The sequence below is a fragment of the Crocuta crocuta genome, unplaced genomic scaffold (genome assembly GCF_008692635.1).
Source record: "Crocuta crocuta isolate KB4526 unplaced genomic scaffold, BGI_CrCroc_1.0 scaffold179, whole genome shotgun sequence".
NCBI classification, from domain to species: domain Eukaryota; kingdom Metazoa; phylum Chordata; class Mammalia; order Carnivora; family Hyaenidae; genus Crocuta; species Crocuta crocuta.
In genome coordinates, this window is record NW_027551568.1 from 11,877,627 (window position 1) to 11,949,715 (window position 72,089).

The 72,089-nt window shown below is 42.8% G+C and overlaps 1 protein-coding gene across 2 annotated transcripts; it reads right to left on the reverse strand.

Annotated features, from left to right (window-relative positions):
• Positions 1–7,817: 7,817 nt before the first annotated feature.
• On the reverse strand, positions 7,818–56,777 carry TAPT1 (transmembrane anterior posterior transformation 1). Of its 2 annotated transcripts, XM_077750400.1 has the most exons (13): positions 56,651–56,773; positions 41,518–41,636; positions 30,141–30,303; positions 27,586–27,721; positions 26,200–26,297; positions 25,952–26,021; positions 24,633–24,713; positions 21,750–21,859; positions 20,301–20,360; positions 19,863–19,931; positions 16,870–16,946; positions 13,175–13,335; positions 7,818–9,946 (listed from the first exon to the last, which is right to left on the reverse strand). In XM_077750400.1, exons 1-13 carry the CDS (start codon positions 56,675–56,677, stop codon positions 9,729–9,731), a joined length of 1,389 nt encoding a protein of 462 aa, XP_077606526.1. In that variant the 5' UTR covers positions 56,678–56,773; the 3' UTR covers positions 7,818–9,728. The 2 variants fall into 2 exon arrangements, with proteins under 2 accessions (XP_077606526.1, XP_077606527.1); XM_077750401.1 differs by lacking the exon at positions 41,518–41,636 and having other exon boundaries at positions 56,651–56,777.
• Positions 56,778–72,089: the final 15,312 nt, after the last annotated feature.

The window sequence follows — 72,089 nt, forward strand, 5'->3', positions numbered from 1 at the left end:
GGGTATAATTCGGTCTGATGCTGAGACCGGAGGACTGAGGGGGTTGCTGGTTTTAAGTCCCTGAGGCTGAGGGCCCAAAAGAGCGAGGAGCTGCAGGCTCTGAGGGTGAGAGAAAATGGACATTGAAGCTCAAGGGCAGAGAATTCACCTTTCCCTCACTTTTTTGTTCCGTTTGGGTTCTGTGTGGATTAGGTGACGCCCGTCCACGTCTGCCCTCAGCCCGCTGAATCAAACACTAATGTCTTCCAGAAACGCTCTCACAGGGCTCTCCCAGTCTTCACCTGCCTTCACCCGACCCACCCTTTAAGGTCTGAGGATGACTGTTACATGTCTGCCTGATGTCTACCTCCCTCTTATCCTTTGCTAATAAAACCCTGACTTTGTTCTGGGCCAATATGTTCAGGCAGCTGATGCTGTTGGGTCTAAGCCAATGTTTTTCAAACTATGGGACACAATCCATGACAAGATTACGGAATCAATTCAGTATGTAATGACTAGTGTTTAAAAAATATAAATAGAACTACCCTACAACCCAGCAATTGCACTACTAGGTATTTATCCACAGGATACAAAAATGCTGATTCAAAGGGGTACATGCGTCTCAATGTTTATAGCGCACTGTCAGCAATAGCCAAAGTATAGAAAGAGCCCTAATGCCCACCAGCTAATGAATGGATAAAGAAAATGTGATATATATACACACACACACACATAGAGTGGAATAGTACTCGGGGATTAAAAAGAATGAAATCTTGCCCTTCGTAGCAATGTGGATGGAACTAGAGTGTATTATGCTAAGTGAAATAAGTCATTCAGAAAAAGACAGATATCATATGATTTCACTCATATGTGGAATTTAAGAAACACAACAAATGAACGTAGGGGAAGGAAAGGAAAAATAAGATAAGAACAGAGAGGGAGGTAAACCATAAGTTTGCAAATCATAAGAGGCAAAGTCTTAAATAGAGAGAACAAACTGAGGTTTGCTAGAAGGGAGGTGGGGGGGATGGGCTAAGTGGGGGATGGGCATTAAGGAGGGCACTTGTTAGGATGAGCACTGGGTGTTACACAGAAGTGATGAATCAGTGGGTTCTACTCCTGAAACCAATACTACATTGTATATTAGCTAATCTGATTTAAATAAATTAAAAATATATATACATATACATACGTGTGTGTGTGTATATATATATATATATAGAGAGAGAGAGAGAGAGAGAGAGGGAGGGGGTATTTGAAAAACTCAGAGTAAAGGTAGGCATTGTTTGGTAAAAGTTTACTTTTCAGATATATGTGTGTGTGACCACTGGGTTTTGATATAAAGTATATTATGGGTCTCCTTCCTATTATGGATCTCTATCCAAAATGTTGGAAAACACCAGTCTAGGGCAATCAATAGGTTCTCGGGTCCCCATTTCTTTGCTCTATTTCCAGCTACCACTGAAAAGAAATATTAAAGATATGGATATGCGTGTCACTAAAATGAAAAATATCTCATAAATATATTAAAGATATTTAATGATACTCATAGAATTAGGTCCCTTTTTTAAACCACTTGTCAAATTGGCCAGGGTTAGGACAGTCACCCGGCCCGGGGCTGGTGAGAGCATTCATAGGCTACGTGCCTCTGGAAGGTGATTTTGTAGCAACACATCAAAAGTGGTTTGGAGCCTTTGGCCAAGTAATTCCAGCTCTAGGAATTTATCCCAAAGAAAGAACCAAATAAATGTACAACAAAAAGGAATTGATTAAATAAATTATCATATGGCCATATATGGAATTCAATGCATGCATTGAAACTATTTTAAACTGTTGACATGGAAAAACTCCCACCACATGTAAAGGAAGCAAAGCATGCCAAAAATCAGCATGTAGAATGTCATTCAAACATATTTACGTGTGCAAACCCATACCTGTGTGTATATTTAGAAAAACCATTGGAAAAAATATGCACCAAATCAAATAGCAAAATTCCTCCTTTCACCTCCACCTTTTTCTTAATGGCTTCCTGATTTCCCAGTAATGAACATATATTACTCAAAGATCAAAACTAATAAAAGCTTCTAAAATGGGTGGCATTTGACACTGTCCCAGCCAGGAAGGAGGTACCCTTCCCATGCTCCCTCCTTAGCCTGGGGCCTGCAGGGCTGGGCGTTTTATGACCATGTGTTGAGTGACCTTGTGACTTGCGTGGTGTGGGGAGTTCTCCTGTCGGGACCAGGCACTGCATCCAAGCACCTGGAAAATCAGGGCACATGGACATCTCGATCCCTCTTGTACCCACCCTGCAGGGGTGAATGAGAAGCCAAAGAGAGGCTATTTGAAAAGTGCCAGGCGTCACATAAAAATCCACATTGTTATGCTTTGTCATGATTCAGTAGGTGGAAAAAGGTGCTAAACAGAATAAACAACAAACAGAACCAGAACAATCCATTCATAATCCAAATCCTAAAAATAGCACTCAGCAATGCCGATCTACGGAGAATTAGAATCATATGGGAGTCTGGAAAATGTGAACCAAAGGAGGTCAGAAGGGATGGAAAGTTTGTTAACTACGCATGCTTTTGTTAGAAAACTCCTTGATGTAAGAAAAAAAGATTGTGTGTGTGTTGAGAAGAGCTCGTGTGTGGGGTGGCCCTGAGGTCTGAGCTCCGTGCATTGGTGACAGGCTGACATTTTACTGTCGCAGGGGCTGGGCTGTAAACCTCCCTCCTGTTCCTCTCCAGCTGGGTGACTTGAGAAAAGAGCCTTCAGGCCTCAGTTTCCACATCTATAGAATAGGGGACTTTGTGGGGATATTGTGCAGGTTACGGGAGGTATGAATTGAAAGGGCCTTGTATGATGGCTTGTAGCAGATGTTTAATAAGTACTGCTTTTAAAACTACTACTACTACTACTACTACTACTACTACCACCACCACCACCGCCACCACCACCATAGGTATTTCCCGTCCCAGCCAGATGGCCACCTATCAGGGGTGCAGGAGAAAAACAGCTTGCCCCTGGGGGAGAGGTTGGCTGTGTTGTTACACCCCTTCAGGGTGAAAACACCATGAGTCTAGGATCTGAGCCATCTTTAAACATGCTACCTTTGAGGGAGAAAGGAACTGGGCACTGCTATCCGTTGTATTCACAAGGGAAAGTCACGTTCTTTCCTGCTGTGTTTTGCAATTAAAGACAGACAGAATCTGAAACCGCATGGCTTTATTCCACTTGCCAACAGCTTCTTCCCTTCCTGGGTCCAAGGCGGGAGGGCCTGAGCCCATTTCCCTGCTACTCAGCATGGGCTCTTCCACTTCTCCTTCAGGAAACGTGGTTTCTGTCGCGGGCCAGGGAGCAGCCCAGCCAGCCTCGGGGAATTATTTCTACCGAGCAGCACGTCCGAAGGCTGCTCATCACCAGGCCCATCCAATGAGAAGCAGAGTCAGACAAAAGTGAATTTTGTGCCAGCGTGGAAGAGACGAGGGGATCAAGTCTAGGTTGAGTCCTCTGTTCTGTGACTGCTTTGCCAGTGGGGGCTTAGGGGTTCCTGCGGAGGTGGCAAGGTGCAGACAGGGTCAGGTCAGCCTGGGGGCTCCCGGCACGGCCCTGCTGTGACTCCAGGCCGGCCTGAGCCCAGTGAATTCCCTTCCAAACAGTCCCCTCACTGGTCTCCCTGATTCTGCACTAGCTGCTCTGTAACCCATTCTCCACAAGGTCAGAAAAAATGCAGCATCCTGTCTTCTTCCTGGGTCCTTGGACCAGCAGTACCCTAACTCGTGTCCCTGGGCTTGGACGGCCTGGACCCCACACCAATGGCCTCTGACTCTGCTGAACTTCCTTTTACTGGTAGAATATACACTGCTTGCTCTCATGCCGGCAGCTTTGAACTTGCGGCTCTCTGCATCTATGAGGTTCCTTCTAGCCCAGGCTGCAGCTGACACAGAGGCCTTCCTGGACTGTCCAATTTCGAGAAAGCAAATCTGCTCCCTTCTTTTTATTTAAAAAATTTTCTTTAATGTTTACTTATTTTTGAGCGAGAAAGACAGAGTGTGAGTGGGGGAGGGGCAGAGAGAGAGAGGCAGACACAGAATCCGAAGCAGGCTCCAGGCTCTGAGCTGACAGCACGGAACCTGACACCAGGCTCGAACCCATGAACGGTGAGACCATGACCTGAACGGAAGTCAGATGCTTGGCCGACTGAGTCATCCAGGTGTCCCAAGAATCTGCATTTCTAACATGTCCCAGGTGACGGATGCTGCAGGTCGGGGACCACACTTTGACGGCCAGTAATCTAGGCTATGAGGCCTGGGCGATGAGGGTCAACAGCTTCGATTTGCACAGTCCTGCATCGTTTACAAATGGGTGTCAGATGCTCTTAATCCTCCCAATGACCTTGAGAAGTGGATATTATCAAGCCCGATCTACAGATAAGCAGGTTTGTAGTGTCTCCAAATAAGCCTCTGACTCCACCCCCACATCATAGACACTCAACATTCGAAAGGTCACCGCATCTGACATCCCATAGGTCCTGTTCCTCTGGCAGGAATGACCGCGGTGGCTTTAAGGGTCTCATGGTCTCTGCTTCTCTTCCCTCCCACAAGCAGCAGAGAACCCAGAGGTAGAGGCACAGGCTTCTCAGGGAAGGGCTTTCTGCTCTGATATGTGCTACCCATGTGACCTTGAACAAGTTACCTAACACTTTATGGCTACAAGTAGCTTTTTGTTGCCCATTTATCGTCTCATTTGAGAATTCCAATGATCCAGTGTAAGATCCCAAGTTCCTCCCATTGCCTACAGGAGCAAGTCCAAGACTCTTGGTAAGGGATTCAAAGCTCTCCAGATCTTGCCCTTGCCTCCTTCTCCAACTGCCCCCTGGAATGAAGCTGTTTCTTCTCATATTCTGAGCATGACGGTTGGCATTGGATGACTGGCACTCAGACATGCATCCAGTGAGTGGACGTACCTTGTGCAGTCGAGCCATGCTTTACTCCTTCGTCCGTGCCTGGCTGGCTCTTCCTTTCCTTTCTTATCCATCTAATTCCTACTCTCTTTTTAAGGTAGTTGAGTGCAGGTTCTCCGCGATCACTCCCATGTTTATTCATCCAATAAATATTTTTTGGCCACCCACACATGCCAGGAACCATACAAGGTAGGTGCTAGGTTCCCAGCAGTGAACATAGCGGGACCCCATCTGAATGAGGTTCTCTGCTGCAGCCAGTACCCATGTTTATGGTAGCACTTGGCTCATGGGACTGTAATTGCCAAATCCGTTCAACCATCTGCCCACTAGACCTTCAAAAAGCTCTGTGATCAGAGCGTATTCACTTCTGTGCTTTCTATAGTGACTGTGCAATGAATATTCGTTAAATCAAGCCCTACAAGATATTTATGCATTTTTCTTGTATTTCACTGCATCTGGTTTAATAACCTTGACATTATAGCAAATTTCTAGTGTTTACATTCTTATGTAGACATATGTAAGATGAAATAAAAATATGCTTATTAAAAATGGCAGTTTCAACAATAATGGCAGGCAAGTCACCCTTTGAGAGCTTAGACATTCTGTAATCCCTGATCCAATCTTTTTTAAGAGGTGCCTCATGTACTCCAGGACGCCCTCCCCCACTACCCTTACCCTCCCACCTGCTAAAAAGAAAAGTTGCAAGCTGACAGCAAACTATGTTGTGCGGATGCCTACCCTTCTTTTTCATTAAATATCAAACGATTTCAAATACAACTTTACTACGTGATGTCAAAACATGAGTTTTACCGACTTGCCCATACGTATTGATTTTCTTTTCTTACTGAAATTTAGAACAGCAAAGCCCGCTGCCGAACATTAGGTGTTCTCTACAAGCAGGCTTTTCAGATCACTAAAACTTCCTTAGAATGCCAATTGCTTTAACACCTTCCCCCCTCAACTGTAGACATTTCTATCTAATCGGATTAAACACAAGCGAAACCATCCCAGATGTCTTGGGCACGCATGAACGCCACGTATCATGCTGAACCAGAGCACACGGATATTTTGAAGAATCACTTGCACGGAACCATTTGCCTCAAACTGGCCCCTGACGACCATATTTTTGCCGCTCTCCTATTAACTCGTTTACCTCCACTCCTCTGGGCTGTTAGACGATACTCAACATCTCTTCCTGCACACCGTTTCCTGAGAGATAAGGGACGATGCATGTCTGTTCAGTACAGTATGTGAACAAACAGGCCTTTGCCGTTGAAGAGCAAATTTGAAGTTCAGTTCAAGATGGCCACGGTGGTGGGAGTGACCTTTGAACGAGGGGGACCCAGTCATCTTTATCTTTTCCCTACAAACAACAGACTACATATGGGAATCCAGAGTGTTCTCAGAAGTACGCGTCTTTGAGGTCTTATACCTCATTCCACTTGTGTAAAGATCTCTAAATAGACGCTTCCAGATTTCTTAGTGTGTTAATTTGGGCTGGGACACTGACCTTCTGGATTCAGTGGCTTAGAAACAAAGGCATTTATTTCTCTCTCAGGTATAGTCTCAGCTGAGTGTGCCTAATGGACAGGTGGCTCTCTCCACAGAGGCAGCCAGGGGCCCGGTTCCATCCCTCCTGCGGTTCTGTGGCCTGTGGGCACTGTGTTTACCTGCATGGTTGGGGCAAAGTCACAGCTTCTCTGGGTTCCAGTGGGGGGAGCGGGGAGGGAAGAGAAGGTGGAGGGGAGTCCGTAATGGCATGTATCCCTTGACTTACATCCCTTGGTGTCACTAGGCCACAAGTAACAGCAAGGAGGACTTGGGAACGTGGTCCCCAAAGGCCGACAGCTACGTGCCCAGGGGCAGCTCTGTGCTTATGGAGCAGAACAGATTCTGATGGACAACTGGCAGTCTTCAGTATTAAAAAAACAAAAAACAAAAAACAAAAAAGTATTTTCTTATTTGTTTTATAAAAGTACTAGGAAACTGCTGCATAATTCTCTTACTTTACACGAATAAAATAGGAAAACCAATCAGACTTCTATGAAGCGTTAAAAGACTTATATTTATTTTAGACCTGGGATAAACCCGAAAGATGCTCTGGCCACTATGCAGTGTGTCACTAGAGGATGTCATCCCGCTGATGCGTTTACTATCGCTCTTCCCCAGAAGAGCAGCTTTGGTCGTGGCTGATCCCAGCATCTCAGACAGTCCCTGACACAAAGAAGGTATTAATAAATGTCTGTTGAAACAACACATAAATGTATAAACTGAAATGTATCAAAATGTGATTTTAAATTGTTTTGTGAATTTATCTCCTCCTCTGCTAAGTTACCAGGGGTGGCAGAAACATTTTTGAGGGTCTAATGAGAACACGTTTCTTCCATGTACATGGATAATGGGTATAAAGTCTAACTGCTAGCCAAAGTACAGAGGTGCAAAGCACAAGGAAAATTGGGACAAGTTCCTCAATGACCCTGGTGGTTACACTTCTGTTCCAAAGGAAAAGCTCATTAGAGTCTGACCTCTGTTGTACCTTAGTTTAAAAACAAAACAAAACAAAACAACAACATACCAAAGTACTGTCTTGCACTTGACTCCCAGATGTGAAAAACACATCATGTGACATTCAAAACACCTTCAAAATGCAAATACCTCCATCAGCTGAGAGATATTAAACGATCTATGATCAAGTACTAGCCCTTTTTTTCCCCCCAGGACAAAAATCAAACATTTTGCCACCATTAAGACCAAAAGAAGAATTCAAATTAGACAGTCCTGTCACTTGTCAATTAGAAGTAAGTCCTCATTACAGAGTGGGAAATTTACACCAGCAAATAGAGCAGTAAACCTTATTAAAATAAATTCAGTGACCTTTTTAAAAAAGATTACAAAATTGAATTTATTGAGTTTCACACAAGATGCACTTATAAAATTAGTACTGAATGCCATTTTAGCAGAAGAAATGAACTTCATTCCCAACTCCCAATATATCCTGCAAAGGAAATGAAATCTTCCGAAAATGACAGCACAATAATAACAGGCTAATTCAAGCTGAATGGAAAGATACACCCAAATCATATTCTTGCACTGATCAGGGCTACATTTGGCAAAGTTTCCCCCAAACTATTCCATTCATGTGGACACTGTTCCTTTTGGTGGTGATGAGGAGACGGAACAAAGTAGAATTCTAAAATGGGCTTCATTGAAACATACACAAAAGTCTTTTCATTTTTAACTTGCAATACTTCCGGTTTCACAAAAGCATTTCAACAGGACTTCATTTTTTACCCTATGTGAACATCCACCTTTAGATTTCCTTAGCTGATGCAAAACATTAAAATCCACTTCCATATTTCTCATGAAGAAGCCAAACATTAAAGCTTGCTTTATATTTCACCCAGGAAATAGAGAAAGCCCCTAAAATTTACTTTCTGCATGTTACATGCCTGAAATATCAGCACGAGAGCTGGGCTTCAAAATGAAAACATCAAAGGAAATGACAGTGAACAGTAACATCTGGACGTTTTGAAATGAGACGCTGTAAAATTTTTATAAAAATGCAGAAAGGTCTCTCAAGATAAAACTGGTGGGAAAAAACTTGTCCTAGGACGCAGGCCACAAAGTAGTAATTGAGCAGAAATGGAATCTTGATCTCGAACAAAACCAAAAAGCACCTTTGGCTGCTGTTCCCAGCATCCAGACACAACGGTCTCCCCACACCCAGACGGCGGCCCACAGGCCCTGAGCCCACGGGTGCCCCAGCTCGGGCATACCCACGGAGCCTCCGGTCAGAAAGACTGACGCATTTTTTAAGCCCAAGCAAGACACTGCCCAAACCACTTAGAATATTTACTTTAAACCTGTCACTTTGAAAAACTCAGTTAAAGTCGACACCTTTGGGTTTTGTACAATGACAATTCTTCAGCCCATTCGATAACAGATCCTTTTAACTGTAACAATTCATGAAGCAATTAGTTTTAAAGCGAAACCAGTTAACTGTACAAGAAAGTTAACACTGCTCTGCTTTTTGAGTATAAAAAGTGCCTTTTGATAAGGGTATTTCTATTCTCCCCATTGCAATTGAAACAACACACACCTCACATTTTGCTTTAAAGAGTAAACTGAAAAATTATGAAACGTTTTCTCTGAGATGCATAACCTTCATTAATGAATATTTTTTAAATAAACAAACCGGCTTAGGGTTTCTTCCTATAAAATGCTACTATTCTTCATGAATTATTTTAGGTAGCCTTTTATTCTGATTAATTCAGATACATCTTCAGGGATTATTTTGGTGGTAAGAACATTTATCTTGACTTAAGTTTTAATCTTTTTCTTTTTTTAATGCTTTGGCAAGTGAAGTCAAGTCTGAAACCTGTTTGTGAAAACAGTATGAGCTGGAAAGGTAATGTCATGGTAAAAGCTTCACAGTTTTCCAGGTATATCCTTGTATGGAAGAGGCCTCGAGGGAGAATTCGAGGTTCTGGAAGCGCAGACGGATACGGCAAAGTGATTGTGAGGCGGCCCCCACGAGGCCCGGAAGTGACTGCTGTCTGCCAAGCCGGGGGGCTTCTCCTCACCCGTCCGGTTTCCAGGGTCCAGGCTGGAGGTCACTGCTGTTCTGTGACCTGACCTTCAGCCAGACCACATTACTGGAAGAAAGATATTAAGATTCGCTTTCCATTAATAATTTAAGTTTTTAAATAAATATTTAAGTGCCATTTTTCGCATCTGTCCGTCCCGGGAGCAGAGTGTCTCCCGCCCCAGGACTCGGCCCCAGAGCTCAGTCGATTCGGTTTCCACAGATTGTGAACCTGTCTACCTCTAGCAAATCTTTCTTTGAGGATCTGTGCTTTAATTCAGAGCTTTCCTGCGTTATGTCCTTCTCATCGCCATCTGGAGTCGTCAGAAACTGATCAGAACTGCTTGTGACCAGTAAGGGTATGACGTTTTCCTTTGGATGAACAGGCTGGCTGGTGGCCGAAGCTGACAGGGTTTCTTCTGTGGAAAAACAGATCCCGTTGGTTAGAAAAGGATTTCCCCCCAACTTCTAATAAATACAAGTTTACCAACAGAGTGGTAATGAAAAAACGTGTCCGCCATCCATCTTCTCAGTAGAGCAAGTGATAACCAAATAGCATGTGACACGTCAGCGGCCATGGTTTATTGTGAAACTCAGTGGCTGCGCCATTTCTGTTTGCTCAATAAAATCCTACAGAAGGGCTATTATGTGAATAGTCTCACACAAATACCGCCACTACCCAACTTTGGAAAGATCAGAACTCCTCTCTAACAAACCCCCTCCGGCGTAACCCAGTCCTGACATGACTGCTGCCTCAACAGTTAACATTGGCTCCAGTGGCCAGGACGTCAGGGAGCGGCGGGCTCAGAAACATCCTACCTCCTCCGGGTACCAGCACCGGCCTATTTCTTTTCTTTCTTCCAGGACAAAAATCAAACATTTTGCCACCACTAAGGCCAGAAGAATTCAAATTAGACAGTCTGGTCAATTAGAAGTAAATTCTTACTACAGAGAGGGAAATTTCTGAAATGTGAGGCTATAAAATTTAGCTCAACTTAGCAGTTCACCTGCGGGGAGTCCCAAACAGAGGGTGAAGCAGACCGATCGACAAGACCCAAATGTCACTCTGGGTCCCAGGAGTCCTGGAACGCGGCCTGCAGGACGGCTGTGCCAAGGCCCCCGGCTGCCAATCTGTGAATCCACATTCCGTCCTTACGTACGGGAGCGGCCTCATCAAGGTAAACATGACAGCACGTGCACTGAACATCTCTAAAACGAATAATCTGATGGGTGCGGACACACTATACATCTGCAGCAGCCACCGCCATGACGGGCCACGAACATGGAGGCTATTTTCTTGCCCCCCCGGCTGCCCCCACCCCCACCATTGTCCCTGGTTTCTGAAAGAACGTGATGAACACGACGCTGTTTTGAGAGCTGGCCCCTCTTTTCATCCTTGAATGGAGCCTGAGCCACCTGACTTACACCTTCCTCAACAGTGTGTGGCCTGTGGTCTCCCGACCTCCCACCCTACGCGGACACTCAGATTCTCGTCCCAAATGCACTTCTTAGTATGTGGCTCTGGAGCCGATGGCTGGAACTGAGGTGTGCACTTAAAAGTGTTACCTCCCTCATCCCCCATCAGACTGGACCCCCGATGGCATGACTGACGCTCATCTGTCAACGTGCTGAAGGTGCCCAGCATAAGACTGCGTGTGGGCCACTACGACTGACCCGGTCGACACAGACGCAATCCCGTGTTACTAAGAGTATTTATGTGCTTTCTGCTATGACAAACGTTGTTTTCAAGTTGTTGTACAAGATTTCACTTTCCTCTTGGCTCCCTGGGAAGCACACCTGAGCACGACCCTGCCTTCAGCCTGGACGTGGCCCCTTCCCACAGCACACGCCACGCCTGGAACCCTGGGCTGCTGTTTCCCTGGCTGCCTTTCAGGCCTCCAGACTCGGCTCAGGCCTGTGGGTTTCAGAAGTGCCCCCTCCACCCATCTTCACCTGGACCCACTTCTCATCCTTCGAGATTTAGCACAGGCTTCACCACCTCCAGGAAGGGAGCCTGCCCTGTCCGCTCCAGGCCTGTCCACAACCCGCTCACCTGTCTGGATTATCCACTTTTACCCACTCCTCTGTCTGCAAGGCCCTGCAGCACAATTTATTTATCTGTGTATCTCCAGCATCCCATATATCACCCGGCACACAGTAGCCGGGTGATATATTTATATTTAAAAATAAGCCATTTAGATGCAAAGCCATATGAACAAATACCATGAGAACAGGGAGCTGCCATCTAATGACAAACATTACGTCAGTGTTCTGCTTCTTCCTCCAAACATTCCAGGCCAGCAGCCCCGGAATCCTCCTTCACTTCTGTCTTACAATGTAAAACTCATCAGCAAATTCCGTGCTCTTCCAGATCTTTCCAGAATGCTCACAACACTAACCCCAGCTCTGAGCCAGGCGGTCTCCCCTCTGGGCCCCAGGCTGACCTCTATCTCTGGGCTCACTCTTCCTGAGTCTACTTTCCGCAAAGCTTGAGAAGGATCCTTTTAAAATGTCAGCTGTATCACGTCACTCCTCTGCTCCAAACCCTGGAGCGGCCCCTTCCCACACAGTAAGAATCGTGGTCCTCACAACAGGCGGCAGGTGGCCTCTCCGATGCCTTCTCCAGTCCCTCTTCCATGGGAGGGTCCACTCCAGCCACCTGGCCTTTGCTGGTCTCCACACGCCCAGCAGCTTCCTGCCCCAGGCCCTCGCATGCACGTGCTGCTGGCGCTCCGCCGGGAGGGCTGTCTCCTTGGCTGGGGGAGCTCCTGACTCCAGGCCACACTCCCCTTTCTGGACCCGCTGGAGTTTTCTCCGTAGCACTACTGCCCCCTGGCTTTCTCTCTGTCTCCTGCAGTCAGAACCAGCTCTGCGTGTTTTCCCCACCAATGTATGAGGTGCTCAAAAATCATCTACTGAACAATGAATACACAGAAAAACTCAGAGCATTGCATGGGGTGTATCTGCGATGAGATCTAAAATAGAAACATTAGGGGCGCCTGGGTGGCTCAGTCAGTTGAGCGTCCGACTTCAGCTCAGGTCATGATCTCACGGTTCGTGGGTTCGAGCCCTGCGTCGGGCTCTGTGCTGACTGCCAGCTCAGAGCCTGGAGCCTGTTTCAGAGTCTGTCACTCCCTCTCTCTGACCCTCCCCTGCTCATGCTCTCTCTCTCTCTCTCAGAAATAAATAAAACATAAAAAAAATTTTTTAAATAAAAAATAAAATAGAAACATTAGAGACAACTCAGCCAAAAAATAAAAAAAATTAAAAAAAAAAATAAAGAAGGGGCGCCTGGGTGGCTTAGTCGGTTAAGCGTCCGACTTTTGCTTAGGTCATGATCTCACGGTTCGTGGGTTCGAGCCCTGCGTCGGGCTCTGTGCTGACTGCCAGCTCAGAGCCTGGAGCCTGTTTCAGAGTCTGTCACTCCCTCTCTCTGACCCTCCCCTGCTCATGCTGTCTCTCTCTCTCCTAGAAATAAATAAAACAGTTAAAAAAAAAAAATAAAGACAACTCAGCAAAGTGAAATCAAATCTTGAAAGCAATGCCAAACATCAACCCAATAGTGATGTTTTCACCAGGGAGAAAGAATTCAGACCATTAACTCTGTAGAAAATGACGCACACAGTGATGAAGGGAACGGAACGTACCTTGAGAGGATTTACATTTGTTCTGTGATTTATGGGGTGGTTTGCCTGGTGTGCTGGCTGGAGGAGGACTGAACAACTTTTCTTCCATTTTGGCCTCCTTCACATACTGACATGACTTCCCCAACAGCACAATGCTATTAAGGACTTTCAGGGAGATCAATCTAGAAGCAGAAAGAAGGAAACGACCATGGCTGGAATTCATTTCAATGACCACGAACACCATCTCCCACCACGGCTCCAGAGGAGGCAAGGAGCCTGGGTAGGAGCCTGGCCTGGGGGTCGGAGGCCCACATCTGAGGTAGACGAGGTTCCTATGAAAGCCTGACTTCCCGAGGCTTCCTCCCCACAAGGGAAAATGCTTGATAAATTCCTTAGTTCTCGGTACAAGAAGAAATTGTATCAATTACAAGTTTTACCTAGTCCCAAATTATTTAGCATTTATTCTCTAACTAGCAAAAGGAGTACATGTAGTAAATCTAGATGAGCTAAAAAGAACTTAGAATCCCATACCCTAGAGCTACTAACTGGGACATTTGGTAGATTATATTCTGGTAGTGTTTGCTGTGAGTTTGTACTAATGTGTACCTTCCTACTGTTGAGAAATGGGGGCTATTTTACAAAGCCGAAGAGGCTGGAGTTCAGAGACACAGCTGATTCTGGGCGCCAAGCGGCCGAGTTCAAGTGCTGATGTGCTGCTTAGAACCTGTGTGGACCTGAGTGAGTTTCTTACCCAGTAATAAGGGATGATTCCAGTAAATGCTCAGAACAGTAACTGACACACAGAAATGTTAACCAGTTTTGTTTTATTAAATGCTGTTGTTGTTTTACATAACAATATATGGTTATGAATATCTTCCCTACCAGTTAATTTTCTCAGTGACATTGTTTTAATGGCCTTAAATATCACTTTTGGGTTATTGTATAACAAAGGCCCCAAAAGCCCTTAATTTCTGGATATTTGGGTTATTTCCAACATTTTGTTTCTATTTAGAAATTTCTAATTAGGAAAACTTAGGTGAAATCTGTATTTCCCCAAGAGAAATTCCTAAATAGCTATAATTATTGAAGTAGAATTTCTGGGCCAAAAATGTATATAGCATTTTAATGTATTTGATACAAATCTGACCAAAAAATAAAAATCTGAAAAATTACTCTTCACAATGATACCCTCTCACATGCAGGGACTTCAAATGACCAAGAAGCACGGACATTGCTGCCAGTTCTATAGCGAGTGAAGAGGCAGCTGCTGTCTCTTACGGCTGAGGGGAGATGGTGGCAATGAGAGGAAATGGCACGTCAGTGGGAGTGACCCCAAGAAGGGGCCAGGCAGGAGGTCAAAGCGAGGAGCAAACAGGCTTCCTTCACTGTCCCCCCCTCCCCAGCCCAGGCACCAAGAATGCCATGACCGAGGGAGGGCCTCACATAGACCCCTGGCCCCGAGGACTTGGGTGTGCAGAATACTCCCCCGTTCACCTCCAGACCCAACTCTGCTGGCAACTCCTTACTCCTACCTTCCACTGCTTCCCTCTCACTACCTTGGGGATGTCTAACAGGATTCTAAATTTACTACATCCAAGCCAGAATTCTTGGTTCCAATCCAACCCTCCAAAGAACAAAAGAAAACAAAACGAAATCACACCCCCACACATCTCTTACAGGCTTCCCGTCACAGTAATTCTATCGCCCTAACTGCTGGGCCTCAAACGCTGGAATTACACTGGATTCCTTTTATCCCCTATACCTCACGTCCAGTCAGTCCTCAGCAAGTCCTGACTGGCTCCGCTGTCAAAACACACACCAGCGGACAAATCACTACCAATCGGCCGCGACCACCTCAGGGGCAGAGCAGCCACAGCCACCTTGCCACACATGCTCCAGCCCATTCCCCGCGTGGTGGCCAGAGTGGCCCTGGCCAAAATCCAGCAGATCTAGCACCTTCTTCTGCGTGGTAGCCTCCAGGGGCCCCTCCTTCCCTCAGCGGGAACCCCAGTGGGGCTGCCGGGTCCCCTCCCGAGTGCCCCGTCTGGACCACCGTGCTCCCCACTGCTGCTCCTGAAGGCCTGTTCTGTGTCCCCTCTGCGAGCCTGTCACCCTCCCAGGCATCTGCATGGCTCCCTCCTTCACTCCATCTGGCCTCTACTGAACCACCAGCTCCCCAGGGGGGGCCCCTGCATGGTCACAGGCGGCCGCGGCTGCCATCCCCCATCTCCTCACACTACCCCGCAGCACTTCCTGATGCTGACCACCGACCGTCATCTTACAGCGATTTGCTTTGCTGGTTCTGGTCTGTTTTTCCACTAGTATTTCAGAGCCACGAAGGCAGGACACCGGTCCTGCCCCGGGACCAGAACCTGGCGGGCACTCACTGAGGCGTGCTGCCCAGATGAGGAGGGCAGAGGCTGCGAGCCTCCCTTCTGCGCTTGGTCATGGCGAGCCTGGAGGGTAAGAGGCTGAAACCAGGGGTGGGGGCGGCGCAGTACTGTGTGGCAGGAGGGCCAACTGAATTCTGACTTGTCTGCACTCAAGGGAGAGTCCTGGGCCTGGTGGACTTAAGGAATAAAGAAGGCTTCATGGACAACATGGTTTGGGAAAGATTTTGGAGGGGAGGGTAATCCAGGCACTGCCCTGATCCAGGGCTCAGGACACATCAGTCGAGGGGAAAGGTCAGTGAGCAGGTGTGTCTGTCTGGACTGCTGGGCGAGGGGGGGAGGGACAGTGACAAGATGAGGGGGAAACACAGGGCAAGGTTGTGAATTTTCTGTCATTCGGATTAAAGCACGTTGACTTTGGTGAATTACGCACACACAACTGTAAGTAAACACAGGTTTTTAGATGTGGCGTACACATGCTTCCCTTCCTGTTTTATGTCACAAGAAAAATACAAGAATGTTTTGTTAGGCAAACTGGGAGCAATTAAAGCAACACCACTCGACGAACGAGGCACAGTGCCAAGAAGCCTGGAGGGGAGGGCTGCGTGAGCATCTGGGCCAGAGGAGGAGCAGCGCAGGGTTTTAATGTCAAACAACTGAGAGAGGTGTGTGGTCCTCTGAGCTTCAGGCTCTGGGGGTCAGTCCATGGAGTATGAAGAAGGGGCAGGACCTGGGGGTAAAATCAAGGCCCCGGGGGGAAATCAAGGCCCCGGACCCCTTGCCTCAACAGTTTCCTATGTGCCTCAACAAAGTGTCAGAGCAAAGCCATGAATCAAGGTGATGATGACATGGCTTGGGACGATGCAGGGACAGATGCCCGACAACTATGCAGAGACGTCCTCACTCCTAGAACCTGAGCAAAACCACGGCGTGGGGAGCCCCATGGATCAATGGAGTTGAAGATGTTTTTAAACACAGGAGAATGTCTGACTGTAATGGCAGATTTTATCATGAAAGGAAATATGGGTACAAGTAAAATCCTAAGCAGAAAGAGCTTAAAGCTGAAAACGGACTGATTTCACTAAAGATTAAAATAAAATCTAAAGTGCTATTAATACTAGTACCAAATAGCAGCATATTTAATTGAATCTCAGCAAGTCACAGACACACCTGGAGGCAGGTGCTGTCAAGGGGACCCCGGGACTAGAAGAATGGCTGTAGTGTGAGGTGACTGATGGCAACAGCCATTACATCTTGTGTAAATACTGTACATACTGTATACTGTACTGTATAACCAAAAACGTGTTCCAGAGCAGTTAATCTTACCCAAAATAGAAGAGTATGACGCAGGCATAAGACAGGATTCCTTGCACTTTAACTGAACTTGTGACGACTCTGATGAGCTAAGCCAGAAACAAACCAAAACAACACACACACAAAACACATAATCACAGAGTTATTAGTTAATATTTAAATAAAGACCTATCCATGCTGATTTCAACACTCTGGGTGCACCCCTGTGGCCCCTGTCTGAACCCAAGTACGTCGTTCTCGACTTGACAATTCCTACACAATCTGGCTGCCTGTGACAACTCCCGTGGTAGATTTGGGTCTGTGCAGGCAAATCTAGGATGCCATGTTCAACTGCTGGTGACTGTGAAGTCAGGCTTGTGAGTGACACATTTAGTTGTATCTCACAGAGATGCAAATCAGCTGATCTTTAAAATGAAAAGCCACTCTGGAAAATACAAATGAGTTCATCTTGCTGCTTGTATCCCCACTGGAGCTAGAACCATTTGGTGGACATTTCCTTTGTTCTTGCTTTTTTTGTCTTTCGTTGATTCTTTTTAGGAACCCACAGGAACTTATAGGGAGGAGAGAGAAAAGGGAGCCTTAGGAGTTTTGTACTGTTAAAAAAAACTGAATAGTATTACAAAGTTAATCATTTAAGGAATGGACATTTTCTGTCTCTTTTGGATAGTTATGGTTAAACACGTTTTCTTCCTTATCTCACAGAAATATCGGCCGAACAGCACTGCCCTTGGAAGTGTGTTCAATAAATCTGGGGGATCTGTCACTGAAAAATATTTACACATTACAGGTTCAGCTTAATAATGTGCCCACATATCAGGGTCTAGGGGCACTGCTGGGTGGAAATGGAAAAGTCGGGGAAAATAACTGATATCCAGCAATATGATGTTATCATCGAATGGAAGTCTTCCAGAGGGTCTTAAACAAGTATCATAAGATACATTTTAAGGAGTATTTTACAAATGCTTTCAGTAAAAGAACGGCTGGGTGGAGACAGAAGGAACTGACTGCTGTAGTATGTCCAATGACTGCCCATTAAGAGAAAATGGATATGGAAGTCTCCTCTCTGTCACAGGCTGTCCCGGGCAGAGGACCTGCTGGACACACACTTGTGACGGAAGGTAAGATGGCTCTAGGATTTACTCATGAATATGGAAGGCAAGCCATCTGCCCCAATCAAGGCTTAAATAATTTCATTTTTATCGAATGTATTCTTAGCTAATTTTAAGATACATATGTCCAAAGCTTAATTTCTGGAAGACCTTAATACCTAGTTTCTTTTACGTCTCCTGGATACAAATGCATTTTAGAACATAAAGGTAACATTTAGAGAGAAATACTGTCACTCGTGGGCCTCAGGTAAAGAATGTGCGGGATTGCTGAGGCGCCGGATTATTCCTCTAGGCTCCTAGCTATCTGCCAAAGCTACCGGCTGGCTCTGGACCTCTGCGAGGAAAGCGCCAGAGAAGAAAACCCACTGGACCCCTGCGTAACTGCATAAGCCCCTCTGAAAGACAGGGGTTCTGTAGAAGCATTTCGTTGATCAATTATTAAACATAAATCTTTTGGTATAACAACCATAAAAACTCATTTAAGGAATAAAACAAAGGCTGGAGAAAATGTTAAAAATACTAAATTAAAGAATCTATACTAATGATGAATAGAGTTTTCTGGCAAATAAGTTACTAGGCAGTCAATTATTATTCGGCAAAGAAGGGCCACATTTAAATCCAATCACTTAACCAATCCTTAAAAGAAAAAAAGTCAGTCAGGCAACCTAGGTGTATCTTCATGCTACATGTATCATGATTCCAGTTGTAGGAAACAAATGTAGAAAAATTTGATATTTTATCAATTTCTTAAACCCTCAACAATTTTACTCTTTAAAATATCGTTTTTCCAAAATTCTAGGAGTTCCTTTTCCCAAACAAAAGAAAGCCATACTATTATATAATAAACAAGTTACTAACAGAATTGAAAACATTTAGGATGTGGTTGTTTGGAGAATTATGACGAAATATACATTAACATTAAATCTATTAATCTCCCATCCTCTAAAAAGGGTCAGGCAAACTGGTCTAAAATACAGTTGGTATCACTTACAATTTCTTTATACATCTCTTAGTTGACTTCCATGACACTTTGCATCTACAGGAGAATTCTAGATGTCCTTTGGCAAAAAGATGGTTGCATTTGTTTTGATGTGAGACTAGGTAGCCAACAAGGAATATAATCAAATACAGGTGCAGCCAGCAAATCTTCTTAATAATATTATTACAGCCCGATGTGGCTAGTAACTTTCTGCAAGGCTGTTCCGAGCAATTCATTAAATTATTCAAGGTCGGCGACAATATCTTGGATTGGTCTAATATATTACAGTGCTATTGCTTTAAAAAAAATGATGTTTTCTGAGAATAACAGTAAAAATTTTGGAAAAATTGTAAAAAGTAATGACTATAATGGATAAAGACTACTTCTTCATTTGAACATACCATAATTTATTTAACCTACTTCATTTCTTTCCAAATTTTTACTACTAAAAATGCCACTGCAATGCATAATCTTGCCTAGAAACCATCATGTGCCTTTTATAACTACTTTTTACGATAAAGTCCTAGAACTGGAATTACTGCATCAAAGCATTATACTGTTAAACTGCCTTTTAGAAATGTTGGAGTGACTTCTTATACTTCTGCTAATACATGCTATGGTGGCCATGCCAATGCCTACCACTGGCATTTCCATTCAAAAAGAAAAATCTTTGCCAAATGTGTAAGCAAAAATGAGTATTCTCATTGCTAGGAAAGCCATTACATAACATAGTTTGTTAAAATTACTTATCTATTGGACAGCTCAAAACCCAAGAAGATAATGCCACAACTTAAAATTTCCTTCCTAGTCATTTTGTATCAAGTCCTTCTGAAATAAACTTATCGATAATCCATTAATTAGTATTCTATAATGACAGCTATCTCATCATAAAAAAAGGAAAAAAAGTATGAACTTACTAAAACAGCTAGTGGGAGAGGAATGAACCCCATCCTCCGTGCCACAGAATCACTGTAGTCAGTATACGCCTGGACAGAGAAAGGAGAGAAGGATTACGGGATTTAAAGAGCTCACTTCCACTTATGAACAGCAAATGTTCTCAACAGGTGAGACTATGCACAAAAACAGAAGCCGCCACCTATTATATAATTGAGTAAAATACTGTGAACATTATCTAAATGTTCATAAGAAGTTTTAAATCCAAAGTTGTATAACTATTACAATGCTAGAGAAATCATATCCTGCTTAATGTTAAGGGCTACCATTAGTTTACTAAATCGTAAACACAGAGATTAAGTAGGAAGTTGAAATTTATGGAACTTTCCCTTAACCAATATTCCATGCTAAATTAAACCACTGTTCAGTTAATCAGACTATGTCTCTGTTATAATGCTCACATTTTTCTGTCGGCTGCTAACAAGGTCAAAAGCAAGACTGGCTCTATATTCACTGTAGACCTAAAGACAAATAAAAGTGAAATATTAAGTAATATAGTGCAAATATACATTGTACACAGATTTAGACTTTGTAGATGAAAATGATTAATAATTAACCAGGAAAAAGGTGCTGATCACCAACCAGACATCTGGGTAGTGTTTCTCTATTTTCCTAGAGTGAGGGTAAAATTGCCCTAACTCCCCCATCTGGTATGTTTACGAGCCTTTCAAAGATTTCCCTTCAAAGAGCGATAAACAAAACAAAACAAATCCCAAAAAACAAAGAGGGATAAACAGTCAATGATTATGACCCTGAGAGTTTAGAATTTGGGGAAGAATGGCTATTTTAAATACTATAATATATATAAAATAATTTGACATTTTAAATGAACAGTTTAAAAAATTTGTCTATATAACGATAATGATGCCTTCTTCAAAAATGGATGCTACACAACATATAAAACTGAGTTAGAGAACACAGAAGTTACGAAGGGACTCTAAACTGGCATTTCACTAAAAACTGCACTGAATCAAGTTTATGAATTTCGACTTCAGATGCTGAGAAGAAGATTCCATTCCGTACTGAGGAAGACAAGAGAGTAAACAGTGAAATTACTTGGTCACTGCTTTACAAAAGAATAAAGAATCTTATTTATATTAAAGCATTCAGAGGTTCTTAAATCATCATATAGTAGCAGTTGCAACCACATTAGATTTCAAATCTATGCCTTTTGAAATAGTGCCATAATAAGACAAAGTATAAACCAAATAAAATGTAGGAAACTGCTGAATTAATGTTTATTTGGGGCTGAGGCAGGAATGGGGGGGCACTAGGAACTCACTCTCATGGCTCTGTGCCATGAGCCTACAGCACATGCCTGCTCTGGGAACTCCAGAGAACAGCTGGCTGAGACACAAACTTCTTGACTGCTTTCACAAAAAAAAAGTATAAGACTCTTGTTTTCTAGAACTTTTCAGAAGTCTATAATCAGAAAAAAAAAAACCCATTTTTAAATGTAAAATACTTAAAAAAAAACTACCAGAGGGAACAGTTTTGACAGTCTAATGCTTAAGTAAAAACAATGGAATTCTTAAAAGTTTAAGTAAACAAATTATGACTGTATTAACAGTTTATAATGATTCTGAGTCAGGGACACTCTAATCTGACCTCAACTATTGGCCGATCTATACTTTCACCCAAAAGTATGGAATACGACTGTTCAACATTGAAATAATATACTTTCTGTACTATAATAATTTTTAGAAATCGAAAATTATAATTCTAACTTTAAAGTATTAGTACTCCTATCTTTATAAATGCCGTAAACCTGGATTCATTATTTTACAACTTCATAATATTAAGCAGTAGTAGTCAACATTAAAGATTGAATTGCTTATTAAAATACATACATCTGCAGTGATGTCATTGAACTTGGTGATAAAGGCATGTTTTACAATATCCACAGCAGTTTCTGATGCAATCACCATACAGACATCTGGAAACAACACCCAGAGGTGATCTAGAAAAGTGTAGGGAAAGGGAGACAGTTAAATCTCTTCATAGGAACAGAGTACTATGTACCATAATAGTATTAAACAGGCAGCCACAGAAATCTGAAATCTCAGCAGGGCTCAATTATAATGCTGCTAATAAATGATAACAGAGGCAAAACTAGCATTCAATTAATTACCAAAAGAAGTCTATTTTATCAAGTTAAAGGAAAATTCATTCAATAGATACTTATTGTGTATTGTCTCTACGTCAAGTCACAGAGGTGAGTGGAGCCCCTGACTTCCTTCACACAGCCAACACACTGGTAGGAAGACTAATTAGGCAGGCTTCTTGTAAAATCCTTCAATTTAGCTGCCTAGTGTGCCAGTAAATAGCTAGTCGGGACATGTGCCCAAGTTAATAGAACGATCTTCCTCTCTTTGATCACTATGATTTAAAGATACTGACCATTTATTTCAGTGTCCCACAGATGCCATCTGTCAAGTTTGCTCACCTTTTATCATATTTATTAAGATGTCAATTTAGTACCGAGTACCTGATAAAAAATGCAAACAAATAACTCCTAACACCCTGAAGAATGATGTGAGAGTGTGACAGAGCAAGAAAAAGGTTAGAAATGTCAACAAGGATGCAGGCAGTTTGGGATCTGGGCACTGGAGGGCAGGGTGGGGAGAATACAGCTCAGGCCATCCGTGTTGACAGTTTTAGTGGGTCTGACATTGTGCTGAGGTTTTGGGAATCAGGAAACTTCTTTCCAGGTCAAACTCTGCAACTAACTAGCTACATGACTTCTGGCAAGTTTCTTAATGACCTAAGTCCCAGTTTCCTCATCTACAAAATAAAAAGGATCCATATTTTATGACTATGAGAATGAAGACAGGCAGTGCAATGTGCCTGGCACACAAAATAGCAAGAATTACTCTTATGTTATTCACGATCTTGCAAGCTTACAGGAAGCTTTCATAAATGGGATTTTTTTAATGTTTATTTTAGAGACACAGAGAGAGACAGTGTGAGTGGGGGAGGGGCAGAGAGACAGAATCTGAAGGAGGCTACAGGCTCCAACTTATCACACAGAGCCCAATGCGGGGCTCAGATTCATGAGCCATGAGATCACAACCTGAGCCGAACCAATTGAACCACCCAGGCGCCACAATGGGATTTTTTTAAAAAAAGAAATTAAAAAAAGATACTAAAGAAAGAGTGAAAGAATGATGAATTCACCCACATTAAGTGCTCCTTTTATCATACTGCCATAGCAGTAATAAAGAAGGCCCAAGGCAATCCGCTGCAAGTCCCAGTACAAATGAGAAGATGACTTCAAACATCCAGCCATCAGCAGGCTTAGGACTACTGTCCTTTGGCACAACAGTTCCGCTTCAAGACTGCTGATCCCATGCGGGCTCTGCTGGGACCAGCCTCACATGCCCACTACCCAGCCTCATTCAGACACCATGTTAGCTGACATAGCTGTAAACCAAGAATGCAGGTGCACAGAGAAAATCCCAGTGTGGGGAGGAGGGCTTTGCTGCCGTAGCTCAGGTAGACTTTGGATCTATTCAGGTAAAAACTCAAGCCACCGTGAGATGTATTTCATCTTATGCTTTCCACAAGAAAATTACTTTCGGAAATGTATTTCCAAGATCGTATATATCATTTAACAACTGTTTCTGGTTTTTCACAGGTACCTGAACACTAGCAATGAATCAAAATAAATTAACAAGAAGTTATTAAGAACCTGGAATGTGCATGGCATTGAGGATAATAAATAAAATACAAAAAAAAATCTCGTTTCTTAAGAACAGGGTTGTATCAAAATGTCAGACATAAAAAAACTCTCAATTACTTGAGACACTTGAGCACATGATCGTTTCCCACCAAGCTCGCTTCAGCATTTCCAGACTGTGTTTAACTACCTGTCTGTTTTCACTATTAACCTGGGAGTCCTACACATATCTTAGTACTGTCTATGTGGGCCACAGTGCCCAGCCGTTTGTAAATGTCTGCTAAGTGAATGGGTGATGAAAATCCATAGAATCCTTTTAAAAAAAAATTATTTTAGAGAGTGAGAGGGTACGAGTTAGCAGGGGGACAGGAGTAGAGGGAGAGAGAGGGGAAAAGGAGAGAGAGAGAGAGGAAGAATCTTAAGCAGGCTCCACGGCCAGCACAGAGCCCGACGCAGGCTCCATTCCACAACCCTGGGATCAAGAGTTGGACACTCAACCGACTGAGCCACCTAGATGCCCCAAAAATTCATAGAATTTTCACAACTTCCTATTAACCCTGACTTAAAGGTGTATAAGTAACCAAATTTACTGCTTGACATCATATTTCTTCAATTTATCCTTGTTCAAAATGCTGATTAAAAGGCAGTAAACGAGTAAGAGACAAATGTTAAGAAAGAAGTTTCTCCGGTGAATCCTGTAAGTGGAAAAGAGCTGACTGTGTTTAGAGAACCCCAGCTTGCTCCAGTTAAACAAATAAACAAAGAGGCTGCAGGGCCCAGCAGGCTCCGCTCACCCACCCAGTCCACCGCTTGGAGGCGCTGCGGGGTTTACGGGGAGTGCCGGCCGAAGACGGCCTCCCACGCCGCGGCATCCCGGCCACCTCAGAGAACACACTCACTCCCCCCTACCAAAGCAGGTCTTTTCAACACCCAAGGAGTGGAATGGCTGACGTTTTTGAAGTTGTCTGCAATATTCATCTAACTCCATGTAAAAGAATGCTTTACGGTGCAAGAGTAAAATTCAAAGGCACCATATTTGTTAAGCGTTACAAACCTGGATTCCAAGAAAACTGCTCCATGTTTCTTAGACACACGATTAGCAAAAGCACGTAATTCGTGAATCGTTCCTTAATATCTGAAAAAAAATTTTTAACATATAAATACTGTACTGCATATACGTAATAGTAATACAGTACATGTATAATTTTTAGTCAGAACACAAAGTATGATTATGTAGAAATGTCTGAAAAATAAATACACTACTTCATGTATAGGACGGTGTTACATTGGTAAAGCATTTACATCTTTCACTGACCTAGTTCTAGAATGGAAATTCCCATTTTGTATATGGTTGAATAGAGATCCATGTTTTTTTCTTTTTTAGTACTGAGGAAGGTTCCGGCTCAACTACCATTTGTTTATCTGTTTTCTTGCTGATGGACCTTTGGGTTGTTTCCAGTGTCTAGCTGCTATGAATAAAGCTGCCAAATTTCTGGTAGAAGTCTTTTGTGAAAATGTGCTCTAACTGCTGAGTTACAAGACAAACACTTAAATGTATAAGAAACTGCCAGAAGGCTTTCCAGAGCAATTTTCCAAGCATGAGAATGTCCGTCACTCTGTACCCCTGCTAGCATTTGGCACTGTCACACCAGAGGAGCAGACACTCTGGGGCGTGCGCAATGATAGTTCATTAGGGCTTTTTCAACCCCATTTTTCACCGCAGTGAAAATGCCAGTGTGGCAAGAGATAAAGCATGTGTTCATATTTTCATGAAACAGTCTTGACTTTGTGAACTCTCTTCCAGGGTCTCAGGGACACCCCTCCAGGGTTCTCTGGGCTATACTTTGAGAACTACGCCACTATGCTCCTTTGATTTTCATAACTATGAAAGAAAATGTTTCCAGGGATAGATGCTGAGCCTTCATGCTTCTCAAGGTAGTAAGAAGGCACTATGGCATAACTGAAAAAGCTGAAGAACAGAGAGACAATCTGAGGGTTATGTCATAATTCTGCTCTTAGCATCTGTGTGTGTGACCTTGGGGAAGTCAAATTACTTTCTGTGTTAGTTTCCACATCTATAAAATGGAACATCATCTGCTACAAAGAAATTTCTGGATTAAGCAGCAGCTCTGAAAATATGGTAAGGTGCTATACAAATGTTTCTCATTATTTATTATCTTAAATATCTTGAGATTACAATATCCTGGAGAATAAGAAAACTTAGATAAAGATGTTGAGGGAGTAAGAGAATGTAAGAGTGAGAGAACTTAAGTCAAAGAAACAGTAACCCGGAGGAAATGTGACATCCCAGTTTCAAAATGAACTGTAAAATAATACTGCATAAGGCTGCCTGTAGAGGCCAAGTGTACATACCACTATTTGACATTTGGAAAAGATTGTTCTTTTCAAACTTCTTGAAAACGCTTCCTTTAATTTCAACAAACTGCAATAGTAAACAAAAACACGACTTTTATCATTATAACAGTTTAAAACACGGACATGCTACATATAAAACTTCCTGGAGAGTAAATAATATGAAAAAATAATTTTGTCCCATCCAGAATATTACCACTAAAGTGTCCACAGAACCTCAAACATGTAAAATAAAACCTCATACTTACATTATTAGACATCATGATGGTGAGCAGAGACTTGTTGTGTGAGTTAAAAGCCACGTTGAGAGTTGTTGCTTGAACCATGATGAGAATTGCATGCAAAACTAGCAGTGAGTGACATCAAGGAAAAAGCCCATTTTCAGGTCATATCAGTGGATACAACTACACAGTTTTGAAAGTGAACAAAGTGGAGAGGGGGGTCTGGTTATGCTTTCTAAATCCAGTCTTGCGTTCATGCGTTGTTATCTCATTAGCTACCGGGGATACAAAGTTCATAGGTAAGACTTACGGGACCCACGTGAAACAAAAGCACCAATGAGTCTCAGTGCATCTGTTCACTCGGACCACGAGTCCTGGAAGACGGCTGTCTGGTTCTTTCTGGATTTCTGACATTTGGCACAAGGCCTGGGAAATAAGTCTTCAAAAAAGTTTGTTAAATCTATGGAATAAATTAGGATAAATACTGAGAAAAGTGACTTAGCTAGTTTGCATTCTAAAATAGAAAAGCACACAAATAAAAGTCTGGAAGCAACTGGCATCTGTAGTTCTACAGGGAATGGGGATGTGAGATAATAAGAAATGTCTAATAATGAAGATTCTTTACATGTCATTTTTGAAAACATCCACAAATTGCAGGCATTATGTTCGTATTACACGTGGACTAGTTTATTTAAATGAGAAGAGTAGCTGTTTTACTCCATATATTTGGAACTTTCATGCTTACAGAAACCTTCCCACTTAGCCCCTTCATTTTCCAAGTGTTAATCCAATCCTTTCAAGTCACATTTTTTCAGGAGTCCTGACCCCATGTGGAACTGAAGTGCAGCTACTCATGCGTGTGTACAAAGGTATATATGGGCACACGCGCATGCACACATGCACACACACGCACTCACAAAGTTTATAGTAAAACCTTTGATCCTCAAAAGAAAAGCTTTAAGATGGTGCGGGGGAATAGTGGACATAAAACCTCCAAAATTCCTCTCAACCAATTTCAAATTCTACCTCTAGATGAGCTGTATACATTTTAAGCCCTAGGATTTAACAAAGAATTCACAGGCTTAAAGATAACTTCCAAACAATTCCAGTGGGTATGAAAGTTATACAGATGTACATAAAGTATGTGTAAACACGGACGCTTCATTCTCAAGTCCTTCCATATAATCAGTTACGCTGGGACAGAGCTGTTTTCTCCCAGTTAAAGGAGCAAGCACACATAGGTCTCTTTAATTTATAATCACTACTATAGGCAATTTATCAAAAGAAAGCAGACATTTCACATTAATCTTCAGCACACACACACCCCACCCTTTAAATCTGGGAAACACCTAACTGAATAAAATGGTGTAAGACATGCACTAAGTTGAAATTCCCAGTAACTCTAAAGGATACAAACATAGAGGACGGCCATGAAAAAGTGAGGAATCACCCCGATATGGGCTCTTTTTCTTTCTTTAGGCTCTGTTGCCGTCCAGTAGAGAGCATCTAATATATCTTGTCCAAATGATGAAAACAGACGATCTGCTACCTAAGGAGAAAAATTATTGGAAAGGTGTTTGCTTTTTTGTTCTCTTCCCTGAAACGTGTTTCTCAATATTCCACCAAAACATGTTACTACAATTCAGATGCAACTTAAATACTGAAGCTCTTTTTAAATCCCCCTGGAAGGCAAGCTACAACAAAAGAAGAGAGATCTTTGTTTACTTATGCAGGGGTATTTCTTTATTCTCTGACATATAGTGAGTGTTTAAATTCTTGTATACTCTGTCTCAGTATCTACATTCATAACAAGGAGTGTCTTCCGTGGTCGCAAAAATAAAAGGGAGAGGCACATCAAAATCATAGGTCCCCCGGTTTTCGTTCTTCGAATTCAGATTCAGGATCTGGACTTAAATCCTTTAGGACAAATATACAATTTGACCCACTGTATTTCTACCTAATATTTTGAAATAATGGTAGCTGTAATCTATCTTGGGTTAATTATATAGTATATAATATGCAGATTTACTTCCTAAAAATATTTTCAGGTACGAATCTCCATGAATATAGTAGGATATATAACTAGAAGCACATTAAAAAAAAAAAAAAGGAGGAAAAAGGAGGGCACAGGTAATGCAGGCTGCAGCTGTCATGGGCATCCACACCCCTATCATCAACCTGGGGCTCCCGCAATCTCTAACCCATCACTCTGTTCATTTTCACCATGGTATTTCTCATTTCCTAATATCTCCTTGTTTACGGTCTTTTTCCACCTGAAGAACAGAAGATTCATGAGAATAGGCTTTGCTCACCTCTGGATTTTTAGGGTCTAAAGGCAGTGCTTGGCATGTAGAAATTACTGATTAAATATTTGCTAAATGAAGACATAAGAGCTACCCACTTTTCAGGGAGTGCTCAACACACGTACGGCACCATGCTAAGCCCTATGTACTGCCTCACTGACCATGCGTAATTCCCCTAGCACCTGTGGTTCACAGGTGAGGCAGTAAAGAGTCAGAGACACTCAGCAACCTGCAGCCACACCCAGGACAGCAAGGGTTCAGTCAGAGATGGTGTATCCCTAGATGAGAGCCTGCACCCCCGTCCACTATGCTGAAACCACATCATCAGCTGTAGTCTGCAGAGTGAGTATGTGTTTCAGCCGTTCTGATCAGCAATTCATGGACCCTTTTCCTTAAAGCCTATTCTCTAATAACAGTACCAAGGCCACCCTGTAGAGGGCTTTATAAACTAGGGGGCACATTATGTTTAGGGGTAGGCAGAAGCCCTCGGCACCTACAGTCCCCTATGAGGGAAGGCAGGGGAAGAAAGTAGTAGGCCCCGGCAGGAAGAGCCAGTCACTCACAGAAAGAACGAGATGGGCCCAGGCTTTTCTGTATGGTGCAGGGGTGGGAGGAGACTGGAATGGCTACTCTGCCTCAAAACCCCACACCCACCATCTGCATCCTACTTGGAGGGGCGAAACAAGAGCACAGGCAATGAGCCTAGAATCAGGCAGCTGGGGTAGGTTTTACATCATGTTGGTCAGTGAACTTAGGAGTAAGCAGGATGGCCAGAGTTCCACGGCTTCTGTGAGGACAGGAAGAGCCCTGCTCCAGCACAGCAACGTGGTCTCAGAGCAGACACGCTGGCAGCCCCCACACCACTCCAGCTGCCCAAGTCATTAGGGAAAGTCCTTTCCCGGCTCATTTAAAAGATAAGTAGACTTTACTTGTGTCCCTAAGAAGTAGTATAGGAAAATGCATTTGAATCTCAAAAGTTTTATTATATCACCTAGGGTAGCTTACTTACTATTTTAAGAACTTATTAAAGCAAAGAATTTTTTTTTTGCTTTGTGTAGCTGCTTATTTTTTGTATGAAAACAGATTTTCATACATCGACTGCTCTGAAGTGAAACACATTATATTATAAAATATTAAGTACTGGAGAAATTGGGAAGCTTCTGTTTGCTTGCTCTATGCAAAAATTCCAAAGCACTTTAAAATGTAAATCTATTATAGCAAACACATACATAATCCTATCATTTCTTCATAACTTTTAAAGGTCCAGTGAAAAGTATACATGGGTTTCCAATGAATCTGCAAACAAATTTCCCTACCAACTGACAACGTACCTTCTCACAGGGGTACTGACTAAACTCTAGGCAGCAGGCACCCTTCTCTCCCCTACCTGAGGACAGGTCACGTCCTGGGGGCCCAGGACCAGCAGCGGACACCATATCGTCAGGATGAGATTCTCCAGCCTCAGCCCAGCACCACTTAATCAGAATCTGCATTTTTAACAAGGTCCTCAAGTGACTGTATAAACATCAAGACCAACAACAGTCCCAATACTAGAGCTGGCAGCAAGTATTCCATATCAGAAGGCTCCAAGTCTGCGCATCAACCAAGCCTGCCGCAGCCTAGGAGGCTGCACCGACCACGTGGGTCTAAGAGGGCCTTACTCACCTCGAGCATATTGTAGATGATGTACAGCTTGATGACTGACTGCCCCCTTATCAGGTGATACATCATGGAGTAGTCAACGTAGTGCATCATGAAATAGCAGATTACCAAAATGACACCCTTCAGGATGTCACACACCTGAGCAGGCTGAAGCAAACGTCTGTCCCTGAAATACATAAGAAGTAATAAAAGCATGAGTTTTACTTAATGTGTCCTCAAAATAATCTTTACATGCACTGGCATACAAAAATAACAATGAGAATTAACGTTCATCTTTTAAGAACAAATTCTACTGACTACTCAGCAGTGTGAAGTTTTCTGTTGAGTACAAAATATAAAGATATGAAACAGAATTACTATTAGAAGTGGGCTCTCTTAACAAGTGAACACAGAGGGCAGGCGTCTGCTGATAAAATGCTTTGAAGCAATGGATTTCCATGATTTTGACATAAGCCTTTCACCTCATCGCAAAGCCCTGCAGTCAACTGGCTCAGCCCCCGTCATACAACAGTAGCTCTGCACTTTTCATTTACAGCATAGTAGGTTCCTCCATGTCATTTTGCAAGGCATTCATACTTTCATTATGGCATCATGGCCCGTTGTGTGGCTGCGCCATAATTTACCTAACACCACTGGCAGATATCCAGTCTTCTGTAACCATAGACCATGATGCCGTGTACAGGTCATGCCTCATATGTGAAAATTTATCTGCGGGATAAAGTTCTAAAATTGGACTTGAAGGGTATGTTCCCTCGACAGAAGCAGTGGAACTGCCCTCTCTGATGGCTGGACCAAATTTCACATCCACTAGTAGCTTATGAGGAAGCGTGTAGCCCAAGGGCATCAATCCAGGGTTGGATCAGCTTTTGGATCTCTGCCAATCCCATTGCGGAAAAATGGCATCTAGCATACTTCCAGCTGATTTTTCCCAATGGGAAAGTGGCATTTCTTTATATATTTATTTATATTTTCTGTGAATTCTCCCCTCGTATCTTTTTATTCGCTTGACCCAAGTTGAAAATTGTGTTTTACGAGTTAATATGGGCAGAATCATTGTTTACTTCAGATGGGGTTCAAGGCAGTATACGCCAAGTATGCCAATGTGGCATATTATTTTGAATTAAAGTGACTGAAGAAACAGCTGATAACAAGGACACTCTGACCTCTTCTGTCCCTTTGAAAGCAGGAGATAAATTCCCCTATGAATTCCTCCTTGCACCTGGAGTGACATAGAAGGCATCCTTATCACCAGAGAGAAGAAACACAAGCACTGAGCAGGCTGTATAATCAACCCTTGTCACTTCTTCATTAGCTTGCTACCCCAAGCCCAAACGGTGGGGTCTTGTTAATTCTTCACAAATTTACTCTTTCTTTGTCTTAAAGGTATAAATGCTTCCTGCTTGGTCACTTCTTTGAGTCTTATATTTTTATGAGCTCCTGTACATGTGAAATCAAATTTTTTTTCTGTTAGTCTGCTTTATGGCAGGTTAATTATTGGATCAGCCAAAGAATCTAGAAAGGAAAAAAGGAAAAGTACCCTCACCTACACTTCTGAGGCCAGAGCATAAAGAGCTAAATCTAAACTGTGCATGGAATCATCCTACTAAGACACAGTAAGATGTTTTCTTTTCCAAAAAACAAACAACAAAAAAAAAAACCCACCCACACCCACACCCACAGAAAAGAGGAAATTTAACATTTCTTTCAGTGGCTATGAAATTCCCATGACCCTAATGGAAGCGGCTCTAAGTTTCCTGCAGGCAAATTCCTCGCTCCATCTACTGTTGGCACAGCTTTTCTGCCCAGTGTAATTAACAAAAGCCCTCAGTACTTGCTTCAAGAGTCACAGAATCTCTTTTCCATCCCAGTGACAACATTCTAGCACCAACCTAAGGAGTCAGCTCATTTTCCAGCTGGCTGTCGCTCGACATTCTAAGGTCTCCCTACATATATTCGGTATTGCCTGGTGACCTATTCTCTGAGGCTCTTTCCTAACCACTGTCCACATTTGGATCAGGGGGCTGTTTCCTTTCACAGTCTTGCAGACTTCAACAAGGAATCTGCAAGTCTTCCCAACTGTCACCTGAAACACTGTTTTACATAAACAGTGAAATATTATTTTACAAATGAGGTTTGCAGCATCAGCTCCATGAGCAGTTGATACAGGACCTCATTCTTATTTTCTATAATGCACACCACACGTGGTTTTCAGTCAGATATGATCTTGATCTGTTCACAGAGAGAACACAGGATACTGCAAAAGTCCTGAAAAGAGGCAAATTCTGTGAGAACTAGATCTACAAAGGTTTTGAAGTAGGTGGGAAGACACTGAAATGAAGCAGGGAGTCTAAATGGGGCCACAGGTCAGGATTTGCCTACGTCAGACCGTAGGTCTTGAGACCAGTGCTAGAAACTGACAAACCAATGGAAATTATTCTTAGCAGCTGAAATTTTGGGCAAAACTGCTTCAGGGACAAAGCTGATCAATCTCTATCACTGTTTCCCTGTCCCCCCGACTCTTGTGTCCAGTGCTGTTCCTCTCTCCCAAGTGGATTCTGGCTGTTGCTCTTCGTGGCCCAGAGTGACCTTCACGTCCCATCTCCCAGCACCCGGCCCAGAACAGAGATCTCTGTCAAGGGCTATTCGATTATCAAGGCAATTCCCTGCACCCATCCCCACAAGATTAAAAACAGAAGAGGCATTACATTTGTCGAGAGTTGGAACTAAACGTATGTTCAATTCAAACAATGAGAAGAGGAGAGTTGGAAGCCGTGTGTGACTGCCTCCCCGGCCCGTGTGTGACTGCCTCCCCGGGGCAGCCAGGGGACAAACTGCGCTGGCGCGGAGCTCACCACCCAACTTCCTCAGAAGCGCAGGCGCAGCCCTGCGTATGCTGGATACACCAAGAGTCGTGGGCCTTTCTATTTAGGAACTATAGGTCATGTTTTATGAATTAAAGAAAATGATAGGTACCAAAAGTAGAGCAGTATTAATTAATTAATTTGCGTTAATTACCACAGTGATTTTGATTATTAATTAAAGAAAACTAGACTTAGAGATTTTGGTGATAGATTGGCATTTACTTAGGTAAGTGATCTCAGCCAAAGTAATTTTACTTAAGAGACAAAGGTCTTATAAAGACAATTATGTGTCTTTATAAACATTTACAACAAAAGACCAATGTATTGATATATCTATGAAAGAATACTGTTACTAATTACAAATCACTGTTGGAAATTAGAGCTACCAAACATTGGAAAAATATACCCTAAAATAGCACACAATATGACACATTTTGAACGAAGATGGTAACAATTCACAATTAAGTATAAACAACTTAGTTTATCTTTATCTTGCCTAGGATTAAACCAGGTTGTAAAAACGACAGAAACATTGTAGAAACACCTTATATCACATCAGCTACTATGCGGCAGGCACAGTTCTAAGCACTTGGAATACACTCATTTCCATATTCACAATAATCCTATTGGCAAGGAACTATCATGATCTCAGTCTTACAGATGAGGCAAAGTGCAGTCAAGAATGTGCCTGCAGCCTAACAGTTACTAAGTCAAGAAATGGAGGATCAGGGATTTGAACCTTGGCAGTCTGGCTCCAGAAGGCATTTTCTTTACTACCATCCACCATTCTAGACTCTACTTTAAAAGAACTTTTAAAAAATGGGGTGGGTGCCTGGGTGGCTCAGTCAGCTGAGCGTCCAACTTCAGCTCAGGTCATGATCTCAGGGTTCATGGGTTCGAGCCCCGCATCGGCCTCTGTGCTGACAGCTCAGAGCCTGGAGCCTGCTTCAGATTCTGTGTCTCCCTCTCTGTCTGACCCTCCCCCACTCATGCTCTGTTTCTCAAAAATAAATAAATGCTAAAAATAAATAAATGAAAGAACTTTTAAATCAACAAGTTGGTACCCTTTCTCTTTCAGCATAATTTAATAATATATTATCACTGTACTGACATCTCATTTGGAAAAATTTTGTGCTAAACAGCAAATGTATCCATCATTTTTGTTCTTTATTTCTAAAAAGAGAATAAAAACAGGACCATATTTCACTGGACCCACTGCCTTCTGTATGCTCCCACCTCTGGTGAAAATGTCCATTGTTAATGTCATAAGTGGTTGCTCCAGAGAGAACTCTGATTTTCAAAATTAAGGAGTACTATTCAAATAAAGAATAAAAGTAGCAGACCTCCTAAGAAATAGAGACTTGTTTTCATATAAATGAAATATTTCTTGTTAATATAAAAAGTTGTAAAAATAAAAATTTCTAAGGTGGCATCTTAAAAGATATCTGTACATATCTTCTCTGAGTAAGAAAAGACCTAACCTCAAAATAAGTTCACAGAATTAAAAGAACTTGAACCAGTCCCCGTATATGTTTCCTTCTCTGTCAGGATAGTTTTAGACGACTATCTGATAAGCATTTCCAACTCCGTAAGAAGCTTATCCATAACTTTGCCAATCAACTTGGAACAGGCTTTCAAACAGTACTTTCAGGCTCATGTTCTTCGTTATAAATGTCTGTTAAGTGGTAGTTACTGGCAATTCATTTTGCAAATGCTGAAAATCCTACATAAACACATAAATAAGTGGAGGAAGCTGTTGGACAAAGTGGAAAACCCACTAATCTGATGTACGGGCTTGGCTGTGAGTTATCGCAAGACCGGTAACATTAAACAAGATAGTCAACAGAACTTAAAATATTTTGAAAGTTTTCATGTCAAGCCACTCATACAGAAATCACATTTTCTCATTTCTAAATTTCACCTTTTACTCATTCAAATACTTCCACTGGACATGCATGACTGTCTATGAAAGCACTGCCGTTGTTTCAAAGGGCTCAGAGATTCATGGGAACCGAACAATGTGATGGACAAAGATGGTCTAGGTAGGCTCTTTCCTTCCGCTCCATGGCAAAAGGCAACGTGCTGAGACTAAAGTAAAAAGTGGAGGCATACAGAAAGATCAAGAAAAAAAGAAAAGGTAACATAAATGAGCAAGAAAAATGGGATAAACCCTGCGTGGTTGATTTTCAAATTGGTGTAGAAACGTGTTGAGCTATCGGCATGAGATATTTCATTATAAAATACATAGACTGAATCTTTCTTTCTTTCTCTCTGAACGCTTTTTGCTATTTGTAGTATAACTAAAAGAATGCAAAATTTTTAAAAAGTGTAAAACATTTTATGGTTCTTATTTTTTAAAAAGAAGTTCCTTTATAATTTGGAAATCAATTCAAATACAGTATTGTGATTAAGAGTTTCCTTGGGGCGCCTGGGTGGCTCAGTTGGTTAAGCGTCTGACTTTGGCTCAGGTCATGATTTCATGGTTCGTGGGTTCAAGCTCCATGTCCGGCTCTGTGATGACAGCTCAGAGCCTGGAGCCTGCTTCAGATTCTGTGTCTCCCTCCTTCTCTCTGCCTCTCCCCTATTCATGATCTCTCTCTCTCTCTCTCTCAAAAATAAACATTAAAAATATTTTTTTAATTAAAAAATGGTATTTTCCTTAATGAGAAAATTGTATTTTAAACCTTAAGTTCTCCTGACATACAGTAGGGAAATAATTACTAAATGCTGAAACTGAATGGTTATAAGTGTTTCCTTGGGTTTTAAAATACCTACAAACGACACTAGGAGTAAACCCAGCTGGTTTAATAAAGCTATGTTCACTATCTGGAGTAATGCAAAATAAAAAGGGCTTGTATGGAAGGGGCTAAGCCAGCTCAGCTGACTGCCATGGCATCGAGGAGAAAGTACTGCTGCCAAGTCTGGACCGATGAATGTAATTAAAGATCATTTTACCGAGTGATTTTTCTATGTGGGTGAGATCACGGTCAAAGCCTGCAAAAACGTGGACAGAGCTTTAGGCCCAAGTAAAGGACAGGGAACAGCATTTTCTTCAGGCATCCATCCTCAACAGGGATGTCTGCTTATGCTGTTTTTGTCATTTCCATTATAACTAATATCTGTTTGCACGGATGTCAATTTGGCCAAGAGTATAGAAGGAAAAATCAGGGTTTACTCACCACAAGGAGTCCCTGTGACACCACATTCCATTCTATAAAGGAAGTGAAAGTGCTCCTCCCTTGGGTCTGATTTACGAGAGAGAAAGAAAGAGAGAAGGTTGTCATGTTGCTACACTACTCAGAGTGCCATGGTGAGGAGACGGGACAACAAACCTGAGTTATGAAGACTCTAATAAAACCAGTACAGTGCTCTCTACATATCGGCCACGCAGATCAACCCTGATAAGAGGAAGTCACAAACATACTTGTTTCCCCAGAGAGAACTACCAAGAGCTCTCCCTCCATGTGCTGTACAGGGGAGATTAACCATTCAGGGCAAAACTGAGGCTTAGGCCTAAGAAGAGAAAAATCGTGGTGTGTGTGTGTGTGTGTGTGTGTGTGTGTGTGTGTCTGTCTATCTGTGAAGTGAATTTGAGGTAAATTGTCTTGAAGGAGGTAAGGCTTATAGAGGAAACCCAACAGCTTAAGAAACTCTCAAGCATTTGAAATTCATAATTCTTCTGAGAGATGAAAGCCTTCCTGGGGGGTAAACCCTCCAAGGAAAAAGACACTATTGCCTCTTAAAAACAAAAAAGTCCATGAAACTTCAAGTAAGAGTTCTGCCTAAAACCAAAGTGAGGTTGGGAAATTTGCTTGCACATATTTTGTTTGCTCTGATAGTAAAAGAAAAACATTCTGGCATTTATTACCTCAGCCTACTCTACACTTACTACCATCTAAAATGGTTTAGCAAAGTTTTCAAAAATACCAATCAGTTCTTGGCACTAGAGAGCATGATTTTTCTCTATCATCTCTCTCAACTTTAAGCTCAAATGTTATGGAGATTTCTAAAACACAAAATGAAGTCACAAGTTTGAGTAGGAAAGAGGATTCACAAAAATGTCAGGTAAATTAAAAACATGTCCACAATGGGTTAACCTATATTTATTCTAGAAGTAAATTTGGAAAAGTGAGGTCTGATACCTCTTTAGCATAATAAAGAGAAGTCCACTTTTCTAAAAAAGTGAAATACTTTCATTCTTCCAAGAAACACAGATACTTCATATAATCAACCAAAAGGGAAGAAACCTAGGAATCTGGTTTTAAATAACCTGGATGTCTGGGTGCCTGGGCGGCTGGTTAAGCTTCTGACTTCGGCTCAGGTCACGATCCCACACATGACTCGGGAGTTCGAGCCCCGCGTCAGGGTCTGTGCTGACAGCTCAGAGCCTGGAGCCTGCTTTGGATTCTGTGTCTCCCTCTCCTCTCTGCTCCTCCCCCACTCAGGCACTATGTCCCTTTCAAAACTAAATAAACATTAAAAAAACTTTTTTAAATAATCTGGATGTCCTTCTTTTAGTCTTCAACAAAACATTTGGGGGCAAAAAATTTTCAAGGTTGTTAATTCGTTAGCAAAAAGTTGTCTAAGTATTCCTGAGATCACTAAACTTTATGGAAACAGTGCTTCCTCTGTAGGCAACACAAACACATCTACCAAGACAAGATAATTACCCTGCCCACTTCTCAAAATGAACAATATTTTAACAGGGTCAAAGCTGGCAAAATGCCTGCCAGTGGGGAACTCTCAGTGAAGGCTGAGTGTTCTTGAGGGCGTGGAGAATCGCCCTGGCCCTCAGCTGTAGCGAAGGGCAGAGTCCTTGGGTACTTATATGTCAGCAGTGGCAAAAAGCAAACCCAAACCAATAACCATGGCAGGTTTACAGAATATTTAGGAATTGGTTCAAAGAGTAAATTTCTAAAGCAGGAAATCCGGAGGCTGTCAGCTTTCAAAACCATCTCACAAATGCTGCGGGAGATAAACTCTGCAGGCATCTCCAATACGGACAGAAGGCAACAACATTACACCACTACTGACGTGATCTGGAAACAGTGCCAGGGACCACAAAGTCACTGTGTTCACCTCGGCATCCTGACTGCCCTGACAAAGATCCCTCTCCCCCTTCGTGTGGGGAGGATTCAACAGAACTAAGAGACTAGGAAGACAGCAACTTTCTTAGAGAAAAGAGACTGACGACACATAGGAATGTAAGAATAAGGGAACCAGAAGAAAATCCCCACAATCAACTTCTTTATTGGTCTTTTCAATTTCTTTTTATCTTTTTGAAAAAATAAAGTCAGACTGAAGGAAGGAGCACTTTTTGGTTACTGAAAAAGCTGGAACATAATGCAGCTACTGGTGAAGACAAATCAACCTTTAATGGAAGTAGAGAATATTGGAAGAAAAGGTATAAGAAGGCAGAATATGGCTATTTCTAAATAGTAATTCTGTAAGAACAAATGTATTTTTCTACTCCTCAAGTATTAAAGGGGTCGTAGGCATAATATTAACAATAGCTTTGTTAATATAATTTTCTCATCCTAGTTCAAGTTTAAACATTTCAAGCTTGGTGCTTTTAAAACCAATGCTCAAAAAGACACTGTTTTCTAAACTGCTCCAAGAAAATATAAATTGCAATGCACACTACTGTAAGCACAAATGACTCAATTTGGATAAAGCATACTTGAGGTTATAAGACAGTAGGGCAGTATTTTCATATTCTGTGTAATCTGGCTCACATTCACACAGAATATTAAATTTGCTGAAGTTCTATTATATAACTTTAACTGCATTTCACATCATATATATATCATATATTTACTAGCGACAGCATAAAATGTAATATTTCAGTTGGTCCAAATTGCAGAAATAGCAAGGGTTTGCCCTGACACTTCACGGAGTCACGCATGTAGGGTAACGCGCTGCCCTCTAGTGTTATTTTAGCTCCAAAGCCTTGAAAACAGAACATTTTGATTTTGAAATGTTACTCAAATTAATTTACAATGAAATTATTTTCAAGTAATATACAGAAGCAATCATCTCTACTTTATGTGCTAAGAAAAATCTTAAAATATCTAGAAAAGGTTGGCTCCAGGGACCACCAGCCACTCACAGCAAAGCAAGGAACGAAGGGAGGAACGAAGATCTGCCAGCTCTCTGCAACATCTCTTTTAGTTTCCAGAGCACACGCTGAAAGACTTCCCTCATGCTATTCTGGTGCCCTGCTTCCCTCAAGTGACAAGGAACCCTAGAAATGATACAGTTCTAGATGCCTGCACAGTAACAAGATGGGTCTTCAAACAGAGCCTAGACAAAGCCTTCGGGAAAACTCTGACAAATCACCACTGCCACTCATCCAGTGAGCCTCCACTGTGTGCTAACATACCCAAGGAAGGATCCACTCTAAAATGAAGAGAGTTTTTAAGTCATATTTCCCTGTAATGTTTTATCTCATCATATGTCAACAACCATACGGAACACACTAGGTCTTTGAAAGCCATTCACTTAAAGACGGCTGGAACACAAACTTCCCTCACATTGATGATCAGAGAAAAACTACAAAGTTAATTCAGCTCCTCGTGTAGACGAGAACATCTTTATATGGCATTAGTTAATTTATGTCAGGTAGCTTCACCTGGCTCTATCTGACTTTCTGTGTGTCCATCCTTGCTATGCGGTCCACATGAAGACATTTTTCAGTAATGTTTCATTAGATACTTTTTCCTGGTCTTCTGAAAACTAAAATAACCATAATTTTACCCCCAATTGTGATAAAAGGAAAAAAACTATATGAGGTCAGGCTTTGCTGATATTAAAGTACCACACTATAAATGTCTTCACAAAAGGTTTACTAATAAGAATGAAGCATTAAAAATTCTCCCAAAGGTATAAAGAATGTACCTGAATATCTAAAAGCTGATGATTAAATTTCTATAAAGAGTCTTCCATTTGACTAACAGGTAATTAGTAAAATACGTAACGTAATTCTCTCATTCTGGTAGGTGGGGATACAGAATGTCAAGTATCACATATAACAGTGATGTGATCTTAATTTTTATCATTGTTTTACTCCACGTAATCTGGCAAAGAATTTATATTCTTTCCACAACATGATCATCATGACCAATAAATTCTTCCAATTTATACTGGAAAGATTCCTTCCTTATTGAAACTGATTAAGGTTCATTTCTAAAGGAACTACATGTGTTACTCAGTGATTACTAAGTATGAAGTACATGCCCATTTACTACTTTAAAAGAGAATCTTCCATGACTTTAGTAATTAAAAAAGAAAAATCATCACATAATTCTGTATATCAACCATTAATTTTGTACCTCAGTTTCCATGGTGAAGCTACTGATAATTTTATTAATTATATTTTTTTTACTAATTATATTTTTATGTGTCATAGAATCATTGCCTACTTTATAGTTAAATGAACTTTATTATTATTGTCCATTTCAGCATTTTAAAACTTATTCAGAATGAAATGTGTTTAGAAAAGTGATCCACGTGAGAAACATCACTTGGGCAACTTTGCTAAGAACCATATAATGATGTTATAGGCAGGGACTCCACAGAGCGGAGACATGCAGATGCACCTGCCCAAAAAAGAAATCTGTAAAACCCGTACTTCTAACCTCAATAAAGCATTAAGATCCACGTGACTTTAACATTTTCATCTGAATGTTCCTAGTTCTGGTAGAGAAGAAAGGAAGAAAACTAACATTCGTTCTGATCTACTATGAAGCAGGCATCATGCTGGGTATTCTCTGTACACCTCCCAATCTTTGTGGTAAAAGATGCTGGGCTCTCAATATCCCCCTTCTACTGTGATGTGGAAATAGGCTTAGAGAACAGAGAAGTTAGACAGTTACCCACATCTCAGCAACTAGTCAATGTTGGGCTGGGCTGAGCCTTCCCACTAGGACAATGGTCTTTGAGAATCGCCCCTCTCACAGATTGGAGGAAGAGTCCACAGGAGTCAGTAACTAAGGCACCATAGCCACTAAGACAATGGTTCTTAAATGAGAGGATGAGGAACCCCTATAGTAAAAGCTCCCAAGGAGATCCTGATAACTACCAGCCCAGAACCCAGTTCTCAGCCTACAGATGATGCCTAGGAGGTCAAGGGAATTCAAGAACACAAAGGCACTAGGGTGAGGTAGCGATAGTGACCACGAGGTCCTTGGCTTTCAGTCCCCAGGCCTTCCCTCTCTCCTCTGTAACCGTCTGCATTATTATTACGGAACAGAAGCAAATTTCTAGTTCAAAACCATTTGGAAAAAAGCGCGCACGGAAAAAGTACAAATATTATATAAACACATTATATAATATTCATTAAAAACATAAGCAGCATTAGTTAATGCATTAAGGGCCACAGTATAAATGAAAATTGTATGAATCATCCCTATTCTGTAAAATCTATCCAAGTGATTAACAATTACAAGTAGTAAAATACCACCTTTACAAGTAGCAAAAATAATTTAAACGTTTAAAATAGCTCACGATCTTAAACTTACCTTAAGCCATAGCAAGGCAGGGTGAAGAGCCTGAATAGTGCCAGGAAAACTCTTAAAGGAAGCAGGGTGAACACATACAGAAATGCATCCAGGCACAGAAAGATTCCGAAAACCATGAGCTGGATTTTAAAAGGAGAGAAGAAAACAAAACAAAACAAAAAACAAAACATAAATATTCTCTAAACAACTGTAGATGAAAATTTCAAATGAGGAATTTGTAAACTCAGTTGGAGATTCGGTTCTCATAAGTCAGCTACGCAAATCACAGGCGAATCGTTGTACTTGTGAACATGTGCCACGTCTAATGACCAATCCCTTTCCAAAGTACATATTTGTAGTTCTCCTCCCAGAAGCTTTGGTTTACCACCTGGAGAAGTCAATCACTCAAGAGAAAAATCTGCTTGACCATGACAATGAAACACCTGATGTGCACTTCCTCAGACTTTAAAGATACTGTTGAGAATCCTTCAGATACAGTCTTTAACTCTAACTTTACTCTCTGATTTTGCAGCTCCTGTTTATCAGAGTGCTTCGTGGATGAGAAAGACCAGAACATATACTAGGTTAAAATACTGTCCTTTTTTTTTTTTTTTTTTCTTCTTAATGTTTATTTTTGAGGGAGATGGAGTGCAAGTGGGATGGGGCAGAGAGGGGGTGGGATCCTTCGGCAGAGGATCCGAAGTCGGCTCCATGCTGACAGCTCAAACTTATGAACTATGAGATTATGCCCTGAGCCAAAGTCGGACACTTAAATGACTGAGGCACCCAGGAGCCCCTAAAATAACTGTCTTTATGTCACAAATGTGTAAAGTGATTACTAATTCTACCACAATTTCACATGGACTCAAATTTGCTGTACTCAGAAGGCATTTTTTTAAGTTAAAAAAAATTTTTTTTTATTTAGAGAGAGAGAGACAAATAGCACAAGAGGGGGAAGGGCAGAGAGAGGGAGAGACAAATCCCAAGCAGGCTCCTCAATGCCAGCATAGAGCCCCATGCGGGGCTCGATCCCATGAAGTATGAGATCATGCCCTGAGCTGAGATCAAGGATCGGATGCTTAAGTGACTGAGCCACCCAGCTGCCCTAAAAGGCATTATTCTTAATTGGAGGAGTAGCTAATGTTTACACCTCTTCCTCTTTCTTGTTCCCTTGCCACATCCTTCCTATTTTTTAGTAGCATTATGTATTTTTCCTGTTAAATGCATGACTATATCTCACAGGAGGGTGGTTATTTGCTGGCTGGGAGAAGCAGCCACACCCAGGAGACCAAACTCTGCTCTTGTAGGAGCGGTGACTTTCTGCGTCTGACACATAAGCACGGAGCGATCCCAGTCTCCTCACACGTAACACTCCATGAAACCTTAGGCAATGAACTGTCCTGTGTAAATATATTAAGTAGTTTAAAACTGACAGTGTTATGGGCAGAACTGTGTCCTCCCAAAATGCTTATGTTGAAGCCCTAATGCCCAGTGCCTCAGAGTGTGACCATGTCTGGAGGCAGGTTCTTTATATTTAAAGAGGTAATTCAATTAAAATGAAGTCATTAGAGTGAGTCCTAATCCAATATGACTGGTGTCCTTATTAGATGAGGGAATCTGGACACAGAAACGGACAAAGGAAAGATGGTACAAAGCCACAGGGAGAAGACACCATCTTGTAAGCCAAAGACAGAGGCCTCAGCAGAAACCCACCCTGAGACACACCCTGACCTCATTTCCAGCCTCTAGAGCTGTAGGAAAATAAAATTCCTGTTGTTTAAGCCCTCCTGCTCTGTGATGCTCTCTTACAGAAGCCCTCACAAACCTTTAAAAGAAGAAAGGACACATTTTATTAATTTTTTGCAAAATGTCTCAAAACAATATATACATATATGGGCTAGATTTCTTAATCAGAATATTAGACACCCTAAAAGCGGCTTTGTTTTTTAAAACAACTGAGGCTCACTATGAACACCAAGGGAAGTACCCAGTCATGTGCTGCAACCCCCTTCTGGTCTTCCCTCCAGGGCCGCTGGGCAGTCAGGCGTCCTGTCTGTTGCCGGCACAGTCCTGCATTTGTTTCGGCGTTTCACATACAAAGGAGTGTGGTTGGAGACAGAGCACGGTCTATGTAAAGCTGGTGACCCTTATTTATTACTCTCTTGCCACCAAGAAGCTTTCCTCTGTTTCCTGGTTGATTGTGGGTTGCACTCCAAAGGCAGAAACTACTAGAAGCCTGCACATCCCAGAAGGTCATTTCTGTATGTATGCAACAGGAGACGGCACACTAGGAAGAAGAGTTAAGTGGTCACAAGTGTCTTTCTTGTGACCTTACACTGGGGATGAGCGCGTTACTCATTCATCCAACATCCACTAAGCTGCGAACATGGGCCACGTAAGATGCTCAGCCCGCCAGGCATGACACCATGACTGGGTTTCAGCCCTTACTAAGCTTCTTCACATTTCAGCACAGAGACCCCTACACAGAGACTGCTGCTATGACGGCACCAAGTTTACAAGGGACAAGGGAGCCCTAGAGAGAGAATGGCCAAGCCAACTTGGGGAGATTTGGGAAACACTCCAGAGGAGACCCTTAGAGACATGTGAGAAGATGAGGGCTATTGCCACATGGAGAGGGTAGACTGGGCAGATGATGGGGGGAGGGGAGGGAGGGAGGAGGAAGTTTCCAGAGAGAGGAAGCAGAGCAAGGACACAGAGGAAAGAAATTATGAAGACTAAAACTTTCTCTTAAAGGATAAAAGTGCAGTCACCTATCTCTGGCTTAGAGGAATCGGTCGTCACATCATTCACGGTGAACAACAGTAACAGAGGTCTACCGGCCTTTCTCTTTGCATTTTTTTTTTAATGTTTTATTTATTTCTAGGTGAGAGAGAGAGACAGCGTGAGCAGGGGAGGGTCAGAGAGAGAGGGAGTCACAGACTGAAACAGGCTCCAGGCTCTGAGCTGGCAGTCAGCACATAGCCCAACGCGGGGCTCGAACCCACGAACTGCGAGATCATGACCTAAGCGAAAGCCGGACACTTAACCGACTAAGCCACCCAGGCGCCCCTCTCTTTGCATTTTTAACCAGCCCAGCAAACCAAGCGGGCAAGCAATAAGCTCACACGATATGCTGACCATGGGCTGCCTGGAGCTGTCAGCGTAAACAACTGCAACATGAAAATGGAAGGAAAGCAAGTAGCTGCGGTCTAAGGAAATTTCAGCCGGGTGGAGAGAAAGCACTCACGTAGGGAGAACACACAATGCATAAGAGAAGCAACAGAAATGCCTTACAGGGTTTAGAGATGAGGGAAGTGGACTCAACTGTTATACCTGCTGTCCAGATGTTGACCTCTCATAAAGCAAAGATTCTTTTAAATTCCTTACAAGAAAACTTTCTAATAAACAAGACGTGACCCTAAAAACATTCCTCCTCCAAGGAGGTACAGCAAGCGTGTCAGGGGCAGCGTGAGCCTGGAGCCCCTCAGGACACTCAGCGCACGGCATTTCTCAGCTAATTCACGGGGCACCCCCAGAGCATAGAGGGGCTGGGCAGCAGTGTCACCGGTGCTCACACCTTCCAGCCACAGCGGTAAGAGCCTGCGACTGAATCCTCCTGACAGCTCTCTGAGGTAGTTATTACCATCCCTACTGGACACTTGAGGAAGCCACAGCTCTGGACGCTGAATGCTCGCCCAAGGCTGTGGGTCAGAGTACAGGCACTGGCTTTCAAGCCGAGTCTGCCTGACCCAAGGCCCTACACGTTCTCTTCGAAGCAGTTTGAGCAGAGCAAAAAGAACTCACTCCCTATTTTTCCTAGGGATACAGATTAACACGATTTTCTTTGTGATCACTTTTCTCCTCCTAACTTGCCTAGTGTCATTAAAAAAATGCAAATAAGACATTTAATGAATCGAACTTATAAAAGACAAATAAATTTCACATATTGAGATTTATTGCTAATTTTGAAAACATGCTGCTAAGAATTAAAAGCTTGGGTATAATATATATCAGGAAGGGAATGATATGTACTTTCATACCTTCAGTGACTTTGCGTGGCATCTTGATACAATAGGCTCTCACTATTTCCTTTTCATTTAGACCAAATCACCATAGAGTGATGGAGAAGTCTGAAGCAATGCCTAACGAAAATCCCTCCAAAATATGCAAGGTGTGACTGTACTGGAATTGGTGTCATATGCCACTCTCTGTTTCCCTTTGAGAAACACAAAACCCTCCTGCCCTCTTTTAAATGCCACTTGAAGATTCAAAATAAAAACATTCTAGGTTCTGACTGAAATGAAACAGCACAATGCTTTCTGACTGTGCCTCCCTTCACAGCCCAGGTGCACATCGGGCCTGCTAGCTGGCAGTCATGCCTTGTGCACTGGACTCTCGCCGGGCTCACCCACTGGCCCATCTCTCTGGCCCTCTCCAGCGCCGCCATCCCAGGCTCAGCGCACTTTACTGTCTTATGGATTCGGATCTCACTTCACAACTCTCTCACGTTTACAGGGCAGGGCTCAGAATGAACGCGGCATCTCTTCACACTGACTGCTACATACATAACAAAGAGCAAAAAATAAAGATGCGGCAAAGAAAATATTCCAAGAAGAAATCAGACTTTGGAGGTTTTTGGGTTTTTTGGGTTTTTTTTTTTTTTTTGGCTTTTGCTTTTCCATTCTCTGCATTTTCCCAGGGATGGAAGACAAAACACTATAAACATAGTTTTGTGTGAAATGTTCTCAGGTTCTCACACTCACTCTTTGAGTTATTCTTCCTTCCCTCTTAATCAAACAAATTTTGTACAGCTCTCATGTGGACGAGACTGTGACTGCTGAACAAAATATATGACCACTATTTTAAGAGGGTCTTAAAAAAAAAAAGTCAAGTCTTGTAAAGCAGCAAACTGCCCAAAGAAGAACAATCCAACTCTGACCACGATCCACCAAGAAAACACTGTTGTAATTCAATACACATATTCATACATACCCAAAACCCCAAAAGACAAGTTCTGCCAAAATAAGATTAACTTTTATTCCATAAATTACAGGTTGATACTTTCTACTTCCCTTTTATAAAGCAATACTGGCCTCACTAAATTCACAACTCACTGAAGGGTGGTAACGTACTGTCTGCAACACAGGTCCCCAGAGGGAAAGGCTGGTTGGAACTCAGTTCCCTTTGTGGGCAGATGCAGGGACAGTGAAGACAGTTCAAAGTGGCCACAGGGAGTTTTGGAGAGTTCTGGGGTAAGAACACACTGGGAAGCTCCTTGCACAAAAAGGAGTGAAAAGCACCGAGGCACAAATTGCAATACTCAATTTGAAAATATATTTTTTTTAAAAGCTTGTCTATTTTGAGAGAGACAGAGCAAGCAGGAGAAGGGCAGAGAGAGAAAGAGAGAATCCCAAGCAGGCTCTGTGCTGTTAGTGTGGAGCCCAATGCGGGGCTTGAACTCACGAACTGTTAGATCATGACCTGAGCGGAAACCAAGAGTCAGACACTTAACCGACTGAGCCACCCAGGCATCTCTATTTGAAAATCTTTCTTAAAATTCATACTCAAAGTAGAGATTTAATAAAATTTACATGGAAATAGATTATTTTGAAATAATCTGTTTGATTAATGAGGTAGCTCTTACGAATCTTTAGAATAAAAACCGTAAGTAGAAATAATCCAAGGACAGAAATGCTAGCTGGCCTCTCTGTCTCGCTGGAGCTCCTGTCAGGTGGGACTTGGGAAGCCTTCCCCGGGCTCTATGCACGGCCTCAATCCATCCCCAGCTCCGCTCTGAGAGGCGAGAACCACCACCCTCACCCCCTGCTCTGCGCTGGGACTCGGGAGCTGGCCTGGTCTGTGAGGAGAGGCAGGGCCAGACTTCAATCCATCTGCAGAACACACAACCTTGAAAACGGAAGCCCTGTTTCTATTAATGACACCTGTTACTCATCCTCCCAGCCTCAGCCTTGCTACTGGATCTGGCCTTATACATATTTTCCTAAAAAACGATTTAACAGAGTTTTTAAAATCTCAGCTTCAGCGTTAAGAAAGCTACAAAATGGGAGAGATTCTGTAACACTGTTGGTCAACAAGCCGTCATGTGCCAGTGAAAATTTACACAACTGGCTCTTCGCACTTTCATTCTCAACCTGCTACCATTGCTCTTCATCATTAGAAAAAATGCTCACCAAAAAAAAAAAAAAAAAAAAAGAAAAAATGCTCACCTCAAAAGAAATAAACAAAAATGCCCATCTCTCTCCATGGAGAATGGAGCAGGGTTTCCTAACCTTTTTAGAATCTGTCCCCCTTGGCCAAAGTCTCCTGCCTTCCTTTATTTCCTTCCAAAATAAATAAAATTTGATGGCTAAAATTAAAAAGGCACAATTCTGGAATACGCCTCTCTGAACGATACAAACATTTTCTGGCAATTCTGGACACCATCTCCTCCACCACGACCACTGCACAGCACCGGCTGGTGGAGGGTGGCGGGCCTGGGGTGTTAGCTGGGAAGGAGGAGAGTGGGAAGCAGTGTTTCCCTCTTCTTCCCGGGTCTCACAATCCATAAAGCTCCGGGTCTCTCCTGCAAGAGCAGAGATCGCATCTGGCTCAATTCTACCCTGGGGATAAAAGGTCACAAGGAAGGACATACATCTTCCTCAGGGAGTTCACAATTGAGGGAGCCGGACAGGGCGGGGTGGAAAGTGCTCGTGAAGGATGTGCTCTGGGAATGCTGGCAAAGAGATCAGGTCTGTGCAGGGTGCGCAGGCGTGGGGGCGGCACTGGGGGATGTACACCCAGGGGAAGAAGGAACCGAGTTAGCAGGGACCGCCCAGAGGAGACAGACGGGCACTAGATTTTGGCAGGCAGGGTAGGAAGGGACAGAATGTTGAGCAAAGAGAAGCGCACACGGTGCAGGGTGAGGAGGCTGCGTGGCCAGAATGCAATCACCATACAAGAGAGACAGAAACCATCTCCAGTAATCACTAAGGAACACATACCTTTATCCTACATTCCAGAAGTTCTCTACAAACCCCCATGCAGGGTTCCATTATGAGAAGAATGGATTATCATTCTTAGGAGAATGAGTTGTCAATTTAAAACGTTTACAAATGATTGATTTGAAAGCAATTACTGCTTCAAGGTCATCCCTATAATAACTTTTATTCACCTGAATTCAAAAATTCACACTCCCAGGAAGTCTCCGTCCAGGAGAAGGCAAACAATGGGATTACCTGTGTGAACCTGGGACCTTTATGACAAGCCACATGACATATACTTGTGTAACCAGGGAAAACAAAGTAATTTTGATGAAAGCCTTCAAAATAATCACAATCTATACACTAGACATATATTTTAACACGAGGAATAAATTTCTTAAGAGGTAAATAAATACATTGGAGATTCTAATTTGCAAAAAGACTATATATGGAAAGGTCTTGGATTTTCTTTTTTTTTTAATACATTTTTTAAAATGTTTATTTTTGAGAGCACGAGCGAGAGAGAGCATGAGCAGGGGAGGAGCAGAGAGAGAGGGTTACACACAGAATCCGAAACAGGCTGCAGGCTCTGAGCTGTCAGCACAGAGCCTGACGTGGGGCTCGAACCCACAAACCATGACACATGACCTGAGTCGAAGTCAGACGCTTAACCAACTGGCACCCCTGGATTTTCTTGATTCTCTTTACACTGAATATTATATATTCAAGGTGAATATATACATTCACATTGAATATTGTTATATTCTAAGCACTCGACCCACATTAATTTGTTTAATCCTCACCAACAACCCTTGAGGCAGACCATTACCAGGCATTTGCAAAAACAAACAGGGCTGTGATGCACCAGGCTGCACGTCTGAGAGTCATGCTAAGGAACTTAGTGCTGCTGGCTGGTCTTATCAAACCATACCATTTCTCGGCTCCAATCACCGTTTTTAGGGAATGATTAGCAGCATTACAGCAGGCTGAGAGAAGCAGAGGGGACAGGTAAGGAGAATAACAGTCTGAGTGAAAGATCACAAGGACCTGATAAAACCCAATGAAAAGAGAAAGGAAGAGAGAGATTTAAAATTGTTTCCAAAGCTAATGTGAAGAAATAAGTTACTGATTAAAAAAATAAACAGAGCCCCATGGTTCCAACTTCATAAGTTGATTTTCACTACATCAATGAATGGGGTAGAGGCGTTAGTCCTTGGCTGGTTGTCTAGAACTATCGGATGGGTCGCATACGTCCAACAGGTAGCAGGGCCTACAAAGCCCTGGGTGCCAGGTGCCCCATCACCTCCGAGCCCCACTTCGGGAGGGGCTGCTGGCTGTCCTCTAAGAGAGTCACAAAAGGTAAGACTGCTGCAGAAGGCGTGAGGAGCTACTGTCACTGCCACTCCAAGCAGGGGCAACAAGCCTCAGAACCAGAGGGGCACCAGCCTAGGCTGCTGAGGTGCTGGGTTCTGACAGCTGCATATCCCATGGCTTTCCTGCTTCTTAGCAGCCTTGTGGTGGGACATCTGAGTCAGGGTGTGTCACAAACGAGAGCTGACATCATGAGAAGAACTTAGGGGGATGATTCCCCAAACACACTTCCATGAAATTAGAAACTGCGCCGGATGCCCAAGAGTCGCTGCCATAAACATGGGTCTGGGTAAGTACTCTCTCTCTGTCTCACCATGAAATCCCAGGACTGTTCTATTGACATAAAGATGACACAAACGGCTGTGACATTTTCTTAACATTCCTTCTCACACTGAGAAACAATGAAATGGCTTTATGTGATTATTTTGAGTAAGTTCGTTGTTTTGAAAACAACTTGCTGAATTATTTTTTCTAAAGGTTACAGCCCTGAGCCCTCCAAAAAGCAGAACTAAGTTCCTACACTAGATTAGTAAAATTTCATTTTCTGTGAATCTCTCCCCTTGCTCCTGTTTCCTCTGTTCTTCACACTCCAACTCATTCAGAGTAATGGACTACCAGTCCTCAGGATGCCCCAGTCCAACCCCCTAATCTTTGACAAAGAAAGTCAAAGTCAAAGGAAGTTCAACACCTTGATCAGACCACCTGACTATCACTTGCAGATCTGACAAGAAAAGTTAACATTATTGAACTTTGACTCCAAATTATCCCGTGTGACACTACCCTCTCCCTTTCAGTAACAACAACAGCTTATGTGGAAAAACAGTATTCTGTAACCACAGCAATGCTTATACCTTCAATCTCACAAATTTAAGGCTTAGAAGACTATCTGGATCTTTACTAGACAACTTAAGTAGTTCCATTTAAGACTAAGCAGTTGAGTTCCTTTTTAAAAAAAAAAATGTATTAAATAACTGTAATGTACAAAGGATGGTAACAATGTAATAAAGGATTGCCAAAAAGCACAGAATTACCAGATAAAGAAGGGAAAAATTATACATTTATTTTAGTTCTACTTTTTATGACAGGCAAAGTCACATAAACATATGCAGCCACAGGAGGAAGTAATTTTGATAAAAGACTAATAATCACCACCTACACCTGATGTGTATTTAACACAAGGACTACATTTCTTAGGAGGTAAAACAAATAAACACATCTGTTTTAATGTGAAGGAAGATTATGCACATGGATCTTGAGTTCCTTTTGCTTCTCTCATGGCCAATCCACGTTGAATACCACTATCCGAAGTTTTCCGCAGCACAGCTCTGACCCAGCCGTCATTCTGACTCAATGACTGAGCTCTGACTCAATCCATCTCTCCCTTCCTTGGAAGAGCACTCCCTCTCCTCTCCTTTCTGACAGCAACGCAGAGGCAGCGCCTGAGGCTGCAGCTGCCATCTTTCTATTAAAAGGCAACAAGCACAAGGACCAGAAGCCAATTTACAACGATGGTGGAATGGAGACATAGAAAGGACTCGAGTCCAGGCTGGCTTCACTAGTTGGCTGGAACTACTTGACATCTCCTTCCTCCAGACTCTTCAAAAACATTTTCAAACCTATCCGAGCCACTGTTACGTGGTCCCCCACACTTAAAGGGAAAAGTATTCCTATGAAACGCTCCCAAAGTAGCTTCCACCGCTGAGTCTGACCACTCAGTTTTCTGGTCTGGCCTACGTTCCGTGTTCCCCCTGCCCCTAACGACTTCCTGCCTCTGGATCTTCCTACACACCCAGCCACCTACACCCCCAGGCCCTAAAACGCAGGTGCAAAATCCGCCTCCTTTTCTCATCGCCTTGCAGTGCCTTTTCTCACCACCCTGTCAGTGTGCCTGAACACAGCACTCAAAACACACTGAGAAAACCAATAAATCAGTGAATAGGTGACCTGTATCTCCATAAATTAGCATCTAAATACATTAGGGAATCTTAAAGAATACTTTGGTAAGCATCTCCTTACTAGGTCCTGCAGTTTGGGACTCACACAGATGAATCCTTGTCCCAGGCCTAGTTCTGTATGTGGTGCAGGATGAATTACTCCCATACAGCGCAAACACCGGCATGACCGCCACGTCAGGGCAGATGAAGAAAACGGGACTTCAGGAGAACATGTAATGCGTGGGACTGGCTGTGGGGGAGATTTAATGCTAACTCGTTTAAAGTGCCTAGGACAGGGGCACCTGGGTGGCTTAGTCGGTTAAGCGTCCGACTTTCGCTTAGGTCATGATCTCGCGGTTCGNGTGCCTAGGACACTGCCTGGCACCAAATTCTTACTTGACAACCGCTATCTGTTTTATTTTTAACACAGAAATAGCTGCCAGAGGTGGGATGTAAGTGGCCAAGTCAAGGGGGGCTATGGAGCAGTGAGCACTTACTCACTAGGAATTTTCTTTTTTTTTAAAATTTTTTAGGTGTTTTATTTACTTCTGAGAGAGAGAGATAGAGAGAGAGAGCAAGAGTGCATGAACAGGGGAGGGTGAGAGAGAGAGGGAGACACAGAATCTGAAACAGGATCCAGGATCTGAGCCAGCTGTCAGCACAGAGCCTGACGTGGGGCTCGACCCACAAACCGCAAGATCATGACCTGAGCCGAAGTCGGACACTTAACTGACTGAGCCACCCAGGCACCCCCTCACTAGGAATTTTCTAAGAAACTGTGACCCCACCCTGCTTTCACAAAGCTTCTGGTTCAAGTGTTGTGGTCTGACCTAACCATAAGCTCATCATGTGCCTGTTGAGGCCAGACTCTAGAGGGACCGACGGAAAATGTCAGGGTGATGGGATGCATTACCTCTTGGCCATCAGCTAAATCCTTCATGAAAGAGACACGCTTAACTCTGAGACAGCCTGGTCACAAGGACAGAGGGCAGAAAACAGTTCTTCCCCACAGGCTCCTTGTGCCTGTGGTCAGCAATCCAAGAAGGCAGACTCAGAAAATCATGCCCTTTGCTGGGTTAGAAAAGTCAAATTTAGCAGCAAGTGAAGTAGGAAGATTAAAAGTGTCACATGAGATCAGAGTGGGGCACGGGGGACCACGGGCACCAGACGTCTCCTGGTATCTATATATCCCCTGCTATAAGGGGAAGGGGAAGGGGGCCACGTAGACAGCTACCCTTACTGTGAGGAGACATCTGCTGGAATGTAACCCAGAGACAAGAAAACTTTCAAAAGTTCTCTTGTTCTCCCAGGGCAGGGTATTCCCCAACTTGCTGAAGTGAGGGCCATAAAACAGTTTAAAACATGTACAGAGGGGCTACCACATAATTAATACACAGATGAGAAAATGGGGGCAAATGAACAGAAGTAAACTGGCCTCCGACTAATATGTTTGTTTATTTTTGAGAGAGAGAGAGTCAGAGCACGAGCAGGGGAGGGACAGAGAGAGAGGGAGACACAGAATCTGAAGCAGGCTCCTGGCTCTGAGCTGTCAGCACAGAGCCTGATGTGGGGCTCGCACTCACAAACTATGAGATGATGACCTGAGCCGGAGTTGGACACTCAACTGGCTGAGCCACCCAGGTGCTCTGGCCTCGCAGCTAAAAATGGTGGAGTCAAGATGCAAATCCAGGCAGGCTGGCTTTACAGTTCATGCTTTGACTATCCTGCCTCTCAGTTCGGAATGCAGACAAGTGTAGTTCAGTGTCCTCTGCTGTATAAAGAGAGAAACAGCCCTTACACAATCATACGTGGTGAGTAACAGAAGCAGGACAAGAACCCAAGGGGTGTGTGGGCGAAGGGGGAAGGAGTCTGTGGCAGAAAAAAAGAAATGCTCCCCCAAAGCCAATAGAATATTCCAAAATACAGCAAAATGAGAAGTTCAAATGTGAAAAAAAAGTGTCAACCACTAGGAATCTGATTTTAAGTATATAAGCAATTCACCTTTTTTGAATATCAAGTATAATGGGTTTATCCACTGACAAGATTACACAAAAATTCTGGGATTTTTTAAATATTAAGTAAAAAGGTTAATTAAGAGATACTGAGTTGACCTTTCTCTTGACTTGAAAATATAAATGTTAATTATGTGTTTTATAGCATGTGCAACATTTGTAGAAGCAAAGTGCTCTTTAATTATCAAGTTTCTCTTTCTGAAAAGGCTAGATGAAAATATCATAGCATTTACCAAAAAACAAGAAAAATAATACATAAAGTGTTAAGTGTCAGAAGCGTTCTATGTCAGGGAAAGGTGTTACATATGAGGCAGTACCTATCAGACACTGAATTTATTGACATGAATGTCTAGAGAGCCCCCCCAAATCCTGTAATAAAAGCCTGAAGTGAAACCCTACTCATGAAATAAAGGCCTCTGAGACACTAGCAAGAACTCGCATTGTTATGAGAGGTAGTTACACCTGAGATTAAACTGAAATTGAATTCTGCTTCCCTCTACGTTTCACTTACTCTGAGAAGTTAAGAAACTTCTCTAAACAGAAAAATGCACATGCATTTGTACATTTTAGGCAATGAAACTTCTAAAGTGTTGTTCTAAGAGAGTAAGTCAAATTTTCCTAAATAGGCCTAAAGCAAAATCCTCTGTGATGGGAAACTGAGCTAGAAAATGTCTACAATTGTGCATGAGGAGTTTTAATTCAACTCTCCTGATGTTACACATCTTACATGCATGCAAATAAAACCAAAGTTTTGTGAGAAAATACTTACCCTCCTATAGCAATGCACTCTGATGCTTTTCTCTTCTTCTCTTTAAAAAAAAGTCCTGATTGACTGCAAGCTACCACAGGGGTTATCCAGCCCATCAGTGGCCCGTTAATGCACCACGGTGTGCGAAGCCCTGGTTTAGGCTGAAGTCTTACCAAGACTTGTGGGCATCTTCCCCAGGAGACAACAGTCACGATAACAAATGTGAAGCGCTTCCCCGTTTCTGTGAGAACCCTACGGAGAAACTGCTTGGCATTCCAGCGTGACCGGTAAGGGAGAGACGGATGTGGGCACTGAACTTGCCTCTGATGAGGTAATAACACGACGGCTGTTGCCGCTGCTCATCATTTCTGCTGCAGGAGGGGTACTACCAGGGGTCAGACACACACTTCTTGCTTTGAAGCAAGCCCTGAGGGTGTCCACAGTTTGGCTGTGGATTGCAGGCAAATCTCTCTACGCTCTCCCCAGAGGAAAATGGGAATCCACAACTGTTCAGACAGGTGGGAGAAAACCTTCCCTCGCAGAGACCAGGAGGGCAAAACTTGCCCATGGCTGGCACTGTCCTGTACGAGGACACAGGCCCCAGCAGACCATCTCTCCAGCTGCTCTGTGGTGTGTCCTCACACTCCCCGGCCTTGGCTTCCCATCGGAAGAAAAAAGTGAGCTCAGGAAACAAGTTCAAGTGTTTGAGAGACATAATAATAATGATAATAATAATTATTATTGGCAAGCAGAAGAAACATTACTTCCCGTGCCTGGCCAAAATCTTAAACAAATTCCAATATGTAAAATCAAGGTGCCGTTGCGCTGGGGGAGCAGTGGTACAGAGCGCGGCCCCCACTCCTCCATCTCACCCACCGGGCCCTGCGCCCCCCTGGACTCCCTGGAAACGCAGCCACACAATCATAACTGAGCGTAGTGATCCCGACCACAGGCAACGACCGTCTCACTGTCTCAACTGCTCTCTCTCTGGTCTGCACTTGCTCCCACCACTCCCTGCCCTAACCCAGAACCCCTACAACGTCAGCGTGCCACGTGCCACCAAGAACCCCTGTGAAGCAACGCTTCTCAAACTGTCCCTGACATCTGACTCCCTTCCCTCTACCACACTGATGGACTGTCAGAAATAAAAGACCATCATCAGCCAAGCCAGCGGGGTCCTCACTTCTCACTGTCCACTGTACCCCATGATAGAACACTCTGCTTGAGATAACCAGCGAAACTCTTCTGGAAGCCACTCCGACAGAAAACATGATTCTAAGGAAGTGATGAGACTACTGTTAAGTTCTACGTTACTATGAAAGTATGAAACAGTGTTCCAATAGAGCTGAAGCCGAATTCTTTCCTAACTCTTTCTTTCTATAAGAAATCTTGGAAGTGCCCAGACTCACCAACTGAAGCAATGCAGAGGGAAAAGAGCGGCCTTCCGTCGTATCTGACTGGTCTTCACAGACTCGAGACACAGTCAAGGGAATGCGGTGTGCACGCACTCAGTGCCGTGTGGCTGTGCCTACCCCAGGAAGGGGGTTCTCTGTGGCTATGATGAAATGAATCGTCTTTTTTCTTTGAAGAGACGGTCATTTGTGTCTTTAAATAGGAAGACTTTCTGAGACATTGAAACCTTTAACAGGGCTGAAATTAAGTATTTCTCAATCCCAATGGGAAAAACACTGCTCCTAGTACAATAAACCCGATGAGCACTAAAGGAGTAGATAGAGATGAATTCCCCAGAAGGGATGTGGATGGGACACAAATGGAAATATGGCAAGTTTAATATGCAGCAAAGTAAAGAACCACTGGATCTTACTTGTGGGGATGAGCACTGAGTGTTATATGGAAACCAACTTGACAATAATAAACTATTTAAAAAAAAAAAAAAGCCACTGGATCTTACTTAACACTAAAAATGTAAGTTTTTAAGCCTCTTCCTATATGGGAATTCCTACACCCCAATATATTTAATCACCTATGATCACGTTATTCCCAATATTTAAATAACTCAACTTATGCTATTCACGGTTTGTTTTCGTACAATTAACATGTTGACATAACTTTCAAAATGATGTCTAGTAAAAGAAAAAAAAATAGTACCTTTTCCAATTCTCTTGGTATTCGCATACAAGTGTATACTCTTTCTCTTCTTTCTGTATACTTGGCCTCATTATGTTCAAGGAAGTACCCTCTTGTTAGTTCAGCACTGAGGAACCTCAACAATGAAAGCTCTATAGGAAAAGAAAATGACACAAAACAAAAAGAACAGTATTTATCAAGAAACTTATATGCTAGCCGGGGCCATAGATAATACATATATAAAACAAAAAGAGAAAAAAGCAATCTATAATTCTGTGCCCAGAACTGAACAGCTACATACAAATGATCAGCAAAAATTGTTGACAATTGCTACTCTGTGTGGTATAAAGAGAAAATGCCACAGAAATATAGAAGGAATGATTACTTTGAGCCGAATAGTTAGTAAAGTGTCTGTGAGAGTCCAGTTCTGGGTCTTATAGGTGATATAGGACCTGGACTGATGGACAGAAGGGAGGTAAAATGACTTTAGAGCAAGTATACATAAAATGAATGTTATATACGTATATATGTATGTACACACACACACACACACACACACACACACACGATTCTATATACGCTATAAGGGAGCTAAGTCACCTAAATATGCTTTGCTTCAATGCAAAAACCATCCTGGAGGAAGTACAATGATATCGCTGCAACTCCTTCCTTCTTCAGCCCTGGAGATCCCACAAAAGTATCTAAATAATGCCATTTCCCTAGGTGAAGGCTTACCAACAGGGTAATAATCACAGCAAGTCATAAGAGAGTAGAACCTCAAGCAGATCTGAATGACTTCCCTTTCTTTGGATTCGTCCACTTGTTTCCTCTGTTCCTCCAGAACAGATTCACCCAGAGCCGTCCCATCTCAAGTGAAAGTAAGGCCAAAGGAGGTGGTGTGCTTTCCCCTTGGCTCTACCTGGAGACTTTGAGATGAGACGCTAAGGTTCCAACCACTTCCAACCTGTTACACTTCCCTGATGGCCCATCACCTCAATGACTGCTCAGTAGCCAGACTCACAACACCTTCCTCTTCTTACTCCCCAGGAGGCCAAGCCCTCTTCCAGAAGTCAGGATAACAAGGGTTTTAACTGTCCTCTTTGCTCTGAACTGGCCCTTGCGGTCCTTTTACCAGATAGGCTATTGGTGTTCCCTCCAAACAATGCTGAAGAGGCACTGTGGACTTCATTTATGAGTACTGACTCATGGAACTGCATCTTATGTGATGCTAGGATTTAAAGTCTGCAGGTATGGGGAAGAGTATAGCGTCAAAAACCCCTTGCAAAGTCCTTAGGAAGACCCAGAAGCAGTGGGTCTTCCCAGTGGGCCTAAAACAACTTACTTCCCCCAGCACTGAATGGATGGCTAGTTCTCAGCATCAGATCAAATGGCTTGTTCACATACAGAGGTTGTATTACACACAAAAATATACACATGCGTGCACACGCTTCTTTAAATTCCAGATTTGTCATCTCTCTGGAGGGTGGTGATACCACGAGAGACATCTGGGGACTGAGACAGACAGAGAGAAATGCAGACTTCCACCCACTGCAGCCCCGTGCAGGGCGGGCCGACTCATCAGATGTGCTGCGAGCATCAGCTTTCAGTACATGTACAACGAACCACGGACACTGGAGGTGAACTGAACTGTTCACATGTTAATAGATGCTCAGGTCAGAAGGCCTGAGTGTCACCAAATCCATGCAGAGTACAACTCTGGATAGGGGATTTCTAACATGTTATAGGCTGGCTACATCCTGAGTAAGATCTGCTGTTTGAAGGGGAAAGAAAGAAAGCCTTTTGAGCTGCAGACAAGAACAGTCAAACCAGTGGAAGCTAAAATTTATACTCTTATTCAGTTCAGTTTTCCAATTAGAGAGCAAAGGATGTTTTGATTAGCTGATATTTATCAATAGTTATATCACAACTATCAATCTTTTCGTGTGAACACTGAGTAACAGCAGGCCTCTGAGAGGGCAGGAGGGACCGAACTTCACAAAATTTTCCACTGACACTGAGGAGGACACCCACCCCCAGCGGTCACTTCCCCAGGACCCCTGTCCGCATTCCACCTGCCACCGTCCACAAAGGTGCTCTTCTCTCCGATCGCCCGACTCCTCTGACCTGGGCGTCTTTGGCAGCTCCTCCTCCTCCACCTGACCTGTGGGTCTGCCGTTCGCGGTTCGGTCCCCGGGTGCTAACAAAGCACCAGTTACAGCAACATAAATACAAGGCTGTGTTCCCTGACATGCCCTCCATCACCCTCTCTTCTCTTTTCCCTATATATACCCCCCTGCACAGTCTAAGGTGAAAGCCACCACCCGAGTCCTAAAGTCACCACGTCTGACTCCCAGCTGCCTCCTGGTCACTCCACCGGGAACACGCCCTCCCCCCAATTTAATCTGCAAATGGAGCCCAGGATCTCCCCCTGAGCCCACCCCGCCCTGCGGCCCTGGCCCTAGCTCCCGCGCCACCAGCCGCACACCTGCATGGTAGGAGCTCGGGGGCAGCCCTCGCCCCCTCCAGGTGCCACTATTCCTCCTCTGGAACATTTATGAACGTTCCCCTCCCTCTGCGCTACCGTCCTTTGGGCCTCCTCTCCCCTCCAGCCCCGGCACAGGCTTCCTGACTGGCGCCCTCCCTCCAGTCCTTGCTCCCTGGCGTCCTANCTCCGCCCCCTTTCCCGCAGGCCACGTCCTACACCCCAGCAGTGGTGACACAGGTCCCTTAAGACACGGTCCTGGCTGTTTTCAGCCGCCTCCTCCGAATCTCTAGGTCATGATTCTCTAGTTACTAGGCTTCTTCTCCTTTCTCAAAAACGGGTGGTGGGCTGACAAAGATTCCCTTCCCGTGTCGCACAGGCAAGCGCTCACAGCTGCCCTTCCCGGGGGGACTTCTCCAGGCCCTGGAAAACAAGGCAGCCTCTCCCCGCTCGTCCGCACCCTTTCCTGTGCTCCGCGGGCCACAGCGCGCACTCTCTTGCCTGGGTCCCTCCCTCACCTTGCGTCCTCCGTGCCAGGACAGGAATGCACACCAGAGGTGCTCATCATGCATGGATCAGAAGAGGAGGGGGAAGTTCATGGAGAGGATCGTGGCAGAGCGAGGACAAAAACAGAATCAGAAACCGAAGTGGCAAAAGCCGAGAACACCAGATTCTCGAGGAAACAGCCCGTGACTGGAGAGAATTTTCTGAGACTGGAAGGATGAGCAGAGGAAGGGTGACAGGCCCCAGCACCTTACCGGATGTGGCAGAACTGAAGATAAGGAGCCTCTATGCTGTGTGTGTGTCTAAGTGACTTTAAAGGGTCACCCACCAAGTATCCGAACCTCTACCCCAAAAGGACAGGGTGCCTGCCATGGCGGCGGGCACAGCCAAGCGCGTGCCCTGGGGTTTGGGGTCTGGCCAAGGATCCTACATCATCCACAGTAAGGGCACGGAGCGCAGCCGGGCGACCTGCTGGCATGTCAGCCGTGGTAAGGAAATACAGAAACAGGTCATCACACAATCTTACATTTAACACAGCAAATTAAAGCAAAAGATTGAGACAGCTGTACCCTGTTTACTGAGAAAATTATCCTCCGCAGTAGCATCTTCCCTGATGACTGCAGATGACCGAGTTTTACCATAATAAGAGTTTTGTTAGGATCCACGAGAAAAGCAGGGATTGGCGGTCAGAAGAAGGGGGTTCTGGCATCCTCTCTATCACCCGTTAGTCCTGTGACCCTGCTGAAGTCATAGATCTCAGTTTCACAGAAGAGAAAACTGAGGCTTGCAGCAGTTTGAGAACATCTGCTCCCTGCGCTGTCCACACAGGACGGCCAAGGGCCCAGCCGGGGTTTGCATGAAAGCACATGACAAGTGCAAAGCATGACCCAGGTCTTGAGCTCCTTCCCAGTAATTTCACAGGACCTCAGGGATTACCTAGTTCAGGTGTGGTGGCTCCCTAGTGTTTACTGATACTACTTCTGCAAGTTTTTTTTTTTTTTAAATGTTTTATGTATTTCTAGGAAAGAGAGAGAGAGACAGCGTGAGCAGGGGAGGGTCAGAGAGAGAGGGAGTCAGAGACTGAAACAGGCTCCAGGCTCTGAGCTGGCAGTCAGCACAGAGCCCGACGCGGGGCTCGAACCCACGAACCGCGAGATCATGACCTAAGCAAAGTCGGACGCTTAACCGACTAAGCCACCCAGGCGCCCCATGCAAACTTGTTTTCACGGATAAAGGCCGATGTGGCAAATAAATATATATATTCAATGAACTATATAACCAACCTAATAACTAATTTTCTGTAAACAAGTCATATAACACAAACCCACAAAAGTGTCATAACTATATTCTAAATATAAAATGGTGGTGTGTCAGGATTCTACTTCTAGAAATGCAAGAATTTTAAACACCAATTTAAATTCCACAATACACTTAAAAAATTCAAATGATACAAACATGTTTTTAGTGCACAGCTCTTGTTAAGTATGGGGCATATTCTACTGTTATGTCCACTTTGCAGATGAAGAAACCAAGGGACAGAGAGGGTAAGGAGGTCTCCAAGATCACATAGGAAGCAAGTGGTAGAGCCAGAATTCAAGATCAAAGTGTGGGCTTTGGGGCATTAGATTGTTTTGCCTATCACTGTCTCAAGTGCTTATGTACTTTCTGAAAAACTGGGACCCCCTCCATTCTGTCCTTTCTCTGTCTCCACCCGGGGTTCACCTCTATGGTGTTACACTGTTAACTGGTCAGCTCCCTAACCAGCTCAGAAGCTGTTTGGAAGCAGGCACCATGTACCCCGATCTTCCCCATGTCCAGCCTCCAGTGAGTTCTGAATCTAAAGGAAGTGTCTGCTTACAATTAACACCATACTGATGGTTTAGGGAATGGTTTTTAAAGATGCATTAAAGCAATACTAACAAAAGAACCAAGCTTCGTGGGGTGAAATATTTCGGAAGCTTTGTCTTACCCTCTTCTCCCCCACTGCTCAGAAACTGGCCCTGCTTAAGGGATAAGGATCTTCCCACTCTGCCAAGAGGCAGTTTGCAAAGGTCTTGCACACAGCACTTCATAAAATTCTCACAACAATCCTGACAGCTACAGACAGCAGATAATGGGGTTCACGGTTGACAAATGAAGAAACGGAGGACCGCGGAGGTTAAGAGCCTTGTCCAAAGTCACTGAAAGGTTAAGAGGCAAACAGGGAATAGAATCTAGATCTCTGACCTCCCAGTCCAGTGTGTTCTCTCCCCTACACAATTAGCATCCACCTCTCTGACAATCACACAAGACAAGATAACCTCACCCTAACCTGGCTTCAACCAGCCAGAAAGAGCCCTTTGATCCCTGGTGAAGAAGAGGCTTACACTGGCCTGCAGCTGGGCACCCGCTTTGTGAGTCCGCTCCCGCCTTTCCCTGGCCACAGATATACTCCCCGGGATGCTGCTCCGTCTTCTGTTCCCTAGTGTAGCACCACTGTTTCCCTTCTTGTTGTTTTAATATTGTTCTCTAGCATTCTACAGATTTGCCTGAGCTTACCTGTCCTGTTCGAGTGGGGAGGGCTGCCTGGCTAATTCCTTAAGAAGCCTACTGCTTCACCTGTGGGCGGGTGCCGCCCCTCAAGAATTCTGCGAAGTGTACCTTAACTTTTTCCATGCTGTGGTGGCATTTCATTCCTTCTTGACCAACGTTGCTCTCATGTGTCATGCCAAACATCTGTCTTTATATTTAAGAGCAAATTATTTTCCAAAATAAAATAATCCAAATGTTTATTTTCTGAACACTGACTTAACTTTTTAGATGGCAATCAATTTTAGTTCATTTATCCAGTTCTCAGCAAGAAGTCAGCATATAATATAAACAAGTGCTTCTACATTGGAAGAACTAAATTTTGCCACTTGTGAATATTCCATACAAGGAAAATAATACCAATCATAAATGTAAATCAGTTCCTCCAGTTCTCGGCAAGAAGTCAGCATATAATAATAACAAGTGCTTCTACATTGGAAGAACTAAATTTTGTCACTTGTGACTATTTCATACAAGGAAAATAATACCAATCATAAATGTAAATCAGTTCTTCTAGAGTATTTTTAATCAATATTCATCTTTCACCACAAAAAAATGCTGTGATCCAATATTAAAAAAAAAGTTTTTTTTAATGTTTATTTATTTTTGACAGAGACAGAGACAGAGCACAAGCTGGGGAGAGGCAAAGAGTGAGAGACGGAGACACAGAATTTGAAGTAGGCTCCAGGCTCTGAGCTGTCAGCACAGAGCCTGACAGGGGCTCGAACTCACAAACTATGAGATCATGACCTGAGCTGAAGTCTGATGCTTAACCGACTGAGCCACCTAGGCGCCCCGATCTAGTATCTTGAATAGAGAAAAAGTAAAGTATAAACTGCTCTCTTCATCTCTAAAAGATGACTATGTTTAATTATCTTCTGAGATTGCTTGTTTTAGAAATAAGAACCCAGGTTATAAAAGTATTAATTAAAAGTAATGACTAATCATGAATATATTTATTACGTTAAGTAATATGTCCAAATATATCTTTCTTAAAATAGCAATGACCACTAAAAAATTGGAAAGTAATACTAGTTAACTGTTAGGAAAATATTATGAAACATGCAAACCTTCACAGTCTTAAATAATGTAAAACCGTAATAAACTTTCCTAAGGTTACATGAAAATATTACAGGTAATTTTATTACACAAATTCAGAGGTACATCTTTGTACCAGGCCAACTAGAAATCAATACAACAGCAATTCTGTCTTCCTAAGTCAAATAATAGTAAAAGCACCATTCAAGATTTTCAGATCTTCATACTACTTATAAATAGTCTCATTTAGAGATGTTAAGGTAGGATATTCCTAAATTTATAGATGGAAAACAGGGACACAGAGAGGAGTGACTTTTTCAAAAGTCACAAGGTGACAGGGTTAAAGACTAAAAATGGGACCAGAATGTCATTAATCTGACACTCAATGCTACTGTTTTTCCAAAGACCTGTTTCGTGCAAGCATACCTCAAACTGGGCCACAAATGAGCAGCCGGGCTGCATTCTGGAGGGTAAACTAGGATGCAGTTAAACATTTTAAAAAGCCAAGACACTGAACCGGTCAAAGACCAAAATGAGTAACTTTTCACTGCTTGTTTAGTTTACATGTACTACTTAAATAAAGCAAGTGAAAGCAGAGCAGTAGTTTTGCCAGAGTGATGAAGCTAATTTCACCCTACCTATCTATGCTTGTGGTTACTCCAAGTAACTTCCCAGTTTTACATTTATTATTACTTCCCTTTGTAAATGAGAAATTGACTAGGCTATAATATCAGAATAACAGCCTTTAATCATCCATTAGGATAAATTTGGGGCCACAGAGATAACTATGTAACATATTAGATGAAGGATGAGGACTGGTTAAATGAAAAGGTATTTTTTTTTAATGTTTATTTATTTATTTTGAGAGAGCGCATGGGTGTGCACACCTGAGACCGGGGGAGGGGCAGAGAGGGAAGGAGAGAGAGAGTCCCAAGTAGGCCCCATGCTCACCTGGGAGCCCAGTGTGGGACTCAGCATCACAACCGTGAGGTCACGACCTGAGCAGAAATCAAGAGTCCGATGCTTAACCCACTCAGCCACCCAGGCGTCCCATGAGAAGATATTTTAATAAAAATAAATTATTTGTAGTAAGAACTTAACTTTTCAATTACACAAATAATAGGGCGTAAAGAATATGAGCAGTTAACACCTTGGTCCCACTCAAAGGCTTCCGTGGGAACTGTGAAAAGGAGTTCAGCTGGCCTTTCTGGGTTTAGGCTCGTTCCTGCCTCTGCTCATTCCTTCATGGAAGTAGAGCAAGAGGTCTACAACGGGCAAAAGAAAGAGAAAAGCAGCAAAAGAGATGGATAACAAATGTGAGCTCTAGAAGTGGAGAGTCACCATTTACATAAAAGGAAAAACCCAGGCCCCGTGGCACTGTTGAAATCAGACACGATCCTGTTCAACCATCACCCTGTGAAGCTCTTCTGTTTTATAGGCAACACCCATCCCTCTGCATATTCCTACATGTGCGCTTTATAGGTACTGTTTCATCCTCACCAGTAGCTGAAGCTTATTTTACATCAAGTCTTCTACTGTTAAGTCTCCACAGGCACTAGGGCCAACTTAGGTAGCTCAGATACTGAACTATTTAGGAGCAGAGTCATGAAACAGAGCCAAAGAATTAGGCAAGCGGTCTAAGCAAGCACAAAGTCTATAAAGCAATTCGACAACAAAACAAGCCAAGAACACATTGCCTAATTCTTAGTCCAAAGTTGACTTGCTGGACCCAGATTCCTAAATGGGAACATGGCTTATATAGCAACTCTCCCGCTTAAGAACTTTTACAGATGACGGGCACTTGGGTGGCTCAGTCGGTTAAACATTCAACTCTTGGTTTTGGCTCAGGCCATGATCTCACTGTTTGTGGAATTAAGCCCCACATCAGGCTCTGTGCTGGTAAGGCGGAGGCTGCTTGGGATTTTCTCTCTCCTCTCTCACTGCCCCTCCCCTTGCTCTCTCTCTTTCCCTCTCGAAATAAATTTTTTTTTTTTTTTGAAAAAGGAACTTTTACAGATGAGTCAAGTGAGGAATGAGTACAAAAACATGGTAACATGTACTTATTATCTGAGTTTATGTCAGAAAGGACAATAGAAGTTGTTAGTATTTTTAACAAGATATAGATTTTTAACAAGAGATGAATCTGCAGTTCTGCACTATACCCAGAGTCTAAGAACAGTGGCCAAATAAAGCAACAGTGGAATACACAATGAGCATTTGAGAGAGAGAAAGAGAACAGGTGTGATGAATGGAACACCCATTGCACACGACATTAAGGTAGAAGTACTGTAGCAAAGAAGAGTTTCAACCCACTGCCATGCTACACAGAAGTCAAAGATGGCGTTCAGAAAATCAACTGATTCCAAGAGTTTGAAATGAGAAACACAAAGAAAAGTTACACTTGATGTAGATACACGTACATGGTATATATAACTGCTCATACACAAACTAATATTCATATATTTTTTCTAAAGATGTAAGTGAACCAAGATAGGTATAAAGCAAAAATATTACCCTCAAATACTATGTTTTGAATTATTTTACTTGGATGGGGAGAGTGTGGATAAGTATCTCCTCTGTATATTCGTTCAGGAAATCCTAGACTGTTGGGAGAGGCCAACAAACATTTTAAGAGCTCTAAATTCCTTGGGAGAAATAATAAAGAGGATTTTGGAACTGATGGTTGGGCCACCAAGACACTAAGATTATGCCTTTCAAAAGCAAAAACAAAGATTGCCCTACACTGGGGAGGAGGACTAGAGTATCAGAGGCAGAACCAGAATTCAAGGAAAAAAAGAAAAAAAAAAAAGGGCAAGTCTGTATGGTAACAGATGGCAGCCACACTCGTGGCCAGCACAGCATAACCTACAGAGATGCAGAATCGCTATGCTGTCCACCTGAAACTAATGCCACATTGTGTGTCAACTACACCATTTTTTTCCACTGGACCCAGGAACACTTCAAGTGCAAGCAGCAAGACACTGGAAGACATTTGATTCAGGGAGAAATGCTTCCCACGTGACAGTAGGTGGTGCCACTCAAAGGCCCTCTGGCCCAGGCCAGCCCCTGGGGGCACAGTTTTCTAAATTCTGCAGAAGAGAGGAGGGAAAGGTTACAGAGCAGGAGAAAGGGGCGATGCTAGAAAAGCGAGGTAAAGCAGCAGCCGCTTAGCAGCTGGGGTGTTTAAGAAAGGCTGTAAGAGTTCTAATCTCCAGAGGGTGGCTCCAACCAAAGTGGCATCAGACTCAGAGTGAACGCCAGCAGGCCAAGAGCTGTGCGACTAGCAGAGAAGAAACAGACACCTGAGGGAAAAATAAGGGCCCCACACGGTACAACGCCGGCTGGTGACCCCAGCGGAAATATGCCTGTTTTCTTACCTAAGTCTTGATCCCCACGGTTTTCACCATCATCTCCCCTCACAATAAGACTGACAGTATTAGGGGTACAATGAGGACTGTCTCCACAGCTAAAGCTGGAAGTGTCGCTCAGATAGACTTTCTGCAACTATGGGTTAAAAGTCCAGCTTCCAACGTGTTAAGTAAACCGTGCTCAGAAACTCATGTTGAAGAACGCGTGTGTGTGGTGTGAAGTCTATGGAAGTCCATGGTACCAGGTATTCTGACCCATCCTGGGAAGGGCTAAGGTAGGGATGGATGTTAGGGGTTAATCCAAAGAGCCTAATACATCTGTGCTCATCAAAAGGCTCCTGACAACTTCATTTTCTGTGTATGCAAACAATAACAAAAAAGGCTGTTATGATATTGGCTTGTGGAAACTCAGAAATATTTTAAAGACATTGTAGTGAAACCTGGCCACACTTGTTTCCATTTGCACTAGAGTGTCTTTAAAGTTCAAGTGTAAGTCAGTAAACACCCAGTTGAGAGACTTAATACTCGTCTTACTCGGAGTCTGCCAATTCAGAAAGTAAATACTCTTGAAAGCAAGTATTAAACTGACAACTAAACCAAACACGGTTGAGAATTTCTAAGTGGTTAATTAAAAAAGACTGAACAAGGCACAGTCTGCACTTCATTTTTCAAAGACAGGGATCTCTTCAAAATCTAACCGACGTCTAGTTCTGAGAATTAATAAATTACACAGGATCTCACCTGATCAGCCTTCTGATATTTGAGTATTCCTACACTTTCAATATCCAAATACAATCAATGATGCAGTAAGCCTGAAGACTTCACATTTATTTGCAGGAACTGCGGAAATAACGGCCAATGCAGCCCCTACTGCTCACCAGAAGCAATTTTGGGGGAAGAAATCCAATGGAGTTATGGTTCAGCTACTGTTCAAAACTTAGAATTACATAAAATTTAAATGCTGCGATCACTGTATTCAATGAAACACAGATCTCAAAATCTTTTCTTCTTTTAACCCTAATATACAAAAGCAATATGAATACAAAGGCAATTTGAAATTTAAAAAAAGAATCCTACAGCTTAAAAAATGATAACATTACAATATGCTTGGAATTGGTCACTGAAAGTAAGATTCACAAGGACATCTATTCCTATACAGCCAATTTTTTTTTTTTTTTAAGAGGCTTAAGTTTCGATTTAGGAAAAGTTCACAGATAGCATTTTGAAGACTACATATTTCTGTTCTGGGCAACAGTACTGAACTTCACGGCCATTACCACATTGCTAAGCTGCGGCTGAGGAGCACTTCATCTGGAGGGCAAGTTAACAGGTTTCTATGGCTCAAGTTCACTTAAAATACACAGCGAAAAAAGTCACCTTGGCAGGGAAGTGATTAAGAAATCAGCCTTGAGCTTCTCAGTTTGGGGCTCCCTGAGACGTGGGAGATGCTCGCCAACGATCACTGGGAGTGAGGGTACCCCGGGGGTCTTTCTGAAAGACCTTTCGGAAGCCGTCAAGCGCTCCGGGACTGAACTTCCCGGGCCGCAGCGCGGTCTCTCGGCCACACCTNTGGCTCCATACGTCCGCTATTTGGGCTCCATCTCTTCTGCATATTTATAATCTCCTGTCACATTGCCTGGCCTCCGGGTTTCCGTTGACAGTTTCCAAAACACTCGGGCAAGAAGGAGCTCGGGGATGCTGGCCTACAGGTGGGGGCGCGAAGGGGAAGCCCGAGGAGCCAGGTGCCTTGTGCGTTTCAGGCGCCCGCGGGCGTCCTGAACTGTTTCGGGATGAGGGTTATAGGAACGCTCTTGGCCGCCGCGGTGCCCTTGCTCCATCACCTGGGNTACCAATGAAGATGCTCCGTGGAGGGACCCAGGGAGGGCCTTTGCCACCTGCTGCCCACATGGTCCCTGCGTGCTCCATTAAGGGCCGCTGGCAGATCGAGTTGCCAACTTCAGAACTGACCTGTGCCTGTTGCCCTTTTGGTTAGCACAAGGAAAACTGTAATTCTTCTCCTAATGTTAAGCTGCCTGGAATTTTCCCTAGATTTAAACTTGACAGCCAGCTATAAATGGGTATGAATTGAGCAAAATCGGGCTCATGTTGATTCACCAGAGAACCTGTCACTAGCGAGGACCTGGTTGCACACTGAGCAAATTTAACAGTGTACTGTTTGGGGCAGCATGCCAGCAGCAGGCACCTGCCAGCCTGCCAGCCGGGTAGGAGCCCAGATGAGGGAACAAGATGGACTAAAAAGGCCCTAAAGCTGGGACCTGACCCTGCCCGGCCTCGGAAAAGGAGGAACCGATGCCTTTGGAACATCCTTACCCTTTCTCGTAGAACAGTTCACAGGTGCACGATTCTAAACATTCCTGTGGCCATTTCCATGAAATTCTGTTGTGTTCTACTTCGTCAAAACTGAGCCTTAATCAAAAAACAAACGGCCTGGTCAAAACTTCAGAGTCATTTTGAAAATCAAAAGGTACTGAAAATTTTATGGCCACTAAGATTCTTTACAGCTTAAATTCTATTATTCTCTGATCTTTTATAGTATAATACCATCCCCATTCCGTTGTTTACTGATCGTCAAGAAAGAGGTAGACTTTCATTGCTCGTTTATGTCCGCTCTCATTTATTAGCTTATTGCCTCATCACATTTATTGGCTTATTGCCCTTGCCTTTAACTCAACAGGAGCTGGAAGGGAAGGAATCTGAAATCCCGTTTTCTGTGGCAGCCAGTTGGAGGAATGGATTGCTCTCATTTTCTATATCAGGCCCGAGGAAAAATGCAGTTCCGGAGTCTGTGCCTATCATTTAAAATAGTCTGTAAGGGGAAAGGAGCAGCTGTGTCCAGACTAGGTATGAGGGTGTCCCACGCTGAGGAGCAAAGTGAAGACGGGAAAACAGACTTGCAGCTTGTCATCAGTTGGGTTTTCACTGGAGCTGCATTATTTTACGTATTACTTTGTGAAGCTGCACAATTTCAAACCCATTATGAAGTCATACTAAAAACATTTTTAAACAATATAAAAATTTCATTTAACACTATTCTCTCATATAGGTTTTGGTAATTAGATAATCAAATACCTTATTGCATACAAAAATTCATTTTTCTTTGGGTTAATTCAACCTACTGCAATTTATTCAGAATCCAGGAAAGGGTGTCTTCAAATACATATTCTAAGTCTTGGTAAGGAATAGTTACACAGCATTGAAGAACCAGGTCTCTGAGGAAAATAATTAGGAGTTCAGATATAATGTTTTTTATATGTGTTGTAAAAAGATACAGGCCTAGATTTATAATGGCCCTTTTAGAAAACAATAGGAATATTTCGAACACATGACAACTCTCACCATTAAAGAGACATCAGGTGGCGTTCTGAGTTAAAGTATAAGAGAAATGATTTGGATGACAGTGAGCTACAGTAATTTAACTTAGTTCAGCAAACAGTGAGCTGGTGTGCTATTAACATGCCACTGTCCAAGCTGCTGGTTTAAGAAATAGCATTATGGATGGGAAATAGTTTTAATAGAGGAAAGTGAAGAGTAAGAACCTTCTAATTGTAAGATCTATCATGTGGCTATTGTATTTTGAAAATAGCAAAGCACAAAGTATCATTTTTAAAAAGAATGGAAATTTGGTGAGAAGTATACACAATTTTAAAAAATAAATTGCTTAACTTCACATTTTGGTAAAGATTTAACAATTGTGATTTTGTGGCTAAACAAAATAAATTGGACGCATTGTGCACGAATCATGGATTCAAGCTCCTGAAAACTGTCATGAAGTCTATAAACTGGTTCTCTGTGCCTTTCATCGGTAAATGGGCAAAACCTATTCTGTAAGAGGAGATGGAAAAAAAATACTATTTCTACTTTTCTTTCTCCGTTAGTGATAATTTTAATGTTTCATTTAATCTTAGTAGGTTTTGCTTTTCAGCTACAAAGCATTTTATCTCAGTGGCACTTAATGTATATGCTTCTAAAATACGTTTGAAATTAGTTCTATATGCCTTTCCTGAGTAACAAAAACATCAAATACTTTGATGACTTGCAAGAACTCTAAATCAAGAGCAGGCCTGGACTCTCTCTGACTCCAGTTAAAGAGTCTTTTGACGTAAGGTAATACATGTGACCACTCTATGTTTCATTTTCCTCTTCCCCTATGGTGTACTGGACTAGATTACCCTCATGGCCTCTTCCAGAATTTGGGGATTAAATCCTCGCAAACCCTTTTTCAGATTCTTGGACTTAGGTTAAAAATAGATCACTATGCCTATACTATGAAGCTTTGTGGAAAAGTATGAAACCCTTATTTACAGAATGACTTTGTAATTTGGTCTAAAATCTGAATGCAGGGTATTAAAATGTGGTAACTTTATTGCTAATACATCAAAGACCTGTAAGTCTTTAATGTACCTCCTTTCTGATCTATGCATTAGTTCTTTGTCCCTTAATGAGAACTGATGGGCTCTTACGGACCTTTCCAGCCCTCACCATAGGCCTCACGGTTTATGTATTTTAAATGATTTTCCCATATTGTACCCATGCGTACCTAAGTCTAAGAATACTGCTCCTTATAAGGTGGCATTTAACACCAACCGAAATGCTATTTGAGATGATTACTGTTGTACAGCTAATTTTAGTAGTATGGATTCAACCACTGGACAGATAGTACAGTTTTAATTCTGCATTAGTCAAAACTTTATTTCAATAATACATAGCTTTTTCTAAACCATAAATGCCACATGTCGAGTTTGTAAAACGTGATGTAAAACGTGAATTTAATTCATCATTTTGTCTTCAAAGGGAAAAGAGTTGCTATTTTTTAAAAAATCAGTTCGGCTTTGCAACTGGTGTTCTAAAGAAATAAAATACAGTGCCGGGCCCATAACACATCTTACAGCAAATTTATGTGAGTTTATTGAATCTCTGAGTTTGAGTACTAATATTTTCTCTCTTCGGCAGTCACTTTTGGACTGATACTCATTAAGTTTTATCCTGTCTGGGCTTTATTCCATGCATTTCTAAAGGATACCGGTACAGTTTGTTTCCAGTAGATGTAGCACAAATTGAGTAACGTACCTCTGATTCTAATGTACCTGTTACAGGTTAACCAGAGTAGTCATGAGCCAAATCTTATTTTTAATAGCATTTCTGTGCCACGAGAAAATAGGACTGAAACTGTTTCAGACCCTATTGAAAAGTGTATTTTGTTAAAAGGGATATGTTATTAAAAATGCTCTGTTCCAATGACCTAAAAGTAGGTTATGTTTTTGTAATCAAAGTGTATGAACACAAATCCATATATATTAGGCAATAGGACCTTTTGTTCATGATCAGATAAAAGGTTTAGATTTTAAATTTCTGGAAAATTCCAAAATACTAATGAAAGGGACCACAGTGATGACTTAGCAAGCTTTCCGTTCCAGATTTCTCTCTTTGAAGAGAAAGAACATTGTTCGTTTTTCATTATATCCATAAAAAAAATTGATAT

What these genes read in the sequence shown, in the direction of transcription:
- TAPT1 (XM_077750400.1), bottom strand. Translation starts at nt 56,677, where the DNA reads ATGCGAATACCAAGAGAATTGGAAAAG. An exon ending in TACCAAGAGAATTGGAAAAG is followed by an intron (nt 41,637 to 56,650) that starts GTACTATTTTTT and finishes TTTAAAATCCAG; the next exon opens with CTCATGGTTTTCGGAATCTT. An exon ending in TCATCTACAATATGCTCGAG is followed by an intron (nt 27,722 to 30,140) that starts GTGAGTAAGGCC and finishes TTTTCTCCTTAG; the next exon opens with GTAGCAGATCGTCTGTTTTC.